The 51,557-nt window shown below is 32.6% G+C and overlaps 3 protein-coding genes across 3 annotated transcripts; 1 reads left to right on the top strand and 2 right to left on the bottom strand.

Annotated features, from left to right (window-relative positions):
• Positions 1-2,322: 2,322 nt before the first annotated feature.
• LOC115954535 lies at positions 2,323-4,304 on the bottom strand. The gene is made up of 2 exons (XM_031072406.1): positions 3,798-4,304; positions 2,323-3,633 (listed from the first exon to the last, which is right to left on the bottom strand). The coding sequence occupies exon 2, from the start codon at positions 3,602-3,604 to the stop codon at positions 2,714-2,716; it is 891 nt and encodes a 296-aa protein (XP_030928266.1). The 5' UTR covers positions 3,605-3,633; positions 3,798-4,304; the 3' UTR covers positions 2,323-2,713.
• A 34,943-nt stretch (positions 4,305-39,247) lies between these two features.
• On the top strand, positions 39,248-40,432 carry LOC115956550 (probable disease resistance protein At4g14610). The gene has a single exon (XM_031074890.1). It carries the CDS (start codon positions 39,248-39,250, stop codon positions 40,412-40,414), a length of 1,167 nt encoding a protein of 388 aa, XP_030930750.1. The 3' UTR covers positions 40,415-40,432.
• Positions 40,433-40,920: 488 nt separating this feature from the next.
• On the bottom strand, positions 40,921-46,390 carry LOC115957978 (PAP-specific phosphatase HAL2-like). The gene is made up of 4 exons (XM_031076337.1): positions 45,855-46,390; positions 43,577-44,264; positions 42,316-42,672; positions 40,921-41,332 (listed from the first exon to the last, which is right to left on the bottom strand). Exons 1-3 carry the CDS (start codon positions 46,006-46,008, stop codon positions 42,369-42,371), a joined length of 1,146 nt encoding a protein of 381 aa, XP_030932197.1. The 5' UTR covers positions 46,009-46,390; the 3' UTR covers positions 40,921-41,332; positions 42,316-42,368.
• Between the last annotated feature and the right edge of the window lie 5,167 nt (positions 46,391-51,557).

Below are 51,557 nucleotides of genomic sequence, written 5' to 3'. Positions count from 1 at the left end.
CAGGGAATTGGAACCTATCTCTAAACCTGGCCACTGTATTAGCGTCCAGCCCACACTCTTCGTGGAGGGCATAAAAAGCCCTAACTTGACGAGGGGTAGAGACGGCTGTATCACCCTTGATTGGACCACCGCTAGACGACAGCCCGGTGTCTAACTCACTAGACCTCACTTCCGACATTCTCCTCGTCTCTTTTTCAAACCAAGCCAATGACCGGCCTAAAATTGGAGACAGCTCCCCCAGAACCACACTCAACCCACTACCTTCGAAAAGAAAATCCCTTATCAAAGGAAAAAAGTCCCCGGAAACACCCAAGGCCGCCCCTAAGCGAGCGAAAAAGAAAGAAACTGAGGGGCAAGCTACCCAAACCTCAGAAGAACTAACCATGAAAAAGGAACCCAATCCTAAAACGCCCAAACCCAAAAACAACAAAAGACAAAAGAAAAATCAGGAATTTATAAAGAGCTCGTGAAGAAAATAAACCAAGGGATCGAAGAAACAACGTACCTTGGAAAAAGGAACAGTCGAAGGCGGAGAAAGATATGTCACCGGAGAAATTTGTCGCCGGAACAAAGGCAGAGGCACCGGAAGGAGATCGGGGTGATAGCAGAAACAAAACGAAAGGGAAAAATCGGAATGAAGGAAAGGAAAAGTTTTTTAAAACCCAAAAACTCAAGGAAACTGAAAAGCAGCGGGAAACCCAAGAGGCATGCCATTAATACCCCCAATTAGCAGATGCCACGTGGCCACGCCGCCATCCCTCATTAAATTCGAAGCGGAACCCCAAGCGTCATAGACAACTCAACGAACGAAACTTTTCACCTTCTATGGTCCTCACGACACGTCACTGACGACCATAGAACCTGGGGGCAATTGATGGGATCGACGAGAACACGTTGTAGTGACGAGGACACAGCAATGACGAGGATACCCCTTGATGACGAACAAACCGTCATCGACGAGGAAATGAAAGCCATTTAATGGTGCTAGTAAATAGCCTGGGCAGTTACGAAGCCAGTAAAGCAGACCGTTGAGGACTAATAAAAGCCCCATAATTAGGCTTGAAGCGTTATGAAAGAAGAGCATTTACACTCCAACGGCTAGCAATCTAGCTCACAGGTATAAGACTCTCACATTTCGCAGCATAAGGTATGAGATTACAATCCTGAAAATATACTTCTTACTGCCAATTTTATAAACATCTTGATTACTCTAACTTTGGCATCGGAGACGTTGTGGCAGGCATCACACCGGTGACCATCCTTCTTGAAGAAAATCAGACGCCAACGGGAAGTTCCATTTGCCTTTTGAGACTGACGAGTTTGCACCTTATCAGAAAACAAAAAATAAAAATAATTTTTTTTACTAAAGAACAAAAGATATTCCAGCTAATAAATGTCTTATCATCTTAAATTTATGCAAGTAATCTCCAACCATCGACATTTTTGACTAAATTTACATCATGACCCTGTATTAGAACATCTTAAAACTAATCTAAAAAAAATAAAAAAGAATATCTTATCTTATCTTATAGTAAAATTTTCCATATCGCAACTCAGCATTTTGCATATAGGCATATATCAGGATAAAAAATACAGGATAAAGACTTGTCAAAAACCATGCCCTACATCAACTCTATCAGCTCACTACCTCCACATAGTTGTATCCCACCCACCTAAATATGTCACCATCTTTTCAAATATCATCACTGTTTGGTTTATACTTTTACCAGGGGCAGGGAGCAACGCCACATGGAGCCAAATGAACACCAAAAGGAAACTAGACAGCGACAATTTTATTATGCTTCAAAACCCAAAATCAACACCTTTTTTTTTTTATTGGCTGAATAACACCTTTGTTCTCAGCTTCATCCATTGTTATTATAATCCATCATAAATCAGTGCTCTCTAACCAAACATGCCAATAGATTTTATTTATTTAAATAAAATCTATTCAAATGTGCTCTCTAACCAAACATGCCAATAGATTTTATTTATTTATTCATTTTGGCTGAAACATGCCATATTTTATTATACCTTTATTGATTTTTTCTTTTGACAAAATAAAATTAATTGGTGAAATTTTCCGCAACTTAATTATCAATGCATCCAGCTCCATCTATCAATGTATTGCCATTACTTTTTACAGATTCAAATTCTAGAACAAAACGTAGCATCAATTCCCATTTGACAATTTGGTTTCTCAAAAAAAAAAAAAAAAAATTCCCATTTGACAAGGCATACGGAGTAACAATCAAGTTACCATTTCGCAATCCATCCAACCAAATACACAAAATGATCAAAAGTTAAAAACTTAACATCATCAAAGGTTAATATACATATCAATAATATTATACCATAATAACTTTTTACAAAACTTCAAATTCAAGAGGCATCAATTCTCAAATTGATAACCGTAACATAGGGTAAAACAAACTACATTTTCACCTCCCATATAAAAAAAAAAAAGTATATCTATCTAGGTCAGCTTCGCCTCCCCAGAACATAAAACTTCTGTATCAACATACGTTATTTTTTTACTTCTGTAATAAACCTCACTTCTCTTCTTTCCTTTCATTTTTTTTCAAACATAGCATATAATTTCCATGTCAGCATCTTCCTCTCTCTTTGATATTATATGTATAATATGGATATTCATATATGACATATAATAAAATTATATATGTAATAAGTATGTAAAATTGGCAATGCCACGTCAGCAACGCCATTCGAGCCTGACCTCGCCGGAGCCAACGATGTGCTGACTGGGCTTCCGAAACGAAACGATATGGCTACTGACCATGAAAGCGGTGACCCGCTTGGAGACCCGAATGTCCTCCATTTTCAGCTCTTGGAGTCGGCGCACGTACTCCGGCACGTGAAGTAGGTCCCACACGACTCCGACCCCACCTGGCTTCAGCACTCTCACCACTTCACCCACCACTCTGGTTCTCTCCGCCGCCGCCTCCACCGTCCTCTTCCCGTACTCCTTCCCCACCGTGTGCACGAACACTCCCGATACCACCACGTCGAAGTAGTTATCGCCGAACGGCAAGCTCCGGACGTCGCCTTCTCTGCACGTCACGTACTCTCCCACTCCCTCAATCTTCGCGGTGCGTAGCGTCTTCAACGTCGTCGTTTTGTTCCGGTCCAACCCGACGACCCGACCCGAACTCCCTTCTTTTTTCAGCTGCGTTGCCACGGCGTTCAGGAGGATTCCGCGGCCGCAGCCCAGGTCGAGGGCGTGTTTGACCGTTGACCAGTCGCTGACCGCGCTGACCATCCGGAGCGCCATGTCGTGGTGGAGCGGGACGGCCGAGTAGAAGAAGTTCGCGGCGGCGAAGAAGAGGCACACGGCGGAGATAGCAGTTACGGAGCCGGTGAAGCCGGCCGCGAATCTGGCAGCGCCACCTGGGAGAGTTACGCCGGTGACGGAAAACAACGACTCGAAGAAAGCGCCCATTGCGTCGAAGTAGATTAAGTAGAGTATTGAGAGAATAGTAAAGAGCAGTGCATGGAAGAGTAGGAAAAGTAGCGTTTGCCACTGGTCTATACCGTAGATCGCGTAGATCTGAGTCCAGTCTCTGCTCGTCGTTGTTTTACCCATTTCTCTTTTTCTCTAGTTTCTTCAAAAATCTGAAAACCGTAACCAAAAAAATCATTAGTATTGTGCGTGATTGGGTCTGGTGAGTATTTAAATTGAGTGGGTGAAAATTAAATAGAAATGCCGTATGTAACACATGTTTCAATTAATTTGTGTCAGTACGATATCAAAAATATTGGTCGTTATTTTCACTTACAAATAATGAAGCTTCAGAATCAGGTAAGACTAGGGGGATTCAGATCCAGAAAAACTTTTTACCAATTCGAACACGGAAAGAAAGAAAAGAGTACAGAGTAGCAACCAGGTAGTACAGTTCCCAGACTCTTTTCTTTATTTCAGAATCAAACAACCCCGAAACTCATTTACTCTGTGACAGAGAGAACCGGGTCACAGTAATAAATCTGCAAGTGTCAGCTCAGTTCTGGTACTAAACAGTCAGTAACACAGTAAGTGGATGATGAACACAACACCACGACGATTCCGAGTGCTCCTCAAATACAGCACATTTCACGCGCTTTTACTCGTCGCTTTGTGATTTTTTGGAAAGTTAACGGAGCAAAGCCAAAAAAAAAGCTCCAGGACCTGTTAATAATGTATATAGAAAAAAAAGTGTGAGAGAGAGAGTTGGGTGTGAATTTGTACGGAGTATGAGAGAGTGTTGGGAAGTGCGATTGCGCTTTTATGTATTGTGTTTAAGTGTGTGTATGTTGTGATTGTGTGCGGGGTGGGTGATAACTGATTTTAAGGAATATTTACCGGTTCACCTGCTAACCCGGTTACTTGACCCTTTCTTTTAAAAACTTTTTATGACAAGTATGGATGGCAATTTTCAAATCTAGATTCTAGGGGTCTTTGATTTTATGATGATAAAGTTTTGGTCTTTGAAATGCCAAAGAAATTAGGTGGTACATGTACTTTTTGTAGGTAAAAACAGCCAATCAGGACTTTATTTCTCAATCAAAACTTGGGATTTTTTCAAATTTGTTGCCGGTTTTTAATTAGGAAACAAAAAATATATATATTAAAGAATACATAATATTGATTGGTTAATTTGACCAAGGAATGGCCAATGTTACGCTGACTCGGTAGTTACAAATTCACGATACTAGATTAAATAAATTTTTTTTTTTTTTAATGAAAATAAAATGTGTACGTTTTGCAGTTTCGTGTGGATGTGATGTTTTTAAGAGGTCAGTATTTTGAACCAGTTGGAAGTGTGTAATATTTGACTTTTCGAATTCAAAATAAGGTAGAGATTTTTTTTGTATTTTTTAATGGAAGTGACTTTATGAATTATGTAATGTAGCTATTAATTGAATTAATCAAGCATCCAATTTATGTTAAGTTTCAGCAGAATACGTGAAACTTGGACAAAAATTGAAAATTAACTCTGTTTGCCAAAACAACATAATTAGTGACACTGTTTTCAAATTATATTTCTTATTAACATAAGGTTTATAAACCAAATCTTTGAAGCTCGATTTTCATATTTTGATCAAGTTTGAGTTGGCATTTTTCCATATGGCGTCCACCTGAAAATCAAGTCTCTAAGACTCGATTTATATCTCGACAATTAGAAGCTCGGTTTATGTTCACAGTTTATGTTCACCTGCATCCAAGTGGATCCAAGTGGCGTCCACCTGAAAATCGAGTCTCTAAGACTTAATTTTCAAGCTTTGGTCCATAACCATCCACGTGGTTAGGGCAGCTGCTTGTCCTTAGTCCTCATAATGTGGGTCTTTGGGTAGAGCCGTTTCCTCCTCCAAAAAACCCAGCAGCTCTCTCTTCCTTTCTCACTCTCATACAAAACTCACCCCCATTACGAAACTTCAAATCAAACTCACCCTCCATTTATGCATCCTCATGTCAAGTAAGGTTTTTATAACACTCACTCTCTAGTTGTTAGTTACATATATGTATTAGGTTTTTTTATGGGTATGTATCATGACTATTTTTTAAGTAAAGTATTTATAACCTTAGCCCACCCACTTGCTTTTAAACTAATCATTACAAACATACTTTGTTATGCTGCATTTAGAGTATGTTTTCTAATAAGATAGTTAATCTAGTAAATTGAAGCTTGGTTAACTAAGTATCTTTTATATACTTATAAAATAATAAAATAATAAAAATTAAGAAGAAGTACTCGAGTATATTAACCTAATCATATAATTTAGGAAATTTGACACAAAATTAGAGTATATTAACCTAATCATATATATTGAACCTCTGTTTAAAATTGTTTAATATGGATGTAAATAATTCCTAGAAGCCTTTAAAATAAATAAATAAATTCAAGTTACATGATGTGTATGAGGTAGAGACTTACTTCAAGGATAGTGGACCACGCATTGGAGGACCATAAGCACCTACTGGCGAGCCATGCTCAACTGTCGGGCACAAATATAGGAACCTGACCCATGCCCAATATTGGACCAATAGTAAGCGCCCACCAATCTGACTAGTTGCCTTATCGCTTGCCCTGCATAACTCTCTGTACAACCATGCAAGGCAAGCACTTCCCCAACTGTACTTTCGTAGGTTGCGAAGGTCCTTCAACTACTGCACTCACATTAGATGCACCTTATCGTCGGATTTGTCCATGAAGATCGTGTCCCCCAGTAACGCTAGGATGTAGCATCGTGCGTATTTATGAAGCTGATCCTCTTCAGCATTAGGCGGCAATGGACCAGCAACTTGCTCCAAAAGCCATTTGATGACAATCCTCTGGATAGTAAGTTGCTTTGTGTTATTATTTATAGGAACAAAGCCAAGGAAGTCCCGGCACACATCCCGCCATACTTTTTGCGTGCTCCCTGTTATGGTCTCGCCATCAACAGGAAGCCCGAGAAGTACCTCGACATCCTGCAATGTGATGGTGACCTCACCATGTGGCATATGGAATGTGTGAGTCTCGAGCTACCATCGCTCCACTAAGGCCGTTATCAGGCCATGATCAATCTCTCTACTCGGGATCCTAAGGAGTCTCTCCAAACCAAGTCTCTTAATGATGTCAACAAGTCGGTCGTCCACCATTGGCTCTAACTTAGAGAACTCTTCACTGCGGTAGCGGCAGGTAAGGGCCCCCAGATCCTGCACACAACAGAACCATGGATTAATATATGGTAGCAGGTGTGTGTACATTTATGAATTAAATGAGATACCATAAGAAGGATGCAGTTCAGAACAACATATTCCAAAATATCAAGCGGATGGAAAAGGAAAACATAAAGAAGTAGAAAGCAGTGAAAAGTAAATCTACTCCATGCATAACATGCATACACAACTTGACCAAGCCTTAATCTTAATATGCGTATAAAGGTTGTATCTAATGCAAAAAACTCACAGTTAACGTGCATGAAAGATAGAATAAAGAGAAGATTTTATTTTTATTTTTGAGGTTGTTGCCATTGTTATCGGATTATGAGTTAAAATAAGCCAGGTAAGTACTACATGAACTCAATCTAAAGCCAAAAGGTAAATTAAAATACTAATCCAGCTGAGCTTCACCTTGCAGTATTAGTCACAAATACACCGGCCTTCTATTTATAGGGCTGCCACTACAAAGTTTTATTTTTTTTTAATGAATTAGAAAATTGTTATTCAACAAACCACTTTACAACAGTATTACAAATCACAGGCAGCAGTAGGCTACAAACTATCAAAGGAAACTAATTAAGGAAGTTATAAAAAACAAAGAAAGGAAACTTCCACAAGTTGCATAAGGTCCTATATTGGATAGAATTTCTAATATTTCTACACCAAAAGAGCCTATATCTAACAACATATACAATATAGTTTGCACCAGATCAGTTTCAAATCAAATCTTTCCATTGTGAATTATGGCATTCCAATTAATCCAAATATGTTAAGTAAGCACGTACAAGGGTAGAGGGGAAAGATCACTAACTGTAAGCCCATTGGCTGAATCCTTTAAAGCCATATCCCAAAAAAGCCTTAGCAATCAAGCTGTAAAAACTTTTTTGTGCGGATTGAAGATCCCCCAAATTGGTTATGACCATAGATGAGGATCAATGTTATAACTGATTTTTTGAATAAGTAACAAATGTTCTACCATTTAGACAAAAATAAAACTTCTAGTTGCCATCTCAATCATAATGCTTATTTTTCCTTGTGAAGCCTTCAACTAAATTTGATCACTCCCTACTTTGTGTGCATTGGTCTTCACTGCACCTTTCCAAGTCATCCAAGGTGACCTTTATCTTGTCATCAATTGGTGACATACATAACTTTTAATTAATGTTTTTTTTTTCCCATTAATCTATCGTTATTTTCATTGGAAAAATTATTCAATACTCCGGGAGTAACACTCCCTCCTCTCAAAGAGTAACACACAAAAAAAGTTCTAAAATAGTACACTCAACAATCAAAACAATCATAATTATGGAACACAAACCCTAAACCTCTACTTATCCATCTAAATAGCAAGAAACGACGACGACAACAACAACAACAACAACAACAACAACAAAAAAATCAAATCAAATCAAGTTGATCACACAATAAGAAAAACAACCGAAAATGTACTTCAAAAGTGGGTTTAGGAGAAGAAAATCACACCTGAGAGAATTGGAGAAGATGCTTGAGAGTGGAGATTGAGTGAGAGTGGAGAGGGTGAGTGAAAGAGGCATGACAGTGGAGAGGGTTTGTGTGAGAGGGTGAGTGATGAGTGAGAGTGGTGAGGGTGAGTGAGAGGCGTGACAGCGGAGAGGGTCTGTGTGAGAGTGAGAGGATGAGTGGTGAGTGAGAGTGGAGAGGGTGATGACAGAGGCATGAGTCTGTGTGAGAGTGAAAGGCGTGAGTCTGTGCGAGAATGAGAGAGAGAGAGGCGTGAGAGTGGAGAGACGTTAGACTTGGTTTAATTTTGAAAAAGCCCTACTAGAAATTGAGTCTCAGAGACTCGGTTTCCAGGTGGCTTCCACGGCTCAGCTGGCTTCCATGTGGATGAACACGTCACATACAAATCGATGCTTAAAGGGTTGAGATATAAATTGAGTCTTAGAGACTCGATTTCCAAGTAGACGCCACGTGAAAAAGCGTCAATTTAGACCTGATCAGAACATGAAAACTGAGCCTCAAAGACTCGGTTTATAAGCCCTAAATTGAGTCTTTTTAGACTCGAGATGTTAGTAATAAATATACTTTCAAAACAGTGCCTACTAACTATATTGTTTGGCAAACAAGATGAATTCCCAATTTTGGCCTGAAACTTGTGTTTTGGAATCAACAAAGAATTTATACCATGCATGTTTTTCCAATTATAATGTTAGTCTTAGCTTGAATGGGACTTCCCTTCTTTTTTTTTTATTTATTTATTTTTTTTTTTTATTTATAAATTTTGGGTGGCAGTATTAGCATATTAATTGTCGGCATAGATGGAAAAGCGCCAACTCAGATCTGATTAGAACATAAAAACTGAGCCTCAAAGACTTGGTTTATAAGCCCTAAATTGAGTCTTTTAGACTCGAGATGTTAGTAATAAATATACTTTCAAAATAGTGGCTACTAACTATATTGTTTGGCAAACAAGATTAATTCCCAATTTTGGCTTGAAACTTGTGTTTTTGGAATCAACAAAGAATTTATACCATGCATGTCTCTTCAATTATAATGTCAGTCTCAGCTTGAATGGGACTTTTTTTTTTGGGTGGCAGTATTAGCATATTAATTGTCGGCATAGATGGAAATCATAGGCAAAAAACCCTTGTACAAGGCATCCACAAATTTGAAGGTTCTTCATTCATTCTAGAGATTAAATCTTGTCAAACAAATTTATTAACTTCCCAAATCCCAATATACTCATATTCTTTATTTTAGTCCGATTTATTAAATTCTTGAAAGTTTATAAAGGCAGCAGTACTTAAAACTTATGTTTTCTTTTTAAGAGACAAATTATTTTGGATAAAATATTGTTTTCTTTATTAAGATTTACATAAGTTTTATTTTTCATCCTTAAATTTTAAAAATTCATTTTTCATCATTAAATTATTACAAATGTTACACTTATCAATCTTCAATTACTTTTTTTTTTCATTCATAAATTATTATTAAAAAAATTCTTCTTTATTTTTATTCCTAAACTATTAAAATATTTTATTATTATTTTAAAGTATAAGAACAAAAAACAAATATTTAATGTTCAAACGAAAAACAAAATTTATGCAAACCAAGAACGAACCAATTATTTAAATCATGTTCCTTTAAATATTTATATTTTTAAAACTAAACAATTAAAATTGAATTACTTGTTTCAAAATAAAAATTGCTTTAAATTAATATACAAAGATTGATTGGTTTGAGTAGGGAAGGCCAATGTTGCACAGACTCGGTTGTCACAAATTCACAATACGAGAATAACATTGGTTCCCATCAAAAAAGAAAAAAAAAGAAATGGTTGAGTGAGCCAACGTACATTGTTAATTAGTTTTATGAAAATAAAATATAGGTTTTGTAGTTTTGTATGAATGTGATATTTTAAAGGGTCAATATTTGAATGAGTTAAAAGTGTGTAATATCTGACTTTTCGGAGTTCAAAATAAAGTAAGATTTATGTAACTTGAAATACGGAGTACGGAGTTAAAAGTGTGTAATATCTTACGAAATACAGAGTCCAATTTATGTTAAGTTTTCATCATAATGATGGTGAAAGTGAAACTTGTGTTTTAGGAATCAATCCAAATTCAAAGTAAGATCCCATGAATGGGACTTTTTGTTTTTGGTAATACATAATCTTTCATGTAATTTACTTGCATGTTCTACCATTTTTTTCCCCTTTTCTATTTAATTGGAGGCAAAATTACTAATTGTCAGCATAGAAGGCAACCACAAATTTGAAGGGTACTTCAGCCCAGAGATAAAATCTTGTCAAAAAAATTTATTGACTTCCCAATTCATACTTTTTATTTTAGTTTGATTAAGATTCTTGAAAAAATTTATGTTTGTTTTGCCAAAAACCTTATAACTCGAATGATTGAGATATCTTAATATTTCCAGTAAAGACATAAAAAGTTTAAATCCCTAGTCCCCATTGTAAATAAAAACTACTTTATAAATTTATAATGTTGGAAGTATTTTACCCATGGTTAATTCTTTGTTATTGATAATTTACGAGTTCCATTGCAGAGTTGCAACCAAGGAGTTGATTAGAGTTCAAACTTCATATACAATACCATTACAAAGTCTATCATAGAGTTTAGCTTCTCTCAAGTTTTTTTTGTGCACTAAAAGCGACACCAAATTAATACGTATTTTAAAATGGGTCCGGTTAATGTGTGCCCTTAGGGCACACATTAAGCTTTCTGTTTTTAGAAACATTTTTTCGGGAATTGAAAAAACTGTCATTACTTTTTCAATTCTCAAGAAAATTTTTTTCAAAAATGGAAATTAATGTGTGCCCTAAGGGCACACATTAGTAAAATCCTTTTAAAATAACCATTTATCAGTCTGGTATCCGACTTTATATTTCTATACACAAGACATACGCCTCACCTCTATCATAACACATGCCCATATAATCCAATAGTTAATTTCAAGCACATGAATTTGCATAAAACCTGCTTTCAAAAAAGAAAAAAGAAAAAAGAAAAAAAAGAATTTGCATACAACCTCAACTTCTCATGTTCTTATTCTACCATCCACACAAACTGTTAAATGGCACTAGAAAATTTGAGCATAATAGGCTCCGCCAATCATGCAATGGGGTTAAAATATCAAGACCGTACAAGAAACGCCATCGGGATTGATGTAATTGAAGCTTTTAATTCCGACTTTTTGTCAAAGCAGTCACTACACCAGTCATCACCGTGGCTCCTCTGTTCCCTTTGATAACGGGCCACAAAGTTAAACGTATCCCTCACCAAAGTCCAAAAGTTCAATCTTCCATATTTGCCACTGCATGGACCCAAGCTTTCCTTTATTTTTCAGTGACCCAACTACCCTTAGACTTTTGCTTTAAATGCTTACAAAAATAGTGCTTAGAATGCTCAGTTGCTCACTTCACTTTTGTCGACGTGCTTCTTCTTGTTAAGCCCCTAAGACAAACTTGTCCTTTCCTTTATTAAAGTGTATATATGTTAACTTATAAACTTGTCAACTGGTTCAATTTGGTAAAAGCCTTTCTTGTTTCATACTTCATACTTGGCTAATTGGCTTACTGTTCAAGGGTCAAAATTACAAGTTTGACGCCCCCTACAAATATTGTACCATTTACTTTGATTGGTTGTTGTGAAATTCGAAAGAGGTAATATTGGGGAAGAGAAGGCACTATTTTTTAAGAAGGTAAAGGCATTTAACTTGAAATGGGCATATTAATACCCAAAAAAAAAAAAAAAAAAAAATCAAATCCCCTAACCTCGTCACATATTATACCAATTTTCCACCTTAGATTTAGAGTACTCTATTAATTTTGAAATTTATCTGATTTCTTAAAATACTCTAATTGACAATCGGTTGTTTTTCGAAATTTAAAATCTTTTGATATATTGAAAAAAATTTCATGTCATATCACTGGTCATAGTCACACAGTTTGATTAAAGTAATACTCAATTAAATTTGTAATGTGGCTTCAATTGATTAGTATTCCATGGAAAGTAGACTATATAATTTTATACAATTTTCGTCCAACAAGTTACAAAATTTTCCGGGTCTCATTCAATTCATTATATACAAAGTTATCAAAATCAGGATCCTACATAAGATTGTGGGAGGTTAATGGAATTGTGAATCATAGGACTAGATTGTGGATCGTAAGATCTTTTTTTTAAGGGGGAAAAAAAAAAACAAAAAACACATTGGTAATGGCTTTGTATATTTAATAATCTCATAAAGTATGAATTCATCCATAAAAATCAAAGATTTGCATCAATATTTTTTTGAGAAGAAAATTTGCATCAATATGATATCATCTTTATATCATTAGTTGTTGTGTGACCTATGATTATATCTATCCTCTATACTAATAAAACAAATATATTTAAGTTTTAACCCAATGCATCCAAAAATTTCATCAGATGTTTAATTAGTCATCAAATGCCAAAATAACTATCATCAACACATTTGGAAAATATTTTCCAAGGTCTAAGTTCCAAATTCAAAATCCAAAATAAATTTGCAAATGGCAACTAGCTTAAGTAGCTAATTATAATATAAAATCTAAAAGCAAAATCCGGTTGGAGAGGATGGAGAGAATGTGAGTGTCGTTAAGTTGATTTTAGGGGTTTAAGAACAAGTTTTTAATATAACGTGAGTTACTTTTTCAATAATATAAGGTATATTAATTCATTTTTATAATGAGTATAATGTCTTGGGTTCGAGAGCTAAGTGAGAGAGGAACACATTTTTATCCATTGGGTTGATTGAGTTTTTTATTCAAGGTAAATTAAAGCAAATTTGGATTTTTAGTAGGATCATTTAGGATCGTAGAATCAGTCTAATCCCACATGATCCTACCGATCCTACATTTGATCTTGAAAATGCACAATCTTACTGCAATTTGAGTCATTTTGGTTTAGTAGGATTGTATAATCCTACCATTCGACTCTCGATCTTGAAAACTATAGTTATATATCAATTTTTTTAAATCAATTGTGTTTATTTTTTTTAAATAACATAATTCATTAAATTTTCATGCAACTAAAAAATAAATATAGATGATTTTATAAATTGTCACATAATTGATTTAAAAAATTTTACATTAGGGATAAAATTTGTTGTTTTCAAAAATAATGTTTCTGTTCATATAAAAGGGACACACATTTTTTTTTTTTGGGGGGGGGGGTTATATTCCCTCGAGGACAATTTAGTCAATGGAACCAACAAGGCTAACGAACCATTTAAAGATTTGGATTAAATGACACAATGGGATAGTACTAGTCCTACCCTACCCCAAAAAACCAAAACAAAGAGTAGGTCCCACTTTCTTTAAATGAAGGAAGTGGGTTCCAAGCTAATGTAACGCGGGAACGACAGAAAGCGACGCGCTGAGGCAGGCACGAACCCGACCGCTTTTGACGATTTTCCACTAAAGTATGTACCATGTATGGTAGCTACCACCGACTCAAACCCTATAGGCCATAGCAAAACCCCACTCTAAAACTAGCTAAATTATCTACCTCATATATCCTCTCTCAATGATAACGTCGGTTAGATCCAAATCACATGATCATCTCACTGCAGAAGATATCGAGCTCCTTTTTTTTTTATTTTTTTTATTTTTTTATTTTTAATTTTAATTTTTACTAACAAGTTCAAAATATATGACTTACACTTTTGAATCTACAAGACTAAAATGACTCAGATTTCATCACAAAGTATAGTTAATTTGTGTCATGGATCAAAAGTCAAAATTTATGTGCTCTCCTGTTTAGTGATGTTTGATCAGAAATTTCTTTATCATGTTTTACTGATGTTTGTGCACCCATTTCAACAAAATTTTAAATGAAAGTTTGAGACTGCAGGGACGGACCAGGTGGAGGCCCAAGGGGGCCCGGGCCCCCTGGGTCCAATATTTACATATATATATATATATATATATAGTTATAATATATTTCATTTATGTTATTAAGCCTCTTCCAAAACAAACTTTAGACGCTCTTTCTTTTCAATAAGCCTAATTAGGCTTACCCAATTAGTAACTATTTAATCTAAAAATTTCATAAAAACAATAAAAATATTTACAATTGTGATTGTATTTTTAACCCAAAAAAAAACAATTTTACTACCAAAGAACCAAAAAATTATGTGTTATTGGAAAAATTAAAGCAAAATTTTTTGTAATTAAAGTAAATTGGTATAAATATCAGTTGACTGTAGCAAGTTGTTAAAAATAAAATACAATATTTTATTAAGATTATATCTCTTCCTTCAATTAAATAACTCAAATTATCTTGCTTCCTTTATTATTTTAATGAGTTGTTTATATTATTTTAAACGAAGTGATAAAAAAAAAATTGATATTGGGAGTATTGTAAAGTGATGTGATAAAAGTTAAAATTTCTAGTACCACTACTGTGAATGCTCTAATTTAAAATAATAATAAAAAATCCTAACTAGCCTAGTATTAAAAAAAAAATTGTTTTTGTTTTTGTCTTTGTTGGTGAATGATTGCATCTTAATGTATTTAGAAATAACAATTTTGAGTATTTATAATTTTTTAATACTATATGGATACCTATTCGGAGGGTTTTTTTTTTTTTTTTTTTTTTTTAATTTTATATTCCAGCCTTAAAATCCTGGGTCTGTCCATGTTTGAGAGGAAACAAACTTTTTGGTTATATAAAGTCCAAGTAGTAATTAGTCTTTTTTGGTCACATAATATAAGATCAATGCATTTATGAATCGCCACCCTTTCTTTTTAACCTCCTCCGAGATCATGACAAAGAAAAAATATATATTAAATTGCTTAAGCCATCAATTTCTTATGCTTGTACATAAATTTTGTTTTCCTTTCATCATAATTATATATATATATATATATATATATCCACCATTCAAAAAATAATATAAACATAGATCCAAAATGAGGGTTATACTAACTTGTGAAGCAAAATTATGAACATCAATTTAACCCGTTTTGAATAATCATATTAAATACAACAAAAGAAAAGGCTGAACACATTTCTACTCAATGCTGGTCTATTAACCAAAAACATGTTCAAGGATACAGTTCTTGATTTGCCAATCTGGCCCATATGGTTTTTTTTAAACAACTAAATATGATTTAAGGGTAGCAAAGACTAGTTGTTATCTAAATTAACCTGTTAAGGCAATTGGTTTCTTTCCCAACCCTTCATCCTACATGTACTAGCTGTGTACCTTGCTTAATGTAGATTATTGGATGCTGTCAATTTGAAAAAATTTGAGAGCAACTAGGTGGCTTAGTAATAATTAATTCTCTTCTTGCTTTGATAGTAATAATTCTCTTCTAGATACCACGTAGCATGCGTAGGTAGCCTTACTTTTAGCAATAGTTAGTGCAATAATAGTGATCATTGTATGCCATGGGACCATAGATTTCCAACTAAACAGAACAGCATTAGTGAATGGTCTGAGAAAGAAAAAAAAAAAAGAAAAGAAAACAATGATGAAGTATAACTCTTTTCTGTGCATTATTAAAAGAAATTTAAGCTATGAAACTTTAAAATTTTTCATTTTGTGCTGAGTTTCTGTTGTAATAGAGTAGTGATCATTGCTTACTAATATAACCATAAAATAACGATGTATGTAATAGTTTTGAAGGACCCGTGTAGTATATATTTATCCGTTACTTCTTCTTAGTTTTTCTTAATGAACTCCTTTGTCTCTAGTTCATAAGCTACCGTAAAAAAGCTTTAAAAAACTTACATTGCATGGCACAATTGTGGATTTCATGTTATATATGCCAATTCGACGAACTGTTATATGGTTGTCGGTGCTTCTAGAATCTAGTTCTCTTGTCATATTCAGTAACCATATATGGACTTACGTAAATTAACTACTACTACAACTATGCCAAAACAAAGATATTAATCTAAAATAACGTATTTTGTTTGGTTTCTCATTTTCTCGATTTATTATACTCCCCGACCTTGGGGCTTGGCTTGTCTGGTGCTAGCTGCGTTTTAAATTATTGATGAATACGACTTTTCCATAGATAAAATATATAATATAGTGGATTAATATACAATTCCAAAAAAAAATTAAATTGTGGATTAATATATGTTGCCTTCTTCTTAGCCATAAAACCTTTGTCGGAACTCAAATCTCTATAACAGTATAACTACGCATGCGAAGGATACTAGTGCTAATATACCATCTGTGCTAACACTTTGTTATTATTATTATTATTTTCTCTCTCTCTCTCTCTCTCTCTCTCTCTCTATTATAAAAAAGCTTTACTTGTTGAGCACAAAGAATAGCGCATATCATAGGACAACGGCCCTAAACACCGGGTGGCAGTGACGCAGCTCTGAAACTTAAAAGATTAGATAAGATTAGATTATGCATTCAAATGGGCACATCATAGGAGATAGTCCTCAATCCGTGTAATATGGTATATGCATGTATGAAACAGCCAGAAAATAAATAAATAAATAAATATATATATATATATATATTTTTTTTTTATATATTTTGTTCGATCTGTAATAGGGAATGCATGAGCAAACTGATAAGAAACGATCAGAGTACACAATAAGACAAAGAGGTGAAATACACTATCTGGGGGAGTAGTACTATCCATTTGCATATCTATTATGTGATTGTTAACAACAATTTTTTTTTAAAAACTTTTTTTTGGCAGTTTTTTGTCTTTTTATTTTTTATTTATTTACAGTTTTATGTCATATTTTTAGTTTTATAAGCTGAGGCCAGCTTCATATATAGAGAGATTATTAAAATAAATTGTAGGGTTACTTATATATTTTTTGGACTAATTATAACTTACCCACATGTGGTTTGGCCGAAATTTAAGTTACTTATCCGTGGTTTAAAATTTGGTACTATAACCATCTGAGGTGAACTCAATTAGAATTTCATTATCCACCTTTGTTAAAAATGAGGTTAAATATGTTTTTTTTTTTTTTTTGTCTCTTTTTTCAAAACATAAAAAACATAAAAGAATAAGAGAAAACAAGATTAAAAGGTAAGGGTTTTGTAAAAATGAAGAAACCAGAGTTATTGGTCTGATGTAGAAGAAACCAGAAGCTCAATTGAAGGAATTGTTGATCTAACATGTTGGACATGTTGGAAGTCTGGTTCACTAACATCAAGAGACTGGGTATACCCAATTATGTGGTTGTTGCTTTGGATGAAGAGATTGCCGATTCTGTGAATCAAAATATGTTCTGGTGTATAAGAGAGATCCAAATGAAGGTATTGATTCAGTTGCGAGGACAGGAGGGAACCATGCTGTCTCAGGGTTGAAATTTCGTATTCCTTTTTTTTTTTTTTTTTTTTGCTGAATTCTATTAAATCAATAGTTGCTTTTAGCTGGGTAAAATGGACGGCATAGCTCGTGTCTGCATTTTAAAACTTTCTTATTTCAGCCAACACATATTTAATTAATACTGAACACTCACCTGAAAAGCATCCTAGAGTGGGTGAAATGGATTGCAATAGCTAAAAGCACCGAAATTTCGTATTCTAAGAGAGTTTTTGCAATTGGGGTTAGTTGTTCTTCTATCAGATGTTGATATTGTATATTTGCAAAATTCTTTTCATTATCGTTATCGAGATTTAGATGTGGAGTCCATGACTGATGGTCATAATAATATGAAAGCTTATGGGTATAATGATGTCTTTGATGAACCTGCAATGGGTTGGGCTCGAAGCTCGATATACTCATACAATGCAGATATGGGTCTACAACTCTGGTTTCTTCTATTCAATTGAGCTTCTGGTTTCTTAATCATTAGACCAATAACTTTGGTTTCTTCATTTTTACAAAAACCTTACATTTTGATTTTATTTTCTCTTATTATTTATTTATTTATTTTTAATGTTTTGAGAGGAGAGAGACATAAAAGATGACAAAAATACATATTTAACCTCATTTTTAATAGAGATGATTAACGGTACTCATACTGAGCTAATCTCAGGTGGATAAAGTGTCAAATTTTAAACCACATATAGGTAACTTAAATTTTGACCAAACTACAGATACTAGTTGTAATTAGCCCATATATTTTTCTTTCATTTATCTAATTTTTTTTTATTCGATAGGACTCACATTAGGGAAATACCTTGTTAACATTTAATTTACTGACTTTCTGATTTTATATATGTAGAAGAGGATGTTCAAACTGTCCTAGAGGCTAGAGGTCACCTGCGTTTGTAGATATCTACAATTGTATGAGTCTTGCAATTAGTTCAATTGAAACTTATTGATATTTTCAATGGCAATTTCCATAATTCAAATTTCATCTATCTTAACAATCAAATTTAAACCAAATATATATATATATATATATATATATTGTTAGAGATATATATTAGTCCATTAGCATAGGCCCAAACCTAATTCTACTTTGTGTGCAAGTCAAGTCTTCTACTTGTACTAGAAGTCTATTAGTTTAGGGTTTAGTATACTATATATACACATGTTATAATTTATTGTAACACAAAATTTGTATTACACTCTAATATATTATTGATGTAGCCCTTTAGGGTTTTCTCCGTGGATGTAGGCTGTTAAGCTGAATCACGTAACTCTCGTGTGTTACTGTGTTCTATACTTTATGTTTTCGCTTCCGCATCCATACTAGCATATTCAACATGATGTATCAATGCTAATATTTAACATGGTATCAGAGCCACCTTTCTGTGGTCATGGTTTTCAGTCCTTACGGTATATTTTAGAGTAATCTTTGTTTTCCTCGGTGTTTTTTTTCGCTGCGTTCATCTTCTTTGGTTTCCTACTACTGCCGTCAAAACTCTCTGGTATAGTCAAGCCACCGTTAGAAGTCGCATCAACACTGCAAGATCATTGCCTTCCTCAAACTACTGTCACAGAGCCAAACTTTATTCAAGGGATCTTCTCAACCTTATCAAATCTCAAGATTTTATCAAGATTCCATCTTGAGTTTGAGAGAGGGTGTTAGAGATATATTAGCCCATTAGCATAGGCCCAAGCCTAATTCTACTTTGTGTGCAAACCAAGTCTCTTACTTGTACTAGAAGTCTATTAGTTTAGGGTTTAGTCTACTATATATACACATGTTATGATTTATTGTAACACAAGATTTGTACTACACTTTAATATATTATTGATGTAACCTTTTAGGGTTTCCTCCGTGGATGTAGCTCTGTTAGGCTGAACCACGTAATTCTCGTGTGTTACTGTGTTCTATACTTTATACTTTTGCTTTCGATTCCACATCCATACTAGCATATTCAATATGGTGTATCAATGCAAATATTTAACATATATAAAATAACAAACCTTGAATATAAATCTCACAAAAGCGATAGAATGCCCTAGAGGCCAAAAGCTAACGACAATGGATACTAAGACGTTAGAGTGAATACAGGATAGTTACCTTGTAAACGCAAGACAAAATTTTAATAAAGAAATTTACTTATTAAGTTGTTAATGCAATATCAATCATGTTTATTATAGTATTAATCCTTTTTTGATAGATTGATAGTGTGAGAGATAAGCAATGCGGAGCTGGAACCCATAAAGTAATTATTTATGACATATATTTCAAAATATACTGTGCATGAATCGGGACGTCGGCTAGTAGTACAAAGTACAAACTAGGTCAAGGTGTAAAAATATTGTTTTATACGGTGAGTGTCATTAGAAAAAGAAACACCTCTCTCTTTTCTTTCTCTGCCGGCTTATAAAGGAACCATGGTTTTCGCATTCCTTTGTCTAAAACGATTTAATTAAGTTTTTCTCCACTCTTCCTAAATATATATATATATATATATATATATATATATATATATATATATCTTGATGTATTTATTTAATTTGGTGAGCACCTTCAATTTGTCGCAGACTCGCAGCCAGTAGTGGTCAAAACTAATGGGAGAAAAATAATAACATGGGCTTTTTTTTTTGTTTAGTGGAAAAATACCCATTCCATTAATTAATCATCAGAAGATAAGACCTAACTTTGACTTACATTAACTAATCTTTTCTACGTCTAAGGCTTCCAATAAACTTCTTTACATTAATAAAGGATAATTTGTCAAACGAAATTTTTTAAAATTTAATGTAACTACCAGCTGGCCAAGTTCTTCATCTGCAGGTCTTAGTATAAATAAATAAATAAATAAATATATATATATATATATATATATAAGAGTCTAAGAGATTCTCATCTATAATATGAAATTCAAAAACTTTGAAGAGTACATTTTTTTTATTATAAAAAGTATAATATACAATATTGATTTTTTTTTTAATACTTCTCTAAAAATACTCCAAATTTAAAGCAAATTTTAATACTGTTATTGATATTATAGCTGGTTCTATTATCTTATACATCAATTTTTTATTTTGAAACTATTGTCTTTCTTAAATATATTGAATTTTTTATATAAATTAGATCATTGTTAGGTATATATGTTTTAGTGTTGGGAAACTGTGTCAAATTGTAAATTAAATTGTGTGTCAAATTACGTCAATGTGTGGGTTTTGTTGTGTCTTAAAATGTTAATTGATAATCAAGTTGAACATATAAAAACTGTTCAAGAAAATAGAAGTTCTTGTCTTATAAATCGTAAGCTCAACTCCAACCTTGATACCACCTTGATTAGTCAAGCCTTGAAAGTGAAGTATCTATTTCTTCAACTCCAATCTCGATAGCAACCTCAATCGGTTGAGCTACCTCGACTCCACCTCGATATGTCAAGACTAGGAAATCAATGTGAAAAGCCCAATAATTTGTCTATTTCAAGCCCAATTCAAGTCATACTTGATGGGATATAAAAGGGATGTTATGGGTGACCCTAGAGAGGGTTTCTAGAGGGAAAAAAGCTTTGTTTGTGTGGTTAGGGTTCTGTAACAAAGTTTTTCTCAATTTCACTATCAGAGAGCTCTAAGTAATTTTGAAGATTAGTGGGTGAAGAAGTTGAAGTCATAGTTCCTACCACAGACTTATTGTTGTGAACAAAACTTTCAAGATGTTCTTAAAGTCAATCGGCGAAATTCTAGTCATGATCATGGGTGCGTTATCTGTGGACAAAATTCATATGATTGAAGAATCCAAAGGTTCTGGTATAGTGAAAGGTTTTCTCTATAAGTTATCAGTGGGTTGTGGAGTCTAGAAAAATTTTTTTACTTAATTTTAAAACTTGTTTTATCATATTGAATTTACTTTATTGGGATAGTTTCCATGTAGTGATTTTTTTTCCCCTTGGATTTTTCACTTCATTAACATATCGCTGTCTTTTTTTTTTTTTTTTTTGAGAAACTAGACCAGTACGTTTGGGAATTTATTCAAAAACTTGAAAATTCAGTGAACATTCCTTACTACAATAGCATCCCTTAAAACAAGAGGGATAATATCAGGTGGAGAGTCCTCCAACCAGACTTGATGACTTGTCACAATGCTTGCTTTTTTTGCTAGTGCATCAGCAACAGAGTTACAAGCTCGAGGAACATGATGAAATTCTACTAGTTGAAAACCCGAAGCTAGTGCACAAATGTCCTCTATAATATTTCCATAGCTGGTCTGATCGCCATTGGCCACGGTAATTGCCTTGATGATCATAGTTGAGTCACCTTCAAACACCACTCGAGTCAAACCAATTTCTGCAGCAAACTTCACTGCTCGGCAAGACGCAAGAGCTTCCACAACTGCTACTAATTGAGGCATCGAAATTGGCATCGAGAGAGCACCAATAACCTCACCAACACAATCACGTACAATAACTCCAATGCTTGCTGACTTGGTGGACCTAAATGTGGCTGCATCAAAGTTCACCTTATAGGAATTAGTTTCAAGGGGTTTCCATTGTTGCATAACGATTGGATTAGGGGGTGCAGGGGGCTCAGCCTGAAATGCAAGGAATTCTTGGAGGAGGGTACCAGCCATACTACAAATCTTGGTGAGTGGATGAACTGGGCAATCAAAATGCTTAGTGTTACGCCTATTCCACAGCAACCATGCCGTGATTGAGAAAAGTCCCAACTTGTAGTCGTCCTGAGAATGCATGAACTTGGAAAAAAGGTTGCTGAAAGACACAGGCTGCCTAGCTACGTCTTGGTGGAACCACTTCATTGAATGCCACACACACGCAATTTCTTTGCAAAACCAAAGAGCATGCAGTGTGTCCTCTGTTCGATCTTGGTAACCCGCACAGATTTCAGTTATGACAATATGGCTGTGGTGGAGCTTCACCATGGTGGGTAGAGCATTATTACACGCCTTCCAAACGAAATGCTTGATTTTGTTTGGGGTCCGGAGCTGCCAAATTCTCTTCCAGAATTGTCTCTGAACTTCACGGTTTGAAGGACCTGCACTATGAGCTAAATCACATGGTATAATCAATTTATAGGCACTACTAGTAGTAAACATACCCAAAGGGGTATAAGCCCAAATGATTCGATCAGGGGGGAGCTTTTCACTCAAAGGAATGCCAAGAATTTCCGAGGCTTCTTGGGGCAGAAACAGCTGTTGCACTACATCGGTTTTCCATGCTGCATTGTCTTTGTCTATGAGTTCACTCACCTTAGTATCAGGTGGCATCTGAGGGATTAGGGAGACGACAAACTTGCTCAATTGTGAAGGCAACCACTTGTCCTTTTTTATGCGAACTGATTCACCATTGCCAATGCGCCATACCATCCCTTTTTGAATCATGTCTCTTGCGCTAAGGATGCTCTTCCATGCATAGGACCCAACCCTTGAGTCTTCTGCATCTAAGATCGAGCACTCAGGGAAAAATCTAGCTTTGAATACTCGATAACACAAGGAATCCGGGTTCTTGATCATCCTCCATACTTGCTTGGCTAATAAAGCTTCATTGAACTTCTCAATTTCTTTGAAGCCCAATCCCCCAACTTCTTTAGCTTCGCATAATCTCTCCCACTTCACCTAATGCACCTTTCTACTATCACCGCTATAACCCCACCAAAACTTTCGTATTAATACTTCCAATTCGTTTATAAGACCCCTAGGGAGCTTGAAACAATTCATCATGTATGTCGGAATTGCTTGAATGACTGATTTGATAAGGACTTCCCTCTCGGCTTGAGATAAAAGCTTTTCCTTCCATCCTTGGTGTTTTTTCCATACCCTTTCCTTCAAGTATACAAAGCTTTGCCTTTTTGCACGGCCTACAAGTGCAGGTAATCCCAAATATTTTTCATATTGTCTAATAGTTGGGACACCCAGAAATTGTTGAATCTGAACTTGAGTATCATGGAGGGTATTTGAGCTGAAAAATATGTTTGTCTTGTCCCGGTTAATTTTTTGCCCTAAGCCTCTCTCACAAATAGCTAGGATATCAAGGATTTTTTAACATTCTTCCTCCTTGGCTCGACAAAATAGCACACTATCATCTGCAAAATATAGGTGTGATACCCTTAGGCCATTTCTGCAAATTGACACCCCTTGGATAAGCCCCTCCACTTCAGCTTTGTGAATCAAGCTTTGGAGTCCCATATCACACATGAGTAAAAGTTATGGAGACAGTGGATCACCTTGTCTCAGACCCCGACTTGGTTTGATGTTTCCAACATATCGCCATCTTCATTGTGATTGATCTTGTGCAATTGGTGAAATATTACTTTACATTCGATATATGCTTAAATAGTTTGTGTTTGAGAATTGTGAATTGGCATAATTGGACTAATTAAAAAACTTGATTAATCCACATAAAAGTGTGATCCTACGTACACATGTAGATGCATTTAGCATTTTAAAACTAAACCATTTTTTAAAAAAAATTTAATACTAATATGATAGCATAGTGAGATGTTGTTTGAAAGTTCAAAATACAATTGAAAATTGGGGAAAAAAAATGCTTTATATATAATTACACAATTATCTTGATTTTTAGAATTATTACTAAATTATCATTTTATATATTATATATTAAAACTAGACATAGAAGTCATGGTTGTGCTAAGTGGCTACTCTCACTAATTAGTAAATTATATATATATATATATATATATATATTAGAATATATTTCCTCAAATTAAGGGATAATACTTAACAACTATCTAATTTTTAAAATATTATCAATTTTTTTTAAACTTAAATCCCACACAACCCACATTTTTGTTTTTATTTTTTTCCTTAAGGTGCAACTTACATTTTATTGATTAGTATTATTAAATTAATATTTCATTAGGATATTAATTTACATGGCTCTTGATTAAGGGATAAGATTTAACAATAATTTAATTTAGATAAAAATTTATCATCAAAGTTTTAAAATTTAAAATTATACTCCAACTAAAAGTCTATTATCAAAATTTTCTCACACAACCAAAATTTTTGTTTTTGCTTTTTTCCCTCAAGTTGCATCTTACATTTTATTAATTATTATTAAATTAGTATTTTAATTTATTAGGATATTAGCTACAAAACTCTATAATAAAAGTTAGGCTTAGAAGTCATAGTTGCGCCAAGTGGCTACTCTCACTAATCAGTAAATTATGTATATATATATATATATATATATATTTGTTAGGGTATATTCCTCAAATTAAGGGATAATATTTAAAAACACTCTAATTTAAAAAGTATTATAAAAATTTTCTAAACTTAAATCCCACACAAAACATGTTTTTGTCTTTGTTTTTTTTGTTTTCCTTAAGTTGCATCTTACGTTTTATTAATTATTATTAAATTAATATTTTATTAGAATATTACGCTATAAGGTTTTTGACTAAGGGATATGATTTAACAATAATTTAATTTAGATAAAAATTTATCATCTAGGTTTTAGTAATTTAAATTCCACTCCAGCTAAATATCTATTATCAAAATTTTCCCACACAACCCATGTTTTATTTATTTTTCCTCAAGTTGCATCTTACATTTTATTAATTATTAATAAATTAGTATTTTATTAGGATATTAAGCTACAAAGCTCTTGATTAAGGGATTAGATTTAACAATAATTTAATGTAGATAAAAATTTATTATCTAGGTTTTAGAAATTTAAATTATACTCCAACTAAAAGTTTATGGTTGATTGTCAAAAATTTTAGAACTTATATATATATATATATATATATATATATTTTTTTTTTCAGTCATGAATTTTTGATCCAATCCCTCTTAACCAAGAAGTCATCCCTATAATTAAATCTCACATAATACACCTCAAATTATTGTATATTTTTTTTCACTTTTTTTTTTCCAGATGCAACTTATGCTTATGTTTTAATCTAATAAATCCATTTTATTTATTGTTCTTTGATTTTGAATTTGTGTGCAAGATATTATGCCAAGGAAGTTTACTATAAATAAGAAAAATAATGGACACTCATTTAAGTTCTTGGTTCTCTTATGTAAGTTTAATTTTTTTTTTTTTAATTTTGAAATCTTCTGTGTATGTTTTGATTTTGGGTTTTTATTTTTTATTTTTTTTATTGTATTTAATTTGTGAGTGTGTTGATTTTTTTAATTAGACTATCTTTAGAGAAAAGCCAGTATTGATGAACTATTTTGTTTACAAATGTTTGTGTTGGCTAAGACATAGATTAAACATAACCCAAATAGGGAATGGTCAAACTCATTTCATATCTCATATAAAGAAATTAACACAAATTAAGCACAAAGAAAAATTTTTAAATAAAAAATAGACAAATACTGATAAAGTCATAAGCATTTATCATATAACTTAAAGTAATTTATTTTATTTTATTAAAATAATATATTATATAATAAAATTTGGGCTTAGAAGCCGTACTTGCATCAAGTGGCTACTCTCACTAATTAGAAAATTAATTTTGTATTATTTGTTAGTATAGATTTCCTCAAATTAAGTGATAATATTTAACAACTACTTATTTAATTTAGGTAAAACTTTATCATTTAAATTCTATTCAAAATAAAAGTCTATTATAAAAAAAATTCTAAAATTAAATCCCAAACAACAAACCATGTTTTCTTCCTTAAAAAAAAAAATAAAAAAAAAAAACCATGCTTTGACTTCTACTCCAACTAAAAGTATATTATCAACATTTTAAGAACAACTAATTAGTAAATTAATTTTATACATTTAAACTTCAACAAATTAAAATTCTAAACTTAAATCCCATAAAACAACCCAAGTTTTCTTTCTCAAAAAAAAAAAAAAAAAAAAAACCTTTTGACTTCTACTCCAACTAAAAGTCTATTATCAATATTTTAAGAACAACTAATTAGTAAATTAATTTAATTTTTTTTATTATGATATATATTTCCTCAAATTAAAGTCAAAACTCTAAACAATTAGAACTTAAAGCAATTGTTTAAAAAAAAATTTATTTACTTATTGTATAATTTCTTCATACTGTTTATTTAATAATTTTGTTTCAGAAAGCTTACATATGAATCATCATCAAGTTGTGCATCATTTGAGAATAATACTAGTTATTTACTTATTTTATAATTTATTATTACTATTTATATAATAATTTAGTTTTATTATTTAAAAAAAAATTAGCTTACATATGAATATTCATCAAACCATGCATCGCATAGAAATAATACTAGTATATATATATATATAATTAAAGCCAAAGTTTAGAGAAAATTCAATTAGATTTTCAATTGGATTCTTAGTTTTGTGTTACATATCCATTTCTTTTTTCTAGAGTCAAGTGAGTTATTGAGTTCAAAATACGAAGATATTATCCATAACTTTAATCCACAGTCCCTAGAAACCTCCAAATCTCTCTCTCTCTCTCTCTCTCTCTCTCTCTCTCTCTCTCTCTCTCTCTCTCTCTCTCTCTCTCTCTCTCTCTCTCTCTCTCTCTCTCTCTCTCTCTCTCTCCTGTTGATCTCTAAAGGGATTTCTTTTAACCCTCCTCTTGCTTATCTACAAAGGTTGTCCATCTTCCCATCAAACACAAACAACTAATATTTCTCCCTCTCTTACATCTTTCAGGTGCCAAATGTCTCTAAAATACTAAATTTCTACTCCATTTTAAATCACAACACATTACTATTGCTAATAGAATAAGAAATAGTTCTTGAAAACCCAAAACACGACTTAAATCTTTTAACAAAAAAAAGATGCAGACTAAACAACTTTAATTCAATGCACTTCATCTTTTTTTTTTTTAATAGAAAAATAATATTGATAATATTTAACAAAATCCTGTGTATTGCACGAGTTACATGCTAGTGTGTGTATATATATATAAACTCATTGTTTAATCATTCATTAAAATCTATAAATATCTGTACACATTTTTATTTAACTTATTTTAGTTTTTTTTTTTTTTTTCTTATTCTAAATTTCAATCAGTATCATAATGCACTAAATAGAATAAGATAGGTACAGATCGATCTTGTATTATATCAATTTTATCCCATATATTACTATAAATTCGACTAAAGATGCATTCATGAAGTTTGGGTTAACAAATAAGGGGAAAAATAAAAGCTTGGAGATTTATTTTTGTGGCCCCTCTGATGACCATGCTTTTAATTATTTATTTATCTTTTCAGTTTTCACTATAATTCTATTATTCACTCCTTCTGGGCTCATGTGGATTACCAAATTTTCAAAATTTTTGCGTTCCAATCATCTAGGCCGGGTTTTTGGATGGGCTTGTCCATAAATTGTGGCTTCAATCAGCCCAGCCGGACCAGGCCCAACTTTTACAGATGGGACACGCGTTCATTCATTGTAGCCTAGTCAGCAACTATGTTATTGAGGTTTTTTTTATTTTTTTAATTATTTTCAAATAGCCTTTTATTTAAGAAAAATGATAAAATTATTATAAATATTTACAAATTAACATGGTAATAAATTTGATTAGGAAATTCTGATAACTTAATAAATGTTACATTTTATAATTGAGTAATTAATAATGGATGATGTTGTTTCGAAAAAAAAAGTTGATGATGCATAAATTAGTAATTAGTTTATTATTTTTATATAACAAAATAAAATAAGTATTTCTTATATTATTATTATTTGAAGTAATGATTACTCTTTATTTATTATTATTATTAATTGGGTTACATCTATATTTATACTATATATAAAAGGATTCCCTTCCTTCAATTGGACTTTTATGTGGTTCAAAAATACTTTCATTAATAAAAGGTATCTTCATTTAGAAATAGAGTCATAAATGTCAAATAGCAAAATTTATTTTGAATTCAAAAAGAGAACTCTTTAATTTATGATTTTTTTCCTTTCATGTTCAAAAAAGAAATTATAGTCATTGTTTATCTCTAAAGTTTATCATTTTTATTTGTTTGAATTTTTTTTCCCTAAATTATAATAGATGCAAATTATTAACTTTTACCTAAAAAAAATAGAAGAGCTTCTGAATACGCATGTGAACGCGTGCTTAGAGGTTAGTTATATATAAGGGGATTCTCCTCCTTCAACTAGACTTTTATGTGGTGTAAAAATACCCTCATTAATGAAGGGTAATTTCATTTAGAAATAGTGGGTCATAAATGTCAAAAAACAAATTTCGTTTTGAATTCAAAAAGAATATTCCTAAAATTTAGGATTTTTTTCCCTTTACGTTCAAAAAAGAAATTACAGTTACTATTTATCTCTAAAATTTATCATTTTTATTTGTTTAAAAAATAAAAAATTATTTCTAAATTATAATAGATGCAAATTATTAACTTTTACAAAAAAAATAAAAATAAAAATAGAAGAGTCTCACACGTGTACTCAAAGGCTAGTTGATGTATATTCTTCTTGGATCCAAACAATAAATTATTTTAATTTAACTTTTTTTTTTTTAATTTCACTTCAAATGATGCTTATATATGAGATACTTTGTTTTCATCCTTTTAATAAAGAGATTAAACCTCCAAACTCCTCAATTCCTTCTTCCACATGTTAATATTGTGGACTATGCCTGCTAGAATCACATCTACTTGTTGCTTGCTATTAACTACATTTATAACCCACTGGAGAAATTATTGTGTACTTCTCGAGTATCATAAATGCGTACTTCCTCCTCTCATATGAATGGTGGGTCCCACTAATTAAATTTGGTGGGACCCACCATTCATGTGAGAGGGAGGAGTACACATTTATGATATTCCGGAAGTACCTAATAATTTTCCAACACATTGTGCATCCATTTCAATAGTAAACTCACTAAATCGTAGCTCTTGTTCATTTTTTTTTAATGTATTCCTAGCTTGATAGGCAAAATTTACGCTGTCATTGCACTTGCCACCCTTACATATCCCTTAATCCAATAACATAATGCCAATTTTGTTAGAAATTACTCCAATACACTAATCTAAAATCACAGCATGTAGCATGATTTTGTAAAGAAATCATATAAATATATATATATATATATATATATAATGTTTGATGATAAGCCCTCCATAGTAGCCTTGAAAAGGAAAGGAGCTCTTGATCTGAAAGTGATGGTGGTTGCAAGTAGAGAAGGACGTCCTGTGTGTGGGAGGAGAAAGACCAACATCTACCCTAAAACAACCAACAGAGAGAGAGAGAGAGAGTTAAATAAGCAAATTGCTACTGATTATCAAAACAAGCTAACTGTTACTTTATTAAGGGTGAAAGTTGCTTGCGTTTAAGAGATTGGCCCATCCCATTATGGGCCCAAAAGCAAAAGATACATAATAGAACTCACATTTACATATATAATATGAGTATGCAGGGCAGTAAAAAACAACAATGTAAAAGGGTAAATAGTATACAACAAATTCCCCTTATGTTATTCCCTCTAATCCATGCTCCATCAATACTTGCATGAATGATTTTCCTATATATATATATATATATATATGTTAAATATTAGTATTGATACACCATGGTGAATATGTTAATATGAATGTGGAAGTGGAAGTATAAAGTATAGAACACAATAACACACGAAAGTTACGTGGTTCAACCTAAAGGGCTATATCCACGAAGGAAACCCTAAAGAGTTATATCAATAATATATTAGAGTGTAGTACAAATCCTGTGTTACAATAAATCATAATATTTGTATATATAGTAGACTAAACCTTAGGAGGCTTAGCTTATATACAAAGTAGAATTAGACTTGGATCTATACTAATAGGCTAATATATCTCTAACAATATATATATATATATATATACACGCACACGCACACACTTGCATGCTTTTGTCTTTCCTCATGAAGGAGGTTGCCACTTCATGTGTAATAAGCCATTGCGTCTCTCTCTCTCTCTCTCTCTCTCTCTCTCTCTCTCTCTCTATATATATATATATATATATATATATAGCTAGTTGTATGGCTGGTCCTTGTTTTTAACCCCCTCAAGTATGGATGTTTTACTAAACATAGACTTACAAAAGTAACAAACAAGTTCCGATGTACAGAAAATAAAACATGCAGACCAAATTAAAATAAAGGTCATGCTAATAAGTGCCGGACATTAGTTAAAAATCCATTTTAGAAAAAATTTTACACAATTTTTATGAGAAATGAAAAAAATGTCAAAACATTAATTATTATTATTATTATTATTATTATTATTATTATTATTTTCATAAAAATTTTCTTTAAATGGATTATTAATCAATACCCTAAGAGTATTTGTTAATAATTCCTTAATAATTCCCTTAAAATAAAGAGATGCCAAACCACAAAACAAAAATACTAGCCTCTACTATAAAACATTAGGAAGTGCGCAGATATAGTTAAATGTGGAACCTACCTATCCTAACCCAAAAAAACCTGTAGTATGGCCGGTCTTTTCTTCCGTGGCCATTTGTGATTCATTACCATGATGCCATCCAGTGTGTTGTGTGCATGAGACATCTATGTAAGCATGGTCTTTTTTTTCTTTTTAGCTCTGACTTGGAAAATAGGTGTACCTTTTATTTTCTTTTTCTTTTTTTAAAGTGGGGAAAAGCTGGAGAGGGATTTAAAAAAAAAAAAAAATTTATATTAAAACAAGAGAAAAGAGGAGAGTCTAGACCTATTTTTAAAACTCGGGAAATAGATCAAAAATCCAAGCAAGAAGAGAAAAGAATAATGGGCTGCCCAACAAGTAAAGATGTGGGCTAAATAATTAAATTGTCAGTTAACAAAACAAAAATCTCAACAATATCAAACAACATAATTGAGATAAAATTAAAAAACAAAAAACTTGGTCACGTTCTTTATTTATTTATTGGGCTAATTGCAATTTATTCACTTGTGGTTAGTCGAAATTTAAATTGCTTATCCGTAGTTTAAAATTTAACACTTTACCTACCTGAGATTAGCTCAGTTAAGATTTCATAACCAACTTTTGTTAAAAATGGGCTATATGTATAATTTTGCATCCATTTTATGTCTCTCTCCTCCTAAAACATAAAAAACATAAAAGAATAAGGTAAAACAAGATCAAAGAGTGAGGGTTAAGTAAAAATTAAAAACAGACATTAGTCTCATTTTTAATATTTCCCTTTGCTTCTTAGTGGACTTTAAATGCATAGACACCATAGTATAATAATGGAGCCTATAAAGATCCAAACACATTATGCTCGTTTGGAAGGCTCCAAATCTGGGCACCTGAATTTTTAACCACATTCCAAAATTACGGAAATGTGTTGGGATAGAATTGATACCCCACAGTCCACATGAAGCTCTTGAAGAAAGCTGCCTTTCAATCTCTACTTTACCCATATGTGTTTCGATTTCGGAGTTTTTGTTCTGTTCCATAACGTGGCGTTCAATAATTTGAGGCACCTCTTTTTCTCTCACTTTCTTTTCCTTTTCTTTTCTTTTTGTTTTAGTCATAGACTCAATAGTACAGAATATAGATTTCTGCAAAATGCATTGTACAGTTTTTTCTAAACGAGTGGGTACAATTCCATTCAGGTCTTATAGAATTCAGAAGGTAGCTTTTGTTCTTAATTTTCACTAAACCCTCACTTTTTGATCTTGTTTTCCTTTGTTCTTTTATGTTTTTTATGTTTTGGAAGAGAGAAACATAAAATGAGAGCAAAATTATATATTTAGCCCAATTTTTAACAGAAGTAGATTATAGGATCCTAATTGAGCTAACCTTAGGTAGGTAAAATGTCAAATTTCAAACCACGGGTAGACAACTAAATTTTGGCCAAACCACAGGTAGGTAAGTTGTAATTAAACCTTATTTATTTTTGCTGTTAAAATGGTCACGTGCCATCTAGCTAGTCATTGGTTTTTCTTTTTTGGTAAACGCTAGTCATTGGTTCATGACTTTATATTTATATATTATTAAAAGCTGAAACGTAGCATTTGATGTTGCTACGCTCCAATTGAGCCACCTCATACTTTTAAAAAAAAAAAAAAAAATCCTTTTTTCCTTTATGATTTCTCTCTATTGAAAAAAAAAAAAAAAATTAAATGTAGATCATGGACAAACATGTTGATGCACTCTATTAAGATGACTATTCATCTCCTTCTCAAAAAAAAAAAAGATGACTATATATCTGCTACTAATCTACTACATATACTAAATCATCTCAATTGTTATCCATACAACATGACTTATTATCTTCAGTTACAACTATTCACATCCTTCCATCCAAAATTGGAATTTGGAAGCAAAATGGTTTTTTTTTTTTGTAATGTAAATGCAGAGTTAGAGTCTTCTATCCAAATCACCGTTCCACTTTCAATAGCTAATCCAAATCTTGTATATTCTGTCTGTAAGTTCTCTCTCTCCACTTTAGTTTTTTTCCCCCAAAATTTCTGTACTTAGCCAATGCCCAATGAATATGCAAGAAAAAGGTGTGCAAACTATCAAGAATTCAATTCCACTATTGATTATTGCTTACAATCCCAGAGGAATTTATCAATTCTTTATTGAAATTTTGGGTAATCAATTTCTTTTACATATCACTCTTGATTTTTGCTTAGGTGTGTTTCACAATGTTGAATTATCACCATATTTGTATCGCAACTTCTGATGACTTTTTGAATGATTAGTATTTTTTGTTTAACATTAAGATTAAATTTTAATTTGCTCACAATGTGCATGATGTTATATTTCTAGAAGGTAGCCAACCAATCAATATAACTCATGTTTTGAAAAAAAAAAATGTGTTTTTCCATTTAGTCACAATACAAATTATTTTTTTACCAACCATTGGCACTTGCACCCCTATCTATATGTTTAGCAATATTCATGAACTCTTCTCTTGACTATGTATTTTGACTTATTTTCTTTACATATACGAATTTTGGTCTATAAAAAATGTGTGCCTTTATTATTTTCGAGGTCTCTCTCTCTCTCTCATTACATTTTTCTTATGTGTATCATGTTTGTATCTATATATATATATATATATATATATAATCTTTTGATGCCTTTTTTTCATTTTTTCATTTTTTCTTTTTTCTGCCCTTAAGGTTGGCCCTTACAACAAATAGATTTCATACTAAACAAAAACTCAATTATGTTGTCATCATTTTTGTTTTTTTTTTTCCTTAAATTTTTAAGGGATATTGAAGGAGAATAAAAGTGACTTTTAGAGTAGCTTGGAGTTCCAATCTTTCTAGGTAGACATAAAATTTTGAACTATTTTATACAAAAATTATTGTGTATATATTTCAATTTTTCTCAAAATAAAACTTACTTGCTTGGCATATTTTGTCTATGAAAGCCAAATAGAATCACTTGGCATTTCTTCAATGGCAGAATTGCCGCCCTCTAAAGATTCATATCTTAATGAATTTGATGGCTCTACTTAGTAAGGTTCTATTCTCTCTCTTTCTTACTCTATTCTCACAATTCAATATTTTATTACAATCACTAGATAAAAAATATCTAGATTGTTATTTTGATTGTTTGGTCTCTTTGTGTTAATGGATTCTCATAATTTTGATAATATTTTATTCATAAGGTAATCGATTAGGGTTTGGAATTATTTTATGTAATGGGATTGTAATTATGGGTTACTTGGATTAAAATAATTCCTTTTGGAATTTTTTCTTGCAATGTGTCTCCAAGCAACTTGATACATAGTTCTCATGCCCAATAAAGATTAAGCGTTTTTATAGTTGTTTGGAATGAAAAAATATCAATATATTTTGTGGGAGATATTTTTGTAACATTAAATTGAATTGATTCTTTTAACATTCATTTAGTGATAATCAAACTATAAATTGTTAGATTTTTTTTAGAACTCAAAAGTTTTATACATAACTTTTTTTTTGAGAAACATTTTATATGTAACTTATTGTATAGAAAATGACATTTGGATTTATTTTTTCTTTAAGTAGTGAAATTGAAGTAAACATGTTCAATAGACTTTATTTGTTGTTTGAGGACTTAGAATGTGGTGGAGTTGGGACATATTCCAACTCTATAAATGTGTAATAATTATTGCTTTGATTTATACAAATTTCTATAATTTTGATAATATATATTTTTCACCTCTATGTTGTTGTTGTTGTTGTTGTTTTTTTTTTTTTTTTTTTTTTTTTTTTTGTGTGATTATGGTTGGTAATAATTTCTATGCAATATATAGTCTTATTAATTGAATTTTCACTTTAACATTGTCCTATGTTAGTCATTATCCTTTATAAGTGAGCTATGTTTGGATGATAAGGTGCTAATGTGCTATGTGTCATATTTGGATTGACATATGGCAAATTTCAACAATTAATTTCTCAATAATTGTTAAAATTTGAAAATTTTCTTTACAATTCATAATAATTGTAAGTAAATAAGAACCAAATGATTATTTTTGGAAATTGCTCATGTTAATATCTTTTCAAAAGTATACTTAACTTTTCATCTAATTATTTGGAATTTGTTAAAAGAATCTTAAATTTATAGAAATTGCATTTGACAAAGCAAAAATTCATCGAGATAAAATCTTTAACTAACAAAGGATTAAAATATATTTAAGTTTCAAGATTTGCATTTCTTAATTTTAGATTAAATGTTTAAGGATTGTGTTCTTTGAAAAGATATGGATAAAAGGTGGGCTTATTAAACTAAATATTTAATAGTAAATATTCAAATTACAAACGTTACTATATATTAGATACAAATGTTTGACTATTCAGCCACCCAAATTGATTTCAACTTTTCATTTTCTTCTTTCTAATTTCAAGTAATTATTAAAATTGAATAGTTCATTATCTTTTTAGTGTATACAATTAAAATTTTAAGCATAATCTACAGTCCAAAGATGAGTTTTGTGTCTCTTCATTTATCTACAGTTACAATGTTTCCTCTTCCAAATTTTCAGTTTTTCACAACCGTATTTCTCTCTCACTCACACATCAATCATTTTTTATTTAAGCTTTACAATATATCTACCAATGTACATTCTAGATACGATCACCCCATCATTTACAACAAAAAAATTAGTTCAATACTATTTGTTCTCCATATTTTTCAATCAAGGTTTAGTTTTCACCATTTTGAGAAGACATCGATTGTTTTTGTCAGAGATTTTCAAAGTTAAGTCGGCAATAGGATGACCATTGAGGTGAACAAAATGCACAAACAGAAATGAACTTTTTTCCCCTTTCTTTTTGGTATTCTTACATTTAGTCTATGTGAAGTGATTTTGCTGTTTTCCTTCCCAAAATTTTTAATGATATTGACTTTTGTTACTCTTAATTGACTTAGAATTGGCAACACAATTTTATTTAATCTGAGTTTTTTGGGTAAGTTTTTACTTTGCTTAGTTGATCATCTTTAAGGAAGATATCAAAAAAAGAATAAGAAAAAAATATAATTTACTCTAGAGCATCATTATGCTATTAATGTTTTTATATATAGATACTTGAGGAACTTGTGATTAATTCTTTTTTGAAATTCCAATTATTCTTTTGTCTAGCCTTCTAGGTTAATTTTTAGGGGTGCAAATGATAGCCTAGAGGTAAATATATTCTTTGTGGTGTCCCATATTTGTGGTTCAAACCCCACCATCCCCCGTCCATCACTATCTACCTATGAAGAAAAAGAAAAGAAGGTTAGTGTTTGTGTTAGTTTGAATAACATTTTATGTCCCATTATTTGCTTAAATCTTTCATATATGCAATGCTAAATTCATATAACATTTTTGAATTAATCTTTTGTTTTTCCCCCGCTTTTAGTCTCTTTGTGATTTTGAAATTGCACAAATTCTATTACATAGAACCAAATTAAGCTTATGTTGTGGTAACAACAAAAACAATGCCTAAGGTGCCCCCACTTTTGACAAATTAAGCATTACACCACATAAACTTCTCAATAGGGTTGATTTCTATGACGAAGTCATTGGTATTTGTAATGCAAGCCTTAATGCAGAGTGAACTTTTAAATTCCATAAGTAAGTACGACATATGGAACAGGAAAATGAATTTATTTGTACAAATTTTTGAATAATAGTTTTTGAATAGTTTTGTATAACTACTCTATAATTGTTGTAGTTTAAATTTGTCAATGTCACCTTTATTTTGAAGAGAAACCATGAAAAACAAAGAGCAAACTAACATAGTTGATAGTGATTAAAAATTCTTTGATTAATTCCTCTTGGTTGAATGTGTACACTCCTTATAAAAAATATCTTAATATCACTAAGCTGAAGGTAGTATACTATTTAATCATTTTGCCAAATTTTAGTATTAAAGTTATAGATTCTATCTTCTAATAGATAGTTGTGTTGGATGATTTATATATATATAATCGGTTATTCAAACTAAGAATTCACCATCATATGTTACTCTCTAAAGATCTTATTAGTTATATAGATGTTACTTTTGGATTAATGAGACAAGATCAACAAAACATGACTTTTACATAATTATATCTAGATGATATTGCAATGTTATGATGGATAGGTTGGTCTTATTTTACTATATAATCTAAGTAATCATATGGTTTATGAATTTAAAGAGTTATATATTGCGAGATTTATTTAAATGTTCATATGATGAAAAAAATTTTGTTTTTTGAATTTTATTTTATTTTATATTTTCAGTTTATGATATATGAGTTATTGATTATGAGATAGAACAAAATGTTGATCTATGTTTAGGAGAAAAATATACTTATAAGAGTTGATTAGCATGTATCTGTATAATAATTAACAAAGTATATATGGTTACAACTTGGTTTAATAGTTCTTACACTATAAAATAAGAGATAACTTGTTTTATTGCATTGTGTTTCATATTTTTTCGCGCATCGTGCGAGTTTGCGACTAGTTCTAATTAAACTTACATGCTCTCAAACAAAGAGGTTGAAATTTCAAGCGTTGACCGACTCCGTCCATTCCCATACTTACACTTTTAGTTCGGAAACTGCTGAGTAATTTACAGCTGAGGAAACTGGCCAGCAATTTACATTGATCATCATTTATGCTGCTTGTTCCCGAATCTGTATCTTTGTTCAACGGTGTGTCAATTATTTTACTTTTCAACGGTCAATTTACATTGATCATCATTTATGCTGCTTGTTCCCGAATCTGTATCTTTGTTCAACGGTGTGTCAATTATTTTACTTTTCAACGGTGACCGTTGAAAAGTAAAATAATTGACACACCCATGCACCTTCAATCTTTAACTTTTGTCCCTCTATTCAGTAAAATAATTGACACACCCATGCACCTTCAATCTTTAACTTTTGTCCCTCTATTCAGTCTATTGCCTGCGTTTCTGCGAGCTTTATCTTCTCTCACGAGGGTATGCCATTTTGTCCTCCATTGTTGTAATAGCTCATTCACTTCAGTTACAACATATGTATATGTCTTTATCTTCTCTCACGAGGGTATGCCATTTTGTCCTCCATTGTTGTAATAGCTCATTCACTTCAGTTACAACATATGTATATGTCATATTTTTGTTTGACTCTTTCTATTTTTATTTTAGACCTATTGTTTTATGGTTTCTGTCATTAGTTGCTGTCTCCTGGCCTGTCTGGTCTGGATATATTACTATCTTTGTGATGATATGTGGTTTTGGACCATAACTAGAATGGATATGATTCCTGCTCAATTTGAATCGTGTTCCCTCTTTTGTTAAATTATTATTTTTATTTTTTTTTTGGAGAAGTTTTTGCTAAATCTTATTGATCAGTGAAAAATAAATTATGAGAAATTTTAAGGTATATGCCACCTATGTAGTCTTTATCTTACAGCATTTATTTTCTGTACGTTTTCATAGAGAGAGAGGAATGAAAGCTAATTTTGACAATGAATAAAATTTGACAGAGTCAAAGTAGAAGTTTTTCTAGGCTATTCTATCTTATTCCCAGTTTCTTTGCCACCCATAAAGTATCCAATTAAGGGAAATTTCTTTCTACAATCACAATTTTACCTAAAAAATTTGAGTTATATGATGTAGCAGTGGATACTATGGTTAAAGTTGTGTGATTGTGTGTGATGCTTGAATGATAAGAGAGAGCATGAAATAGAGAGTGCATATGATTTAACCTAATGGCCTACATCCACAATGCACACGATGCACAAGGTTTTGACGGTTATATATTCTATTAAGCTATTGTGTTACAATGAACCTAATGTAGAGTTTTATACTAGAAAATACTTGACTAACTCAAGGATAATTATAAACTAACTCAAGGTTAATTGGTTTGAGTCATCCGTCCCATAATATATCTAACATTATGCAACGGGAAAACTGAAGGTCATATCAAACTGATATGAAGAAATAAGTGACATTTCTGTCATTGCCGAACTTTTGAGAATGTGTAAAATAATGGAGGGATGAATGATATGCTACGGAAAAGAATGAAATTATTGATCTCTTTTTACGTAGTCCATTAATTGGACAAAGCCACTGCAATGACAAAACGATGATCACTTTTTGTTATTGATTATCAAGAATGTTACTTTGGTTTCTCTTTATTTTTGCAAGAGCTGCTCTCTAAACTTAATTTAACCGTTCTTTTACAGATCCAATGTATTAGGTTCCAATCCGAAATTTGTTTCTTTGTACCACTTTTTTTTTTAATTATTATTTTTTTATATATAATTTTTATTAATTTCTTTTTTCAGTAGTTAAAATGTTTTCTACATTTGATGCATTGGTATTAGCTAGGTAGTACAATGGGGATGGAGTTCTTGGCGATTCTGGCAGTATGTTCTATGCAGAAACAATTCCTAGAGAAAGTATGGGAGAAAATTGAGCTTCTCATGAACATATGGACATTCATTAGGGAGTGTCCTGAATTGTTGAACTCCCTTGATAAAAAAACAGAATCTCTTGAGCAAAAATTGGATACTTTGCGCAGTCTAGAGGAGGATATCAACACAGAATTGGAAAGTGCAAAATTTCTTCCTCATAAAAAGCGGAAGAGAGAAGTTGAAGTTTGGTTGAGAAATGTACAAAGAAAGAAAATTGACATTCAAAGCATAAAAAAAGAAGTTGGAAAAGGAAAGCATTTCTTACGACCGTGGTTGGAAAGTCATGTTGAGAGGAATATTAAAGAAGTAGAAGAGCTTCATGAGCAGGGTAAATTTCCTCAGGGGCTGCTTCTTGATGCATATCATACCAGCAGGGAGGCATTACTGACAACACCATTGGTTGGTGGGATTTCAACTAAAAGAATTATGAAGAGAATCTGGGAATGCTTTACCGATGTTAAGGTGTCAAGAATTGGTATCTATGGAGTGGAGGGAGTTGGAAAAACAGCCATTTTGATGCATATCCATAATCAACTCATAGAAAGTTCTTGTCCATTTTATCATGTATATTGGATCACTGTGTCACAACCTCTCAGCATCTTCAAATTGCAAAATGACATTGCAAAAGAAGTAGGACTGGATTATTTAGATGAGAAAGATATTAGGAAGAGGGCAGCTAAGTTATATAAGGCGTTGAAAAGGAGAGAAAGAACTGTACTCATTTTAGATGATGTTTGGAAACATTTTCTGCCAGAAGAAGTAGGGATTCCGAACAAAGTGAATGAATGCAAGCTGATATTAAGTACTCGATCAGTAGATGTGTGTCGAAAGATGAATTTCCGCGAAACTATCAAGGTGGAACCCCTTTCTGATGAAGAAGCAGAAAAGTTGTTTATGGAAAAGCTAGGCCTCCGCAAACCACTTGCCCCAGCGATTGAAGAAATTGCAAAGCTAATTATCAGACAATGTGGAGGCTTGCCAATTTGGATTATAGAAATGGCACAGAGAATGAGGGAAGTGGATGATATTAGTGAGTGGAGGAATGCTTCGACTGAGGCCAGAGAATTTAGAAGGGAGCTTAATGACTAAGGGTATGAGTTAATTAGCTGACAGGAATTCTTGTTGACGAAAACTCTCTCCATTTCAATTGAAATAGAGAGAATCTATAATGTAAAGATTTTATTTTTTGGATCTGTAAATTCTACATTTGGAAAAAATAAAATCTTTACATTTGGAAAACATTGGTCATTTACTATTGTCAAGTGCGCATATTTGGTTCATGTCATACTACTCGTTTTTTTTTTTTTTTTTTTTGGGTTTATGGTTGTCTCCAGGTTTAGAAGTTACACACATATACAAGACCAAAATAAGACAGATAAAAAGTTCTAGGCACTGATTTTGAGTCTTTTGACAAGTTCCAATGTGGCAACTAGCAGTAGCAAGTACATTTTCTCAATGCTGCAAGGGAATGTTTCAAACAGCGCAATTGATTTATGCTAGTTCCAAGAATCCTGTGGTAATATTTTGTTAAAGTGGTGAAAAATGACTGTTTATGTGGTCAGAACTAATAAATGATGTTTGTATGAATATAGATATGCAACGCCACCAAATAGGAGCAGCTTTCCATTGATAAGATTGAATCAGTACATTATAAAGACAAGTTTTTCTCCAAAATGGCAAAGTAATTGCAACTGAGAGGTTACTGTTGGGGCAACTCAGTAATTAGATCAAGGGCCAAAATACTTCTTTCTATAAACTTGAACATAGTCATAGCTCATTTCTTCTCTCTTTTTTAAATTAGTAATTACACAAACTCGGTGAATCTTGAACCATAACCTCATCCTCCACATTGCCTTTACAAAGGGAGGAGTGTCATTTCAGTTAGAGCTCACTTCCATGAAGTAACACATCAAATTAGCTACACAAAGAAAAACGGTATGGATCATTGTCAAACTTGAGTACATGCAGGTGACCTACATCTGCAGCCCTTCCTGCAAGTTGGTTGCCCTGAAATATTTTAAAGAGTTTAAAGTTAAGAAGCGGCACAGCTTTAGAATAAACAAATATTTTGGACAAATTATGACCTGATCTCAATCCAACTTGGACAGAGTTCTCAGATTGACACCATATTGACAAAAAACAAATTCCCAGCTCTTTTATTCAACCTGATCTTGATGTTTGAAATAATCTAAAATTAGCAACCAATTTTCTCAAAAATCTTATCATACTTATAGTAAAATGTAAACTTAATATTGATTCAACTCAGTTCGTCCAGCATATTAAAAATGTATCAATCTAATTGCCTAAGTTCAGGGTCAACGTAGCACAATATGACTGAATAACAGACCAGTTTGGGATAAAAACAAGAGATGACCGAAACAATGAAGAGAATGGCATGACAATAAATATAAGCGTTTTTTTTTTTTTTGGGGGGGGGGGGGGGTGTGGAGAGAGAGAGAGAGAGAGAGCAAAAAAATTTCTTCCAAAGTCAAAATATTTCATCAGATATGGATTTGAATGTCTCAGTGAGAAAAAGAGGATGAATTTGCTATTGATACAGCACAGACTAATAAAACCACACACAAGCACATGACCGTGCACACACACACACAAAGGGTGAAATATAAGGACTGAAAACCACTTTTTCAGCATTATTTTTGCTCCAGGATGTTTATAGGGCAACAAAAAGCACACGGTCATAAAATAAATTGTGGGAAACTTAGGCTTTGTTTGGTTTTATGAAAAAAAAAAAAGGAACACTTCAAAGAATTTTTTTTTTACCTTTCTATAATCAATTGATTACATCAAGAAAATAGCACCCCCCCCCCCCCCCCTCCCCTCCTTTTTTTTCTTTTTAAATCAAGCCATATTGCAAATCAGCAGTCACTAGACATGATGTAGAAAGCCTAAAAACTAGCTCAATGCACCCAAGCAATGTTTCAGATTAATTAGTTCCCTAGGATATTGACTTAATAATACAATGACCTTACCCTGCAAAAGTACTAAACAGTCCCAGCGGTGTACTGGCATGATGTAGAAAGTCTCATAAATTAGAGGAATCCCAACTAGCATAAACAGCCCCAATGATTTTCTCATGCAATGTGGCCCCAGAGCAAGCAATTATTCCCCGATCAAGACCTTCTAAGTACACTCCCTTTGAAAAGTCCAACGGACGTCCTCCGGCATCGGTAACCACACCACCGGCCTCTTCTATGATGACAACACCAGCGGCATGATCCCATATCTTCTCTTTGTATCCCGATCTTGCAAACTTCATAAATATCTCAGCATCTCCCCGAGCTATGGCTGCATATTTCACCATGCTGTAGACACGCAAGGGCTGCTTTCTGCCAATAGAGTGTGAAAAGCATTCCGTGAGAATTAAAATATAACATATTCTAAGCTTTGTTTTTGGATATATAAGAGCCTAAGTAAAAAAGTTGCCAAAGCTCTTCAACCACAGTGCTAAAGACATTAAAAAGCTGTGTTGTCTTGGGGTTAAAATATTACCTTGGATTTAAAACTGGAAAAGCGAAATCACAAAGGAATGAGCAACAATGAGAAGATAAGTAAAGACATTTAATTTACAGTAATTTCATATCAGATTCAACCTGTAATTTCTTTTGGTAATGTAACTCAAGCACCTAAACAGGATTGAGTCCATGATTGCACCTCCACCGCTTACTTACGGAGAGGGTAGATGCCTTTTTATCCAAAGAAAACTTGCCTGATTTAGCCTGAAATATTAAGTATATATTGCAATGCATGCATGAAAGCACCAGTCCATGCACTAACCTCAAAGCTAAGCAAGGGCAAGTTTGTTTGATGGTCTGTCAACTTATCCTGTTCCTATATCATCTCACTTCCAGTGACTTGCATAGATAACATTAAAAAATGCCTCTATAACAGCATAAGTTTCCCTCTGCAATTATTTTTCCAAGTTTTTATATAGGAAAGTAAAATATAATCATACTTTTAATTAGAAAATAAATTGTTGTGCAATTAAGTCTAATTTACTGTGTGCTTTCATACACAAATTTCTACTTCTCTAATTATGTATTTAATATAAAACTTTCGATTGAGTTTCCCTGTTATATTTACTCTTAAAACTTTCTTTTCCCATTGCTCTCAACCTTCTTAACATTTAGTAAAATCCTGGTTCCTATCTTCATCCATCAAAATGGATGTTTTCTTTGACTATCCAAATAGTTAAAATATATCAAACTATAAGTCAAATAAAATGTAACAGACCTAAGCCCTGCACTGTGAGCAACTCCTGCTGTGAAGGAATGGTTTGAATTCGCCTTCTGCACAGATTCACAAAACGTCGCCAATGCTGGATCATCAATGGAAGACACGCAAATCAGTCTAGCAGAGTTTGGCCATTCGAGCTTCTTCTGTTGATGGACTAATGGTTGCATCCATGCCTCACCAGTGCCTTTCCTTGCATACATCACACATCCCTTTTCCCATGAATCAGAAGCAGGTGGAGACATCTGGGACATAGATTGATAGTATTCGTGATGATAATTTAACCATTCTTTCTTCATTGGATAATTTGGGCATCCAAGTACGCCGAGAATAAGTTCTCCATCCTCCATCAAGGCTAGAGCTATGGCATATTGATCCTTCCGTACAAACCCTAATGTGCCATCAACAGGGTCAAGTATCCAATGTCTTCCTGTGGGGCCCCCAGTTGAGTTGCACCGGCTGATGGTCTCTAGAATTTGTGAAGTTCCAAGGACGTTGTCTGGTCTTGGAAGACCATAATTGGGTGCTTCAGCTAAGCATTCATTAACAGTGTTCACCACTGTTTCCAACAAACCTGCCGAGTCAACCTTAGAAAGAGTTTGGACATCTTCTTCAGCAACAATGGAGACATTCTGACCCCCAAAGATTTCTGACAGTATCCAGCTTACAGTTGCTTGGACACCCCAATCTGTTCCCATGGTGACATCAAGAGAATTAGTAAATTAAGCTTGGTGAGAGTTTTACACATGCACACTCACAAATATAATGTGGACCAGATTTTCAATGAGAGTTAAACTTAACTCCTCTCTTTCAAAAAATTGAACCGGTTATCACAGCAGCAAAAACATATTATCATATTCCACCTCGAAATACTGGACTCATTAAAATAATGGTAATCCAATAAGCAGAAATGCACATTTCAACTCCAGAAGCATTGAATTCATTTAAGAGCATCTCAAACCTATTTCCAGTTGAATATAAAAAGCTTTGATGCAATACACTAAGAGCTGCATAAACAAAAAATAAGCATTTTTTAAAATTTTATTTTCAATCATAGCTTGGTAAAGTGACCATCATAACCCCACATGGACAAGTCTAAAACTCATAGGCCCATAAAATATAACAGGCATTCAAAATAATTACAATATCTTCTGCAATGAAAAAAGGACTTGAATATTTGCTCCTAAGATGTATATTGGACATGTTTTCCGCGGAACAGGAAATGAAAACAATACCTTCATAGAGACAGAATTCTTAGGAGAAGAAAAGTACATGGCACCACAAAAACTGAAAGAACATAATGCCATGGCATCATCAAATTGAAGACAGAGCGTAACTACCCCACAGATGGATTTTAAATGTGATAACCCCCCAATCAAGCTCATATAAAAAATTTTAAAACCTTATGTGGCTGTTAAGTACTGAATTTGCTTTGTCACTACTCACTGCATTATAAAACTATCCATTTGCACAGCTTTTCTATCATTTACAATTTTACTTGGTCTTCTTGACTTTCACCAAGGAAGGCACAGCAATCCTTGAACAATAATGCATTCTCTCTGTCTCTCTCTCTCTCTCTCTCTTAGTATTGATACCAGCACTTACATTTTCTACGGACATATAACAAGCTATTTTTATTATTTACTCAAAGAATCCCCTGATATCCTAGCATTAGCTGGAATTTTATCCAAAAATCAAAGTCTCATAGCTCCTTCCACTGAATGCAGGGAAAAACCTCACCCTTTATAGGCCAAGGCAACTTAAGTTAGAATAGGTGGAGTTTTTTGAGTTCCTATTTCAATATCTCAATAATTTCTATATGCCAACACCAGTCCTAACTTGAAATTCTGTAGCAATGCTAAAGAAAACTCAGTCGAGCACTACAATTACCTCCCAATAGTCAACATAGCAAAATATTAGCCCAGCATGAATCCCAGATGGAAACCAACTCAACAATAATAAACAAACCTAAAAACAATTTCCTGAAAAAACACCGTGTGAACACTCAAGTTCAACAAAACTAGATAGCTTCATTTTAAAAATGCTGGCCCAAACATCAGACAATTGCATCAAACACATATAAATTGTGGTCCTCAATAGACTCATAATTTATTTTAGTTTCCAATACCACATTTCTCAACAACCAAACAGACACGAGCAACATATAAACGAAAATCACACACCAAATTCAAAATACATCACATTCAAAGCACGCCACCAAAAAAAAGAAGAAAAAGGCCTCAAGTTGAAAGCAAGGACTTCAAATGTAAATACGTACCTGCAACAGTAACAGGAGAATCATCGTCCTTGGATTTAACCTGGTCACTGCTCATAGAAACCAACCCTTCTTGCACTCTCTGACACAGAGAGCACGCCAAGTGGACCACTCTAACCGCCACACCCAGTTCTTCATAGTACTTGTCACCCTCCATTATTGGACTTCAACAACCTTCGACAAAACCCAGATGAAAGAAACAAAAAAAACCTTTTTTTTTTTTTTTAAGCTACACCCACCTCCAGATTCGTGAAAAGTTAAGGTTCCTTGCCTTTGCCTTTGTTTTACATAGTTGTCTGGGTAGTTCTTTTTGAGTGGCTTGTTTAAATTTGAAATGGTTCAACTTCAAGGATGTGAGGGAATTACAACAATTGCATTCACTGGCTAAGTGAGTTTGTGAATCAAGAAGATTGGTGTCGGTTTCATTTGGGTAGTGTTTGGTTGGAGAAGGAAAAGTGAAGGAAAATGCGAAGAAATGTGAGAAAAGATTGAGGCACTGTTGTTTTTTTGCTTTTGTTTAAAGTAAATTTCATTTTATGGCACACATTTCGTTCGACTATTCATATCATCGTAACACAAATTCCGTTAGATAAGAGATTTTTAGAAGCGTTTGTTAAAGTTTGCTGAAAATATGGTTAAAAAAATATGTGATAATATGTGTTATAATATTTAAATAATAGTTTTCGTTTTTTAAATACCGGTATCAAACAGGATCTTAGCTTTTGAATGTAGACAGATTTTAACTCTTAATTCCTTATTTGAAAACAAAATACTTTTACTAATTAAAACCCATTTAAAAAAGTGGAGTTTTGTTTTGTTTTTGGGCATTTCAAAAATTAGGAAAGTTTAATAAATGCCTTAAGAGCACTTGCAGTAATGGTGCTAAAAAGTTAAAAAGTTATTTTTAGCACCACTACACATAAAAAAGAGACTTGTGGCAGTGAAGCTAAAGGTAAAAATTTTATCTGTATTGCTACAATGCACAGTTATGTATGGCTGTGCACTATAATTGAGAGCTAAAAAAAAAAAAAAAAAAAAATTATTATTAAATTTCTCTCTCTTCTTTCATTAAAAAAAATATTTTCTTTCTTTCTTTTTTTCTCCTTCTAGCTTCTCTTCTTTCTTCCTTTTTCCTTCTCATTTTTTTTTTTCTCTCCCTCATTTACTCTCTATTTTGCCAATCTATTTTGGATCTTCATCTTCATTGCCGATCTGTTCTGGGTTTGTCTTCATCGCCGATCTTCATCTTCATCTTCATTGCCCACGTCGTCGACCCATCTCGCCCAGTCCTCCATCTCACCGCTCACCCAATGCCGACAAGCCTAGTCCTTTATCTCACCGCCGATCCAAGCTCCATTGCCGACCTAAGCTTCATTGTCAATCCAACTCCATCAGTACCATCTTCATCGAACTCAAAAGTGCGCACGGATTTCGTGGTTGGATTTCATGGCTATGGTTAGATTTCATGGGTTTCTCTGGGTTTCATGATGACGGTTTGGCTGGGTTTCATGGTGGTTGAGTTTCGTGGGTTAGTGGTGGTGTGATTGTGTTGGTGGTGATTTGTGTGGTGGTTTTTGGCTAATTTGGATTTTTGGTAGTGGTTGTGGGTGGTTGTTCTTGGCTTGCTAGTTGTTGTTAGGTGGTTGTGGGCAGTTGTTCTTGGTTGGCAGTGGTTGTGGATTGGTTTGTGGTGTTTTTTATTTTAGTGAGATGTATTATTTTATTGTAGTAGATATCTTATTTTATTTTGATGTTTATATTATTTTATTGTGTTGAAAGAAAAAAAAAATAGATCCATTGCTGCAGCATGTGAGTAGGTAAAACAGATAAAATAACTTTTTGTGGTGCCAAATAGATAAATTTTTAACTCTACTACTGTGGATGCTTTAAGAGTATTGGTTAATAAATTATTTTTAGAACATTTTAATGAAAAAATAATAAAACAGTTAATTTTTCTATCAGCTTTTTATATTTTTCACAAAAGTGATATTCAAACTTTTTAATATAGTCCATTAAAAATTATCCTAAAGACACCCATTAATATGACCCTTTCAAATTAAACGAATACTTGTTCTCCACTTTTAATGTTTCATTTTATATGCTCCACCTATCAAAGATAACACAAAAAGTGGGGAAGAGATCATGTATTTTTCAAAATCAGAGGGCGACGGAGGTTTGCATCAACGCTACAAAATTTTGCCTTTCTTGGCTTGTGAGTACACGTGGCAAAATGCTACCTAAAGTTTTCAATTCACCCTAATCTGGAGGATATACATACTAACCAATTTTGCATTTAATTTTAATCATATATGATTCTATAATATACTTATATATATATATATATATATATATGAGCAAGACTTAGATACAATACTTAGGTGTTGTTTCTTAGGTTCCCTTCTTAGAATTCTGCTATGTGGATTTTTTCTCATAGAATGAAAGTGTATTTTTTAGTTAAGTAGTAACATGACAGAACCTTAAGAAGAGAACCTAAGGAACAGCACCTAAGGTACTGTATCTAAGTTTTGTCCTATATATATATATATATATATGATTTTCTTCTCTTTTTTATTTTATACTATAAATATGAAATTTAATAATAATTATGATAGACATTAATTACTCACTCAGTCTCAATTTGTTTGTCATATTTGAAAAATCAAACTTTTTAAGAGAACATTATTTATTATCTTATTTGCCTTATAAAAGTGTATAAGTTTACAAAACTACCCTTAAATAAATTTATCATTTTTTTAAAGAGTTATTCTTAATGAAGCAACTAAAAAGGTGTCCCAATTAGATTTATTTTTTACATATTTGTTAGTTTTCTTTTCAAATAGTTTTGAAAATAAAGTAAGGGTATAATAGGAACAAAAGTGAATTAATGATTTTTATTTTTAGAAACAGGACAATATTTTGGGACATCTTAGAATGGAATAGAGGACAAATAAACTAGGACGGAGGGAGTAACATTTAATGTTATAGTGTTTATATATGAAATATTAAATATAAAATTTGGTAATTATTATAATTATTAATGGATATTTATTATAACTGAGTTTGTATATACAATTATTAAATATATAATTACAATAATTATAATATATATTTATTATGATTGTGTTTCTATATAGAATTATATATTTCATCATTTAAGGAAATACAAAGCACTCGCATTTGTGCTAATAGAAAAATTATCAAATTTTAGCCAACCAAGTCCAAGATTTACCCACATCAATCCATACAAAGTTATGTAATAATATGTGATTATAACAATAACCATGTAAATTTACACTGATACTATTTATTTTGCATTTAGTTTTTTATTATTTCTTTATGTATTTTGATGATGAAGGAAGAGGATGGATGATGGTTGTTATGTGTGAAGAAATATAAACAAATAAAAAAAATCAAGAAAATTGATAATTTAATGAAATAAAATGTAAAATAGATAATCTAATGTTGGGTGTTTTGAAAAGTGGGTATGTTAAATAGAAAAAGTATGTTCTTATGCTAAAATAGACAAGAATTTTTGCATGAGCTAATACGAATACTCTAATGTGACAAGATTTTAATTGATAATAGAATTTAAATTCAATTCAAAATATATATTATATTGGAATATTGACATGTAAAATTGTGAAACCTCAAAATTATGGAAAATACTAGGGTTACAAACTTTTTTACAAACGCTAACGTGGTGAGTAATTATTGGTAAATGAAAAAGTGACGTTAATGGTAGGCCTAGATAAAAACTAGTAAAAATTTGCTACATCAACAGTTTGTAAAAATGTTTTAAAATAGTTTATGATTATAACATTACTCCAAAATTATATGACAAAATATAATGAGACCAATCAAAAGTCAAAATGTATGCAGGTTTATATATATATATATATATATATATTGGCTTCACAAAATATTTGTATTGATTTAAAGGGTTGAAATCTTACTAGATCTAGCTGAGATCCTGCCAAAAATGGTCGGGATCTTGTCAAAAATAGCTTAAAGGGTTGGTTAGTTCAAGTCACCACGGATGGCCAATCGAGGATTAAGGTCGTCAGGGATTTGGTACCAACTTCTAAAGGAAGTAAGTTTTTTCTCGTCAATTTTAGCAAGAATGCCTACTGCACAGCTATAAAGAGTCTCCTCTTCACTTGAAGAAGTAGACAAGGGGGCACTAGTGGATGTACCAGCAAGTGACCCAGAGGCCATCCTCGTCCTTATCTCCTCTTGGAAAACGTCCAAAGGAACTCTAGGAACCCCGGACATGTATTGCTCGTCCATGATATTTCACCCACTACTACTGTTACTACTACTATTAGTGCTACTACCACTAAGGCTACTATCATGGTACTCATCTATCTCCCTATCATCACTATTGCTAGACGAAGACACTATGATTTCAGACATCTTGAAAAACTAAAGAAAAACCTAAAGACGAGAAAAATAGGATACCTATCACTAAACAAGGATGACTAAAGATGGAAACTCCTGGATGAGGCGCTGGACGACAAAGGTCAGAGGAGAAAATATAGGAAATGTGAGAAGGTAGGAGAGGAATTCCACTATTTATAGGCGACAGACCTAGTCACTGAAATGACACAACCAACCAAACGGAGTCTTATGGCACTTCCCTCGAAGAACAAAATGACATTATGAACGAACCTCAAGATTGCATCATGTGTCAGCATCAAGGGCAAGGTCCAAAAAAAAAAAAAAAAAAAATCATCAAATCAAAATCAAATCGCCATAAATCAAAGCAACAATGACATACAGCACAAGGACAAGGGGGCAACTGATGGGGATCAATTAAGGTTAACTCGTCCTTGGATGTCGTCCATGACCAGACCACGTCCAAAGAAAGCAATCTAAGAATGACAGAATGAGTGAACAGTGCTTGTCCTTTAACAATGAAATGATCCACTCCGGAATTCCTCCATGGACGATTAGATATATGGACGAGTATATGTATATGCATAGACGACTGAATTATACTTGATAAATCCTACGAAGAATTCTCCAAAAGTTCCACATAATCATACCATGACACATGGCTTTTACTATGTGGAAGGAATTCCTCAGACTTTGCTCCATATACCTCATTTTCTCCGTTAACCGCCTATATCATCTATGATGATAGTGGATCCAAACAAGTAGACCCATTACTAACTCTCTATAAAATGAGCAAATCTCATTCAGCCAAGGTAAGTTCTAACCATTCACTATTTTCTATCTTTGTGTCTTAGAGAGAAAATTGACTTGATTATCAGAGGATCCTTGGCTGGGTCACACCAGACACCTTTGACAGTTCTCTTTTCTTTTTAGGATTTATAGCCATTACCGTAGCCCAAAGTATTTCAGCTTACTGATTTTCGTGTATCATCATATATATTGAAAAATAATTTCAACTTATGGCGACTACTCGACAACAATAAAAATTTTACTAGTTGAGCTAACTAGAACCCACATAAAAATAATATTTAACATATGTTATTTTATTTTATTTTTTTTATACAAGATAGAAATTCTATTCTAGCGTAATCTAATTGTATATTTGTGTGAAGCTCTCTCCTGAAGACTTGAACCTCAGCCCTTACCATCCATGTCCTACAAGTATTTATACTTATGGAGTGATCATTGTGCCAAGGGTGTGCGGTGGTGATATATGTTTTTTTTTTTTTTTGTTGATAATTTGATAGTTGG

This window comes from Quercus lobata, chromosome 8, assembly GCF_001633185.2.
Source record: "Quercus lobata isolate SW786 chromosome 8, ValleyOak3.0 Primary Assembly, whole genome shotgun sequence".
NCBI lineage: Eukaryota > Viridiplantae > Streptophyta > Magnoliopsida > Fagales > Fagaceae > Quercus > Quercus lobata.
This window is presented reverse-complemented; position numbering and strand designations above follow the sequence as displayed.

Excerpts from the sequence above, each read along its gene's own strand:
- LOC115954535 (XM_031072406.1), bottom strand. The coding sequence starts at position 3,604 with ATGGGTAAAACAACGACGAGCAGAGACTGGACTCAGATCTACGCGATC.
- LOC115956550 (XM_031074890.1), top strand. The coding sequence starts at position 39,248 with ATGGGGATGGAGTTCTTGGCGATTCTGGCAGTATGTTCTATGCAGAAA.
- LOC115957978 (XM_031076337.1), bottom strand. The coding sequence starts at position 46,008 with ATGGAGGGTGACAAGTACTATGAAGAACTGGGTGTGGCGGTTAGAGTG. Across the intron at positions 44,265-45,854 it reads TTCTCCTGTTACTGTTGCAG|ATTGGGGTGTCCAAGCAACT; the intron begins GTACGTATTTAC and ends CCATGGGAACAG. Across the intron at positions 42,673-43,576 it reads GCTCACAGTGCAGGGCTTAG|AAAGCAGCCCTTGCGTGTCT; the intron begins GTCTGTTACATT and ends CTCTATTGGCAG.